At 39.8% G+C, this 72,089-nt stretch overlaps 1 protein-coding gene and 1 long non-coding RNA gene across 2 annotated transcripts; one reads left to right on the forward strand and one right to left on the reverse strand.

The window, feature by feature from the left end:
- The first annotated feature begins 13,650 nt into the window (after window positions 1-13,650).
- LOC308387273 lies at window positions 13,651-38,634 on the forward strand. The gene is made up of 3 exons (XR_013969912.1): window positions 13,651-13,788; window positions 15,899-15,940; window positions 37,753-38,634. It is a non-coding gene; the product is annotated as an uncharacterized lncRNA (long non-coding RNA).
- LOC308387272 (uncharacterized protein) lies at window positions 24,125-33,056 on the reverse strand. The gene is made up of 3 exons (XM_080867221.1): window positions 32,758-33,056; window positions 25,692-25,861; window positions 24,125-25,612 (listed from the first exon to the last, which is right to left on the reverse strand). Exons 1-3 carry the CDS (start codon window positions 32,832-32,834, stop codon window positions 25,518-25,520), a joined length of 342 nt encoding a protein of 113 aa, XP_080723347.1. The 5' UTR covers window positions 32,835-33,056; the 3' UTR covers window positions 24,125-25,517.
- Window positions 38,635-72,089: the final 33,455 nt, after the last annotated feature.

Below are 72,089 nucleotides of genomic sequence, written 5' to 3' on the forward strand. Positions count from 1 at the left end.
CTCGTATCGATATTGAACCGTTCGATACAGTGCTTTCGGTTCGGTACGCATATGTATCGAACAATACAAAATTTGTAATTTATTTTATCAACTTTCCTTCTGACGATGCTGTCTGTGTTGAGCGCTCAGTGAATCTGCGTTCGACTACTCCGCCTAGGCTGCACTGTCGAGCGCAGATCCACTGAGCGTTCAACACAGACAGCATCGTCAGAAGGAAGAGCGCAGGGCAAGCTAGCGAGACAGAAGTTAAGCTCTCCTTGCAACATGGCAAATTGAACCTCCCCAACCCTCATTCAGATCTGGCGTTTGGAATTATTTTGGTTTTCATGTGACGTATGACCCTGAAGGTAAGCGCGTCATGGACTAAAGTAAAACAGTATGTTGGATGTGCCACGCAATGCTCAATTACATGGGTGGGAACTAGTGTGTTAGCGCAGTTAGCTCGTTAACGTGTTGGCCGTCTAGCCCCACGCATCAGGGGTAGCTCGTTAACGGAGATTTGCCGTGTTGTGGCGTTAACGTCATTTCAACGAGATTAACGCTGACAGCACTAGTGGGAACACAACGAATATGACTGCACATTTACGCCGACATCATCCTAGTGCAAAAACAAGTGGAAGCAGACAAAAACAACAAGCATGCATGCTACAAACTTTACCCGAGTCATTTAGACAGCCGTTAGCACATGATTCTCCTTATGGGGACCTGATATGTTTAATATTGTGGCGAGCTCAGACAAGGAGGAGACGGAGGTGTCGTTTGGTCTTGCTTCCCGTGAGCTAGCCAGGGAGCACAGCCGTTTATTGACATCTGCAGAAGAACACTGCCGCTAGCTAACTGCTCAGCGCGGCAACCGCACAGCAACAACAACAACAACAACACACAGGGCGCCCTCTGACCCCGGAAGGACACACCGTCGCAGCGAGAGGGCGTCACCCGTCACTATGGCAACCTAAACAAAACATAACTGTACAAATGAACCCCGAACAGCCCTGACCCGCTACATAGCCCCCACCTAAGGGGTCAGTCGTCCCCGACGACCCCATTACCCCACACAAAGTCCTGCAAATGTCCAGGTGCCTTCTTTTGGCGCACCGGCCGGTGACGACCGGTGGGGGAAAAGTCACTCGGGTCAGAACATGGGGTGCCACCATCATCCCACTTCTGACACCAATGTGGCGAGCTCAGACAAGGAGGAGACAGAGGTGTCGTTTGGTCTTGCTTCCCGTGAGCTATCCAGGGAGCACAGCCGTTTATTGACATCTTCAGAAGAACACTGCCGCTAGCTAACTGCTCAGCGCGGCAACCGCACAACAACAACAACACACAGGGTGCCCTCTGACCCCGGAAGGACACACTGTCGCAGCGAGAGGGCGTCACCCGTCACTATGGCAACCTAAACAAAACATAACTGTACAAATGAACCCCGAACAGCCCTGACCCGCTACATAGCCCCCACCTAAGGGGTCAGTCGTCCCCGACGACCCCATTACCCCACACAAAGTCCTGCAAATGTCCAGGTGCCTTCTTTTGGCGCACCGGCCGGTCACGACTGGGTAATTATGTCATTGGCATCGGTGAGCCACTGTCAATATGTGACATATTGAAATTGCATTTGAATTTGCGCTTGTTTTTTGCTTTCACTTTGCAATCGCGCGAACTGTGTATAGCGACAGCACTGATTGGTGAGTGATGATCATTTGCGCACCAATTCCTCTGACATCGTCTTATCAATCGTTAGCTTACTATGCAAACATGACAAGTGAAATCTCCCGCAGGAAACTTAAACATGTGAGAGGTTGATCGCGCAGAGAATCGCTGACCGTTATGTGTGTGTGTGTGTAAAAGCAGCAGGATATATATTTTAGTTCTGCTGAGCCAAATAAGACAGGTCAGGGTGAAGAAGTGACAGCCAAAGAAAAGCTTACCACAAAACGGAAAAGTTATGACAAATCAGACTATAAGGTAAAAAGAAAGTGCAGCTTTATGGTTTCATGGACAAAATAATTTCTGTGGCTGCAATATGACGAGCTATATAACCGGGGCTGCACATAAGTGGTCCGCAGGTGCGCGTTCGCTGTCAAAAAAAAAAACAAAAAAACGCGCACAAGATATGAAGTTGCAACGCGTGTTTGCATACATAAGATTTTCTGGAGGAGGACAGACATTTGTTTAGAACTCTTAAAGATGTCGAAGAAGCAAGCTCCTTTAAGCAATTACTTTGGTGTTCCTCCACCTCCAAACAAATGTCAATAGGAGTCCGAACCACAAAAGAAGCACATATTCTCGGAAAAGTGGTTGCAGGAGGTGAGCTGGATTCAAACAAATGATGAACGCACAGAGATGTGGTGCGGGATGTGCCGTGAAAATCCCACTCTAGCGGGCAAAAACAGTGCTTTTTATATGGACGCAAACGCGCGTTGCAACTTCTTATCTGGTGCGCGTCTTTTATTTTGACAGCGAATGCGCACATGCGGACCACCCGTGTAAATAACATAATGTTCTGCCGGGTGTGTTGTTGGTTTTCTCTTGATTTCTGAGTCGACAAGCGCCTTTGTTACTGGGACCAGTCATTTTAAGAAAGGCCCCCATTAGAACCCATGAGAAATGCAAGAAATGCATTATTGCTCAGTCTGCAATATCTTTCCCAGAACAAACACCAATTGCAAATAACATACTGAAAATAAACCTGAAAAATCTGTTTAGAACAGCGTACTATGTTGCAAAGAGTGAACTACCACTGGCAAAATTTAGCAGTCTTTGCAAACTTCAAAAAGCAAATGGCCTAGATCTTGGTTCCACTTGTCTCTTACCCGTGACTTCAGCGGAAATTTCAAATTCAGGATCTGACACAGACTGATTCATGTCCTACACAGTTCTTACAAGTTCATAGAAATTTCTGTTCAATTAGAACCAAGTATTTGAGTTGATGATTGTAATTTTTATACAATGTTGTAATTTGTTTTTCAACAATTTTTTGATTAATGTTTTGTTTCCTTTACAATATTATACTTTAATGTATAATATTGTAAAGGAAACAAAACATCAATCAAAAAATTGCTCTCTTTTTTATTCGGGCTACTTACATTTATTTTGGGCTACCAAAAACTGAAGAGTCCCTGCCCGAAGGGCTACCAGGGATTTTGAAATTTTGAGAGCCCTGAGATATATTTATTTTTTTTAATTACTTTTGTTTCAGCAACATTAAATTTAAAAACTGTACTTTTGAGTTAAAATATATATTTATAATTTTAATAAATGACAAATTAAAAAGGCATGAACATTTTTTTTATATCGAAAAAATATCGAACCGTGACACCAAAGTATTAAACCGAACCGAACTGAATTTTGTGTATCGTTGCACCCCTAATATATGTATATATATGTATATATATATATATATATATATATATATATATATATATATATACACATATACTTTATATATATATATATATATATATACTTTATATATACTTTATATATATATATATATATATATATATATATATATATATATATATATATATATACTTTATATTATATATAATATAAAGTGTGGCAATGCCATTTCTGCAGCTGTTCATATCTGACATTTTCTTTCATGTTATACTGTTGACAGCAGATACACACTGCGGTGCATGGATTGTCTGAGTATTCATGACTTGTTGTGGCGTTGAACAATGTCAGTAGGTTGTATTGCACATGACAGCTGACAAATGGGACTGTGAAATAAGGTGTGTACATGCAGATGTCTTAAATTACTCAGTGAGGGTCACAGTATTACCTGACACTTTTTCAAGACTCCAGCTGTAATAATATCACATGTAATTTGCATCTTTTAATTGAATACAAAGGAACCTTAGAGTAAATAAAATAATTTTTGGTCTCTTTCTGTGCCGTCAGAGAGAAGAGAGGAGGCTGCCAGGCAGAAGCCAAGTGAGCAAAGTGAGTAAAAGGACATGCCAGCATGTGGTGAGATGATGAAGGGGGGAAGGGACGTTGTTATGAATATAACTCAACAGACACAGAATAGAGTACTGAGTGTGCAGAAATTTGGACTTGCAATAAAAGAAAATATTATTTTTTATATTGTACAAGTTTGCTTGCAGGTTTTGGCTCTTCTGTAAAAGAAATTGACAAATGGAGGAGATTTATACAGTCTTGCAAAAAACTAAGTGCAGGATATGATTCAATATCTTGTACTGAATGAACAATTTTTTAGCAGTTATATCTTGAAATAATCTTCTGTACAACCTTTATAAGTCTCTCACATTGCTGTGGAGGAATTTTGGTTCATTCGTCTTTAATATATTGCTTCAGGCAAGTTTGCAGGCATTCATTTATGCACAGTTTTCTTAAGGTCCTACCATGGCATTTCAGTTGGGTTGAGGTCTGGACTTTGCAATTGATTTTTTTTTCTTTTTCAGTCATTCTGCTGTAGATTTGCTGGCGTGCTTCTGTTTATTGTCTAATTGCATGAACCCAATTTCGGCCAAGCTTTAGCTGTTGGACAGATTACCTACTACTTTGGTATACAGAGGAGTTCAAGCTTGTCTCTGACTGCTAGGTGCCCAATTTTTGTGGCTACAAGGTACAAAACTTGACCGTTTGTATGTTGCTGATATGCTGTGGTGCGTTTTCACCAAACATGGTGCTGTGCATTATGGTCATTGATCCAGAAGTCTTGATTTGTACAAATGCAACATTACAAAATTGAGTCATGCCGCCATATTCCTTTTATAGAGAAGAGTCTTTCTTCAGGCAATCCTTCCAAAGAAATCATGCTTGGCTAACAAATGCATTTCTTTTGAATTTTTGTTGTATTTGTACATGAAAAAAAATTATAATTCCTTTTTAGTTGAAGCAAGACTTAGGGTTTATATACATAAAGAACTTCTGGTTAGCTGCTCTCTGTTATCATTTTACTGTCTCAGAATATTATGTAGACACAAGCCTTTATGAAAAATACTATTTGATGTGTTTTTGGCTCTTAGAGTAGAGAACAAATTTTGATTATTAAAAAAAGACAGGCTACTGCTTCAATGTGTGAAAACTCTCAAACAGGAGCTAACTTCTGGTTATGCTGCCCATTTATCTGCATTAGATACTGTTGGTGGAAATTGCAGTTTTGTTGCTGTACCCTCTTGGTTAATGTTTAGTATATGCATAATATATTTCCTTCTCCCTGCATTGTTTTAAAAGATTTTCTTTAAACCAGCCTTGTCATATCGATTTAAAAACAAAGTAGGTTCTTACTGCTCATGCTGGTTTTTTTTTCTTTTTTCTTTTTTCTTTTCCAGTTTCTTTTCCCTTTCATATGAAAAATGTTTTACTAATTTGTGTTGCTCTCTGAATGCTCAGACTATAAATCATTCTTTACCTCTCTGTCTTGGACAACAACAAAACAGTTTTTGCTGAGTCAGTTCCACAACTTCTAATGTTCACTACTCTCATTTTTATTCCTGCCAAAAACTAAAATTTACTAACATTTTTTACCTCACTAAAAGCAGCCTCACTGGAAACTCAAGCTGACTTTTAAAACATTTTGCAGCGGTACTCACATCCACATTTTTTCCACTCATGATCAGATGAGCTATAGATAAACATTCATGGAAATTTATTTGTGGAGCTTTCCTTTTACAAAACCTGAGAATCAGTGGTGTATGAAGCTGAGGCAAATGGCTTTTTGAAGGATTCTTACTTTGCATAAAGGCCTTTACATATGAGACTAATTGTTTGGTATTCGTTCACTTTCTGACCTTTATCACCCTCTGATTTCTTTTCTGCATGTTGTGCTTAGCTTACTGTTTGCTGAGTGGGAACCTCCCACCAAATATAATTATTTTTACTCTTTTTTACTCTTAGATTTTTTTTGCATTTACAGTCAGCAGCTAAATTTGTATGCATAAATAAAACATGCCTGTAACAGAGCAACGTTGTGGCAGAGAATGACACATAGTGGCTGCATAGACACTGAATTTACAGAACATTTGCTTGATTTGATTACTTTTGGCCCACTGAATAAAATATAGAGCAGACTAAGTGGAGAAGTAAAATTTATTAGCCTTGCATAAGAGCACTTCTGGTGGGCACTCTCCTACCTTTAATTATTTCAGTCCAGCAAACAATAACAAAAACAAAACAAATATTTGTTTGTGGAAAATAGGGCTGAACGATATATCGCATTTGCGATAATATCGCGACATGATCAAGTGCAATTTTCTAACCGCAAAGGCTGCGATTATACTGCGATTATATTATACAATTCATGGGCTGCATCCTCCTGAGGCCGCATTTGTAGACCGATTACGTCACAGCGACGCGCCGAAGGCTGTCCAAATTACTACCATATCCCAGAATTCATAGCGCGGCCCAGCCAAACTCCAGTTTCCAGCAATGGCGGCCGCTACTAAGTTTTAAAATTACTCATACTAATCTTTCTGGGTCACAAAATAAACTTTTAACATATTTTCAGGCGAGAAAGTAGTTGTGTAAACATCAAATATCTGCTCGGTTTATCAAGATATCCCATATTTGCAAAAGTGCTTCGACGTTTTCAGAGGTGTCTGCTACCCACCAGCTCGACAGCTAGCCGGGAGCTCGAGGGTTACTGATGCGGCCGAGAACGGCACAACTCCCGGCACATCATTTTCAGATCACCGCGGAGTTTCGCTGCTCGGGTTAAACGTAATATATAAGTCACTTAGACAACCTAAAAATGTTATTGTTGGGCTTTTTTCAGTGTTTTGTTTGTTCGTGAGTAAATCGGTTTGGCTGAGATTAAAGTTATTAGATTAGATAAAATAAAACTTTATTAATCCCCCGGGTGGGTTCCTCCTTGGTTTTCACACAGCTGACTAAACGTCAAACAGAAAACTTATTAAACAGAAGTATGAGACAGTCGAGAATTTACACCAGTGTCTGGTTATATTTTAGATAGCAAGAAGCAGACGGCCGAGTTTATTAAACTCCACCGAGACAGCGGTGACGCTAATCAGAAGGCTAGACCGTCCAATTTCACGCCTTTAAACTTTAAAGGCGTGTTTGTGTGTGTGTTTATACAATTGCTATTATGTTTGCACTTTATGTGTAATGTTACTGACTGCAGAGATCAGTAAGATGTGTGTATTTTTTATTTATTAGTTTTATTTATTTAATATTATTTTTTAATTGAATGACTGTCTAGTAGTTCACAGATGTCGAAAAACTGAGTGTGGTAAAGCCACTGATTTTTTTTATGTATATTTCTGCAATCTGCACATTGTACTGACTTTCATTTTAATGTTTACACCAGGGTTCCTTGTCAGCACTTTATGCTCAGATGTTTGTAAGCTAAAAATAAACTATTGTGTATGTTCAAATATACTGTTGTGATTGAAGAAGTTAAATAAAAATGTCAGTCATCAATTCATGCATCACCTCATGTCATCATAACAGAGGTCTGTCTTCCAGGAAAGAACAGTTTAAAATTAATGTAATATAGTATTGGCCATACTATATGATGTATTGCTTGTCTTTGTTTAATAATACAGAAGACAAATACCTTAAAAAATAATCGCATATCGCATCGCAATCGCAATATTGGGGCAAAAAATCGCAATTAGATTATTTTCCATAATCGTTCAGCCCTAGTGGAAAAACAAATGCTGACCATCATAGGTGCAAATATTGAAGGTTATATAGTACTGTTCAAAAGTCTTGTGCCACTCCTCATTTATGCATATTTTGCTCCAAGGGGCCAGACTTTTTTGCAACACTTCTACCCCTTTTCTATTAGTACCTACTCAGGTCGGCTCAGAACAGCTCGACTCTGTTTTTATAGTTTTCCATTAGGTGGTAGTACCTAGCATCAGGTACCTTTTTAGTACCTACTCTGCCGGAGTTCCAAGCGATCTGACACTAAAATGCAACGTCAACAGACTGCCACCAACTGGCTAGGCAGTGGCGTCACTCAGTGAGTCATGAGAGCATACCTGGCAACGAAGGAAATGGCTTCACAAAGAAACCCAACACTGTGGTCCCTGAATCTGACAAAAAGCTATACACCAAGCAGCAGGTATACCATCGCCTTGACGTCCTTCATTGTTGTGACGTTAGTGTTGCATATAAATGACATCACAGGATGTTCAACTATGTTGCTATAACAACCCCACACACATTAGGTGATACTTGATTGTAATGGAAAACAATTGAAACCCAGTCGAATTGAGCCGAGTAGGTACGAGTGAAAAAATCACTTGGTATAGCTAAATCTATCACTATGGTTCCTGGTTCCTCAACATTTGAAAAGTATATAAATTATACTTAATGTATCTGAAATAAAAAATAGGCAGAATGGACCTTTTCAGAATCATGTATTATGTGTACATTATTCTGATGTTGAACCAGGAGATGATTTAATTACCCATACACTGCTTGGTACATTTATAATAATAATGCAATAGTAAATATATATTTTAGAATCTGCAAAATAGAAAAAAAAAAAGGTCACTAAAGCTTTAAAATAAATGATGCAGCTTTCAAAGTTTAGTATTGCATCCAAAAAATACTGGAGTACAGCACAGCAAAAGTCAGACAAATGTAAAAATGCCATGTGTTTACCAGTGTCATTAGAGGGATCCGTGTTGAAAGTGTGGGTGTCTGGGCATGGCAAGATGCAGCGTGTTGTGGAGCATAAACTAAATGAAACCAACAAAATAGCATGCAGACACCAACGGGCATGAGCCAGAATGAAAGAAAGCAGAAACAGCTGGACTGGCTTTTACCTTCGTGGTGTGCACCAAATCAGCTGATTACTGCAGCTGAGCTTTTTCCTGTTACCTTCAGGGATGCCAGATTAGTCAGAGCTGTTTAAACATTCCCACCGACCAGCAGTTAGGCAGGGGCTGCTGCCAGCCCCCTGCAAACTAATATCTCACCTGACATATGCACAAAACATAATCAGTCAAAGATATTCATAAGCAAATAATAAAAGTAATACTTCACATTTGTCTTATATAGTCAAACTGCAAGGTCTCTATCATCAATAAACCAGGTACCTGGGAGAGTGGGGTTTTCAAGCCAATTCATTTTGCAATTAGCCACCTGTTCAGAGGACATAATGTGAGCAATTTTTGTAATTTTCTGTTTCTCATAATTTCTGTCAGTTTACTTATCCAAAAAAAGAAAGCAAAATGTATGTAGCCAGTTTTTTCCCCACTATTATTATTATTATCTCAGTGGCCTTTTGCACAGAGTGCATTTACCTCAGATGAAGTCAGTGAAATACAATGATAATATATTGAATGCTTATTTCGCTGCACGACTGAAGAAAACTGAATTTTAGTTAAGTGCATTTAATTTAGATTAGCCATATTGGAGTTATTATTGATAGGCACATCTATCTTCATGTGTTCATTTAATATATAGTCATTAGAGAACAGCAGGGATAGGGATTCTTTACCTATCTGTTGCTCTTTCCTAGACGGTTATGAAACTGGAGCAGAAATAGTTTTGCTGTTTAGTTTTAGAGGCCTTATCGAAGTCATAAGTGCAGTATCATATTTTATTGTAATACTTTACAATAGCAGTGAAACATACAAGAAATCTAATTGACTTACAAGACAAACAACAGTGGCAAAATTAGCTAATAGTCCTCTAAATGTTTTGGCAGAATACAATGTTGCTATTCAGTAAGTAAAAAGTGTTCAATGACTGAGACTGATGAGAAAATATCAGATCTTCTAAGAGCCAAATGTTGAGAGTTGGCTTACATTTGCACCCTAAAAGTTAGCATCATGACTTCCTCTATCACAGACTAATAAGTACAATCTCATTCTCAAATTGTATTTACACGATATAACTGTATTCAGTCAATCAGATTCTGCTATATTTTCATAACATGTCAGTACAGGCTGTGTCCTATTTTAGAATGAAAAACCGTGAATATATGCAGATGGTCCATTATAATGACTTGCAGACTCATGTGACTCTTGGCTTCTACTTGAGGCCAATTGTGAGCACAAATATTCATGCATGCCTGAACATTCACACCCAAATTTCACAAGTATGAATCCATATATGCATGCACATACAGTCTACTGCATTCAAGCATATACGATAATGGTTGGTTTATCCATGAATTTCCCAGCCTCTTAAAAACATATTCTTGACTGTACTTCCTGTTTTTACCAAACTGAGTGTCTTATCTATCCTCCCAGATAAAATGTCTCTTGTTGCCAAACGTCCCAATATGTGTCGGTGCAAATCAGGTTGATTGGGGATAAACTCAAAGCAAGTGTGGATATGCATGATGATGCTCTTGAATATAAAATACTGTATATAAGATACATTGATAAAAGAACTGCCAGTAAGTAATAGGCTACATCCTTTATGAGAGTGTAACTATGTATGGATTGCAATAAAAGCTTAAAACATAATTACTTTGGCATGTGCATACATACACCGTTTTGCCCAAAGGATGTTTCTAACCATGTGAGCTATTGTAGCATGCATTATAATTAGCTAATACACTTTCTACATATAGTTAAAAATAAGACTGTTGTCAATGTCTGTATTTTGGCGAGTCAAAATTATTATCTCAAAATGTTATTGTCTCAAAAACCACTGGGTAATTAAGCCCAGCAGTTCAAAGCCCTGCTGGGCTTAATTGCAGCCTCATGGAGCAGCCAGGATTGCTGTAAATATAGTCCTATTTGCAAACTATGTCTGAAAATCATGGAAGAGACTCCTTAAAAAAATGTGAATCCCATTTGATCATGTGTTGCCAAACAGAAAATTACAGTCCTCGAGATTTTACGCATATCTGTGGGTAATACTTTCAATTAATGACATGGTGATAGACGGCACATCGGTGTTCGAAATGATCGACTATTTTGTGGAGAGCAATTTTTCAGTAAAAATGCAAACGGTGCACGATGCTGGCCCCACGCCGAGCAGTTGTTTCTTGTGGATTCACTGACTTCACAGCCAAAAATTCTAAATAATAATGAATTTTTGGCTGTGAAATCAGTCAGTAATTTACAAAGAGTAAAATGCATAGAGTGGGAGTTAGAGTTGATACGAGCTGTCTCATTAAACCCTGTCTGACTTTCATTCACATTTCTGGGTTCTTAACTTGTTTTGTCTTCTGATTTTTGTTAGAAATGTAACTGCTGCCTGGATTATGTTCTCTGGCAATGTTTGTTTTTCGCAGCAACAAAACATTGGCAGAGCTGCTCATCTTTGTTTGTGGGCATACGTGTTAAGGGCCTTCACAGTAACACAGTAATGTAACACATTACAGTTACAGTTATGTTCTTACTCACATTACAAAGGTTCTTCGGTTATTTGCATGGCATGTGAGCTAGTGAAAAACTCAGTGATTTTAAAGCTGAGTGTATGCCGACCCTGTCCCTAGCAAACCCTAGCATGCTATCCTTAACTTGTAATTATGGGACAATGCATTTCAAGTCATTTTATGGAATAATGTGAAAGTAATGTAATGAGTAGTGCAACTAATTACTTTCTCCAGTGAGTTATTAAGAAGCATAATCCACTACTTTTAAGTAACAGGTGTTGTTGCTGTTTTTATATGTAATAGCTCTTTATACAAACATAATAATAATTGAAATGGTATATGTCACTGATGGACCTTTTAGTGAAGTGGCATTTATTATAAGTTATTATAAATGTATTTTAGGTAAACCCAGTGGTGGTGAATGTGAGAAATACAAACCATCTGGTGTCTCTAAGAGAACTGCAAATACCTTTGCTCGAGGCATGGGCATGGGTTGACCTTCAGCTAAAAATATGTGTGTGTTAAATGCTCCTGATTCTCTCTGACCACCCAGCTCTTAAGCCACCTGTGACCCATGTAAACTGTTGTACTTAGCTGGGCACCAGATGTCCTGTAAGCAATGTTGAAAATAAGAAAATAATAGGCAGACACCGTTCACAGAGACTGTTTACTTTATATTAACATTACACACATTATATAAACAGTTTTCTGGGAGAAAGTGTTTTTTTCATGTCAGAGGTTAGTTGAGAATGGCCAAACTACTTTGAGCAGAAAGGATACCAACAGTATGCAACCACAGATTGCAAAAGAGCATCTCCAAACATACAGCTCATTAAACCTTGTAGCAGATGAGCTACATTCAATTCAAATTAATTCATATAGCACCAATTCACAACAATAGCTAAGTTAAGGCAGTCTTTAATTGAAGACAAAGACCCTACAATATTAGGGGGGAAACTCTAACAATTAGATTATCTCCAAGAAAAAGGCAAACGCGAGAAGGAAAAGTCCCGTTTAATAGCAGGATAACACTAGCAGAACCGAGCTCAGACAAAGGAATCATCTGCTGCAACCAGCTGGGGAGTTAAGGGAAAGAAAAGAAAAACAAAAAAGGTACAACATAGGGAGGAAGGAGAAGGACACCAGAAGATTTCCTGATCTGATAATTCTTGATATCTGATGTTACGTTCAAATTGCTGGGCCAGAATTTGGTGTACCATATTTTTCGGACTACAGGGAGTGCAGAATTATTAGGCAGGTTGTATTTTTGAGGAATAATTTTATTATTGAACAACAACCGTGTTCTCAATGAACCCAAAAAACTCATTAATATCAAAGCTGAATGTTTTTGGAAGTAGTTTTTAGTTTGTTTTTAGTTTTAGCTATTTTAGGGGGATATCTGTGTGTGCAGGTGACTATTACTGTGCATAATTATTAGGCAACTTAACAAAAAACAAATATATACCCATTTCAATTATTTATTTTTACCAGTGAAACCAATATAACATCTCCACATTCACAAATATACATTTCTGACATTCAAAAACAAAACAAAAACAAATCAGCGACCAATATAGCCACCTTTCTTTGCAAGGACACTCAAAAGCCTGCCATCCATGGATACTGTCAGTGTTTTGATCTGTTCACCATCAACATTGCGTGCAGCAGCAACCACAGCCTCCCAGACACTGTTCAGAGAGGTGTACTGTTTTCCCTCCTTGTAAATCTCAGATTTGATGATGGACCACAGGTTCTCAATGGGGTTCAGATCAGGTGAACAAGGTGGCCATGTCATTAGTTTTTCTTCTTTTATACCCTTTCTTTTATACCCCGGAAGGACACACCGTCGCAGCGAGAGGGCGTCACCCGTCACTATGGCAACCTAAACAAAACATAACTGTACAAATGAACCCCGAACAGCCCTGACCCGCTACATAGCCCCCACCTAAGGGGTCAGTCGTCCCCGACGACCCCATTACCCCACACAAAGTCCTGCAAATGTCCAGGTGCCTTCTTTTGGCGCACCGGCCGGTGACGACCGGCGGGGGAAAAGTCACTCGGGTCAGAACATGGGGTGCCACCATCATCCCACTTCTGACACCAATGTGGCGAGCTCAGACAAGGAGGAGACAGAGGTGTCGTTTGGTCTTGCTTCCCGTGAGCTATCCAGGGAGCACAGCCGTTTATTGACATCTTCAGAAGAACACTGCCGCTAGCTAACTGCTCAGCGCGGCAACCGCACAACAACAACAACACACAGGGTGCCCTCTGACCCCGGAAGGACACACCGTCGCAGCGAGAGGGCGTCACCCGTCACTATGGCAACCTAAACAAAACATAACTGTACAAATGAACCCCGAACAGCCCTGACCCGCTACATAGCCCCCACCTAAGGGGTCAGTCGTCCCCGACGACCCCATTACCCCACACAAAGTCCTGCAAATGTCCAGGTGCCTTCTTTTGGCGCACCGGCCGGTCACGACTGGGTAATTATGTCATTGGCATCGGTGAGCCACTGTCAATATGTGACATATTGAAATTGCATTTGAATTTGCGCTTGTTTTTTGCTTTCACTTTGCAATCGCGCGAACTGTGTATAGCGACAGCACTGATTGGTGAGTGATGATCATTTGCGCACCAATTCCTCTGACATCGTCTTATCAATCGTTAGCTTACTATGCAAACATGACAAGTGAAATCTCCCGCAGGAAACTTAAACATGTGAGAGGTTGATCGCGCAGAGAATCGCTGACCGTTATGTGTGTGTGTGTGTAAAAGCAGCAGGATATATATTTTAGTTCTGCTGAGCCAAATAAGACAGGTCAGGGTGAAGAAGTGACAGCCAAAGAAAAGCTTACCACAAAACGGAAAAGTTATGACAAATCAGACTATAAGGTAAAAAGAAAGTGCAGCTTTATGGTTTCATGGACAAAATAATTTCTGTGGCTGCAATATGACGAGCTATATAACCGGGGCTGCACATAAGTGGTCCGCAGGTGCGCGTTCGCTGTCAAAAAAAAAAACAAAAAAACGCGCACAAGATATGAAGTTGCAACGCGTGTTTGCATACATAAGATTTTCTGGAGGAGGACAGACATTTGTTTAGAACTCTTAAAGATGTCGAAGAAGCAAGCTCCTTTAAGCAATTACTTTGGTGTTCCTCCACCTCCAAACAAATGTCAATAGGAGTCCGAACCACAAAAGAAGCACATATTCTCGGAAAAGTGGTTGCAGGAGGTGAGCTGGATTCAAACAAATGATGAACGCACAGAGATGTGGTGCGGGATGTGCCGTGAAAATCCCACTCTAGCGGGCAAAAACAGTGCTTTTTATATGGACGCAAACGCGCGTTGCAACTTCTTATCTGGTGCGCGTCTTTTATTTTGACAGCGAATGTGCACATGTGAGAAATGCAAGAAATGCATTATTGCTCAGTCTGCAATATCTTTCCCAGAACAAACACCAATTGCAAATAACATACTGAAAATAAACCTGAAAAATCTGTTTAGAACAGCGTACTATGTTGCAAAGAGTGAACTACCACTGGCAAAATTTAGCAGACTTGTCTCTTACCCGTGACTTCAGCGGAAATTTCAAATTCAGGATCTGACACAGACTGATTCATGTCCTACACAGTTCTTACAAGTTCATAGAAATTTCTGTTCAATTAGAACCAAGTATTTGAGTTGATGATTGTAATTTTTATACAATGTTGTAATTTGTTTTTCAACAATTTTTTGATTAATGTTTTGTTTCCTTTACAATAGTATACTTTAATGTATAATATTGTAAAGGAAACAAAACATCAATCAAAAAATTGCTCTCTTTTTTATTCGGGCTACTTACATTTATTTTGGGCTACCAAAAACTGAAGAGTCCCTGCCCGAAGGGCTACCAGGGATTTTGAAATTTTGAGAGCCCTGAGATATATTTATTTTTTTAATTACTTTTGTTTCAGCAACATTAAATTTAAAAACTGTACTTTTGAGTTAAAATATATATTTATAATTTTAATAAATGACAAATTAAAAAGGCATGAACATTTTTTTTATATCGAAAAAATATCGAACCGTGACACCAAAGTATTAAACCGAACCGAACTGAATTTTGTGTATCGTTGCACCCCTAATACATATATATATATATATATATATATATATATATATATACACATATACTTTATATATATATATATATATATACTTTATATATACTTTATATATATATATATATATATATATATACTTTATATTATATATAATATAAAGTGTGGCAATGCCATTTCTGCAGCTGTTCATATCTGACATTTTCTTTCATGTTATACTGTTGACAGCAGATACACACTGCGGTGCATGGATTGTCTGAGTATTCATGACTTGTTGTGGCGTTGAACAATGTCAGTAGGTTGTATTGCACATGACAGCTGACAAATGGGACTGTGAAATAAGGTGTGTACATGCAGATGTCTTAAATTACTCAGTGAGGGTCACAGTATTACCTGACACTTTTTCAAGACTCCAGCTGTAATAATATCACATGTAATTTGCATCTTTTAATTGAATACAAAGGAACCTTAGAGTAAATAAAATAATTTTTGGTCTCTTTCTGTGCCGTCAGAGAGAAGAGAGGAGGCTGCCAGGCAGAAGCCAAGTGAGCAAAGTGAGTAAAAGGACATGCCAGCATGTGGTGAGATGATGAAGGGGGGAAGGGACGTTGTTATGAATATAACTCAACAGACACAGAATAGAGTACTGAGTGTGCAGAAATTTGGACTTGCAATAAAAGAAAATATTATTTTTTATATTGTACAAGTTTGCTTGCAGGTTTTGGCTCTTCTGTAAAAGAAATTGACAAATGGAGGAGATTTATACAGTCTTGCAAAAAACTAAGTGCAGGATATGATTCAATATCTTGTACTGAATGAACAATTTTTTAGCAGTTATATCTTGAAATAATCTTCTGTACAACCTTTATAAGTCTCTCACATTGCTGTGGAGGAATTTTGGTTCATTCGTCTTTAATATATTGCTTCAGGCAAGTTTGCAGGCATTCATTTATGCACAGTTTTCTTAAGGTCCTACCATGGCATTTCAGTTGGGTTGAGGTCTGGACTTTGCAATTGATTTTTTTTTCTTTTTCAGTCATTCTGCTGTAGATTTGCTGGCGTGCTTCTGTTTATTGTCTAATTGCATGAACCCAATTTCGGCCAAGCTTTAGCTGTTGGACAGATTACCTACTACTTTGGTATACAGAGGAGTTCAAGCTTGTCTCTGACTGCTAGGTGCCCAATTTTTGTGGCTACAAGGTACAAAACTTGACCGTTTGTATGTTGCTGATATGCTGTGGTGCGTTTTCACCAAACATGGTGCTGTGCATTATGGTCATTGATCCAGAAGTCTTGATTTGTACAAATGCAACATTACAAAATTGAGTCATGCCGCCATATTCCTTTTATAGAGAAGAGTCTTTCTTCAGGCAATCCTTCCAAAGAAATCATGCTTGGCTAACAAATGCATTTCTTTTGAATTTTTGTTGTATTTGTACATGAAAAAAAATTATAATTCCTTTTTAGTTGAAGCAAGACTTAGGGTTTATATACATAAAGAACTTCTGGTTAGCTGCTCTCTGTTATCATTTTACTGTCTCAGAATATTATGTAGACACAAGCCTTTATGAAAAATACTATTTGATGTGTTTTTGGCTCTTAGAGTAGAGAACAAATTTTGATTATTAAAAAAAGACAGGCTACTGCTTCAATGTGTGAAAACTCTCAAACAGGAGCTAACTTCTGGTTATGCTGCCCATTTATCTGCATTAGATACTGTTGGTGGAAATTGCAGTTTTGTTGCTGTACCCTCTTGGTTAATGTTTAGTATATGCATAATATATTTCCTTCTCCCTGCATTGTTTTAAAAGATTTTCTTTAAACCAGCCTTGTCATATCGATTTAAAAACAAAGTAGGTTCTTACTGCTCATGCTGGTTTTTTTTTCTTTTTTCTTTTTTCTTTTCCAGTTTCTTTTCCCTTTCATATGAAAAATGTTTTACTAATTTGTGTTGCTCTCTGAATGCTCAGACTATAAATCATTCTTTACCTCTCTGTCTTGGACAACAACAAAACAGTTTTTGCTGAGTCAGTTCCACAACTTCTAATGTTCACTACTCTCATTTTTATTCCTGCCAAAAACTAAAATTTACTAACATTTTTTACCTCACTAAAAGCAGCCTCACTGGAAACTCAAGCTGACTTTTAAAACATTTTGCAGCGGTACTCACATCCACATTTTTTCCACTCATGATCAGATGAGCTATAGATAAACATTCATGGAAATTTATTTGTGGAGCTTTCCTTTTACAAAACCTGAGAATCAGTGGTGTATGAAGCTGAGGCAAATGGCTTTTTGAAGGATTCTTACTTTGCATAAAGGCCTTTACATATGAGACTAATTGTTTGGTATTCGTTCACTTTCTGACCTTTATCACCCTCTGATTTCTTTTCTGCATGTTGTGCTTAGCTTACTGTTTGCTGAGTGGGAACCTCCCACCAAATATAATTATTTTTACTCTTTTTTACTCTTAGATTTTTTTTGCATTTACAGTCAGCAGCTAAATTTGTATGCATAAATAAAACATGCCTGTAGCAGAGCAACGTTGTGGCAGAGAATGACACATAGTGGCTGCATAGACACTGAATTTACAGAACATTTGCTTGATTTGATTACTTTTGGCCCACTGAATAAAATATAGAGCAGACTAAGTGGAGAAGTAAAATTTATTAGCCTTGCATAAGAGCACTTCTGGTGGGCACTCTCCTACCTTTAATTATTTCAGTCCAGCAAACAATAACAAAAACAAAACAAATATTTGTTTGTGGAAAATAGGGCTGAACGATATATCGCATTTGTGATAATATCGCGACATGATCAAGTGCAATTTTCTAACCGCAAAGGCTGCGATTATACTGCGATTATATTATACAATTCATGGGCTGCATCCTCCTGAGGCCGCATTTGTAGACCGATTACGTCACAGCGACGCGCCGAAGGCTGTCCAAATTACTACCATATCCCAGAATTCATAGCGCGGCCCAGCCAAACTCCAGTTTCCAGCAATGGCGGCCGCTACTAAGTTTTAAAATTACTCATACTAATCTTTCTGGGTCACAAAATAAACTTTTAACATATTTTCAGGCGAGAAAGTAGTTGTGTAAACATCAAATATCTGCTCGGTTTATCAAGATATCCCATATTTGCAAAAGTGCTTCGACGTTTTCAGAGGCGTCTGCTACCCACCAGCTCGACAGCTAGCCGGGAGCTCGAGGGTTACTGATGCGGCCGAGAACGGCACAACTCCCGGCACATCATTTTCAGATCACCGCGGAGTTTCGCTGCTCGGGTTAAACGTAATATATAAGTCACTTAGACAACCTAAAAATGTTATTGTTGGGCTTTTTTCAGTGTTTTGTTTGTTCGTGAGTAAATCGGTTTGGCTGAGATTAAAGTTATTAGATTAGATAAAATAAAACTTTATTAATCCCCCGGGTGGGTTCCTCCTTGGTTTTCACACAGCTGACTAAACGTCAAACAGAAAACTTATTAAACAGAAGTATGAGACAGTCGAGAATTTACACCAGTGTCTGGTTATATTTTAGATAGCAAGAAGCAGACGGCCGAGTTTATTAAACTCCACCGAGACAGCGGTGACGCTAATCAGAAGGCTAGACCGTCCAATTTCACGCCTTTAAACTTTAAAGGCGTGTTTGTGTGTGTGTTTATACAATTGCTATTATGTTTGCACTTTATGTGTAATGTTACTGACTGCAGAGATCAGTAAGATGTGTGTATTTTTTATTTATTAGTTTTATTTATTTAATATTATTTTTTAATTGAATGACTGTCTAGTAGTTCACAGATGTCGAAAAACTGAGTGTGGTAAAGCCACTGATTTTTTTTATGTATATTTCTGCAATCTGCACATTGTACTGACTTTCATTTTAATGTTTACACCAGGGTTCCTTGTCAGCACTTTATGCTCAGATGTTTGTAAGCTAAAAATAAACTATTGTGTATGTTCAAATATACTGTTGTGATTGAAGAAGTTAAATAAAAATGTCAGTCATCAATTCATGCATCACCTCATGTCATCATAACAGAGGTCTGTCTTCCAGGAAAGAACAGTTTAAAATTAATGTAATATAGTATTGGCCATACTATATGATGTATTGCTTGTCTTTGTTTAATAATACAGAAGACAAATACCTTAAAAAATAATCGCATATCGCATCGCAATCGCAATATTGGGGCAAAAAATCGCAATTAGATTATTTTCCATAATCGTTCAGCCCTAGTGGAAAAACAAATGCTGACCATCATAGGTGCAAATATTGAAGGTTATATAGTACTGTTCAAAAGTCTTGTGCCACTCCTCATTTATGCATATTTTGCTCCAAGGGGCCAGACTTTTTTGCAACACTTCTACCCCTTTTCTATTAGTACCTACTCAGGTCGGCTCAGAACAGCTCGACTCTGTTTTTATAGTTTTCCATTAGGTGGTAGTACCTAGCATCAGGTACCTTTTTAGTACCTACTCTGCCGGAGTTCCAAGCGATCTGACACTAAAATGCAACGTCAACAGACTGCCACCAACTGGCTAGGCAGTGGCGTCACTCAGTGAGTCATGAGAGCATACCTGGCAACGAAGGAAATGGCTTCACAAAGAAACCCAACACTGTGGTCCCTGAATCTGACAAAAAGCTATACACCAAGCAGCAGGTATACCATCGCCTTGACGTCCTTCATTGTTGTGACGTTAGTGTTGCATATAAATGACATCACAGGATGTTCAACTATGTTGCTATAACAACCCCACACACATTAGGTGATACTTGATTGTAATGGAAAACAATTGAAACCCAGTCGAATTGAGCCGAGTAGGTACGAGTGAAAAAATCACTTGGTATAGCTAAATCTATCACTATGGTTCCTGGTTCCTCAACATTTGAAAAGTATATAAATTATACTTAATGTATCTGAAATAAAAAATAGGCAGAATGGACCTTTTCAGAATCATGTATTATGTGTACATTATTCTGATGTTGAACCAGGAGATGATTTAATTACCCATACACTGCTTGGTACATTTATAATAATAATGCAATAGTAAATATATATTTTAGAATCTGCAAAATAGAAAAAAAAAAAGGTCACTAAAGCTTTAAAATAAATGATGCAGCTTTCAAAGTTTAGTATTGCATCCAAAAAATACTGGAGTACAGCACAGCAAAAGTCAGACAAATGTAAAAATGCCATGTGTTTACCAGTGTCATTAGAGGGATCCGTGTTGAAAGTGTGGGTGTCTGGGCATGGCAAGATGCAGCGTGTTGTGGAGCATAAACTAAATGAAACCAACAAAATAGCATGCAGACACCAACGGGCATGAGCCAGAATGAAAGAAAGCAGAAACAGCTGGACTGGCTTTTACCTTCGTGGTGTGCACCAAATCAGCTGATTACTGCAGCTGAGCTTTTTCCTGTTACCTTCAGGGATGCCAGATTAGTCAGAGCTGTTTAAACATTCCCACCGACCAGCAGTTAGGCAGGGGCTGCTGCCAGCCCCCTGCAAACTAATATCTCACCTGACATATGCACAAAACATAATCAGTCAAAGATATTCATAAGCAAATAATAAAAGTAATACTTCACATTTGTCTTATATAGTCAAACTGCAAGGTCTCTATCATCAATAAACCAGGTACCTGGGAGAGTGGGGTTTTCAAGCCAATTCATTTTGCAATTAGCCACCTGTTCAGAGGACATAATGTGAGCAATTTTTGTAATTTTCTGTTTCTCATAATTTCTGTCAGTTTACTTATCCAAAAAAAGAAAGCAAAATGTATGTAGCCAGTTTTTTCCCCACTATTATTATTATTATCTCAGTGGCCTTTTGCACAGAGTGCATTTACCTCAGATGAAGTCAGTGAAATACAATGATAATATATTGAATGCTTATTTCGCTGCACGACTGAAGAAAACTGAATTTTAGTTAAGTGCATTTAATTTAGATTAGCCATATTGGAGTTATTATTGATAGGCACATCTATCTTCATGTGTTCATTTAATATATAGTCATTAGAGAACAGCAGGGATAGGGATTCTTTACCTATCTGTTGCTCTTTCCTAGACGGTTATGAAACTGGAGCAGAAATAGTTTTGCTGTTTAGTTTTAGAGGCCTTATCGAAGTCATAAGTGCAGTATCATATTTTATTGTAATACTTTACAATAGCAGTGAAACATACAAGAAATCTAATTGACTTACAAGACAAACAACAGTGGCAAAATTAGCTAATAGTCCTCTAAATGTTTTGGCAGAATACAATGTTGCTATTCAGTAAGTAAAAAGTGTTCAATGACTGAGACTGATGAGAAAATATCAGATCTTCTAAGAGCCAAATGTTGAGAGTTGGCTTACATTTGCACCCTAAAAGTTAGCATCATGACTTCCTCTATCACAGACTAATAAGTACAATCTCATTCTCAAATTGTATTTACACGATATAACTGTATTCAGTCAATCAGATTCTGCTATATTTTCATAACATGTCAGTACAGGCTGTGTCCTATTTTAGAATGAAAAACCGTGAATATATGCAGATGGTCCATTATAATGACTTGCAGACTCATGTGACTCTTGGCTTCTACTTGAGGCCAATTGTGAGCACAAATATTCATGCATGCCTGAACATTCACACCCAAATTTCACAAGTATGAATCCATATATGCATGCACATACAGTCTACTGCATTCAAGCATATACGATAATGGTTGGTTTATCCATGAATTTCCCAGCCTCTTAAAAACATATTCTTGACTGTACTTCCTGTTTTTACCAAACTGAGTGTCTTATCTATCCTCCCAGATAAAATGTCTCTTGTTGCCAAACGTCCCAATATGTGTCGGTGCAAATCAGGTTGATTGGGGATAAACTCAAAGCAAGTGTGGATATGCATGATGATGCTCTTGAATATAAAATACTGTATATAAGATACATTGATAAAAGAACTGCCAGTAAGTAATAGGCTACATCCTTTATGAGAGTGTAACTATGTATGGATTGCAATAAAAGCTTAAAACATAATTACTTTGGCATGTGCATACATACACCGTTTTGCCCAAAGGATGTTTCTAACCATGTGAGCTATTGTAGCATGCATTATAATTAGCTAATACACTTTCTACATATAGTTAAAAATAAGACTGTTGTCAATGTCTGTATTTTGGCGAGTCAAAATTATTATCTCAAAATGTTATTGTCTCAAAAACCACTGGGTAATTAAGCCCAGCAGTTCAAAGCCCTGCTGGGCTTAATTGCAGCCTCATGGAGCAGCCAGGATTGCTGTAAATATAGTCCTATTTGCAAACTATGTCTGAAAATCATGGAAGAGACTCCTTAAAAAAATGTGAATCCCATTTGATCATGTGTTGCCAAACAGAAAATTACAGTCCTCGAGATTTTACGCATATCTGTGGGTAATACTTTCAATTAATGACATGGTGATAGACGGCACATCGGTGTTCGAAATGATCGACTATTTTGTGGAGAGCAATTTTTCAGTAAAAATGCAAACGGTGCACGATGCTGGCCCCACGCCGAGCAGTTGTTTCTTGTGGATTCACTGACTTCACAGCCAAAAATTCTAAATAATAATGAATTTTTGGCTGTGAAATCAGTCAGTAATTTACAAAGAGTAAAATGCATAGAGTGGGAGTTAGAGTTGATACGAGCTGTCTCATTAAACCCTGTCTGACTTTCATTCACATTTCTGGGTTCTTAACTTGTTTTGTCTTCTGATTTTTGTTAGAAATGTAACTGCTGCCTGGATTATGTTCTCTGGCAATGTTTGTTTTTCGCAGCAACAAAACATTGGCAGAGCTGCTCATCTTTGTTTGTGGGCATACGTGTTAAGGGCCTTCACAGTAACACAGTAATGTAACACATTACAGTTACAGTTATGTTCTTACTCACATTACAAAGGTTCTTCGGTTATTTGCATGGCATGTGAGCTAGTGAAAAACTCAGTGATTTTAAAGCTGAGTGTATGCCGACCCTGTCCCTAGCAAACCCTAGCATGCTATCCTTAACTTGTAATTATGGGACAATGCATTTCAAGTCATTTTATGGAATAATGTGAAAGTAATGTAATGAGTAGTGCAACTAATTACTTTCTCCAGTGAGTTATTAAGAAGCATAATCCACTACTTTTAAGTAACAGGTGTTGTTGCTGTTTTTATATGTAATAGCTCTTTATACAAACATAATAATAATTGAAATGGTATATGTCACTGATGGACCTTTTAGTGAAGTGGCATTTATTATAAGTTATTATAAATGTATTTTAGGTAAACCCAGTGGTGGTGAATGTGAGAAATACAAACCATCTGGTGTCTCTAAGAGAACTGCAAATACCTTTGCTCGAGGCATGGGCATGGGTTGACCTTCAGCTAAAAATATGTGTGTGTTAAATGCTCCTGATTCTCTCTGACCACCCAGCTCTTAAGCCACCTGTGACCCATGTAAACTGTTGTACTTAGCTGGGCACCAGATGTCCTGTAAGCAATGTTGAAAATAAGAAAATAATAGGCAGACACCGTTCACAGAGACTGTTTACTTTATATTAACATTACACACATTATATAAACAGTTTTCTGGGAGAAAGTGTTTTTTTCATGTCAGAGGTTAGTTGAGAATGGCCAAACTACTTTGAGCAGAAAGGATACCAACAGTATGCAACCACAGATTGCAAAAGAGCATCTCCAAACATACAGCTCATTAAACCTTGTAGCAGATGAGCTACATTCAATTCAAATTAATTCATATAGCACCAATTCACAACAATAGCTAAGTTAAGGCAGTCTTTAATTGAAGACAAAGACCCTACAATATTAGGGGGGAAACTCTAACAATTAGATTATCTCCAAGAAAAAGGCAAACGCGAGAAGGAAAAGTCCCGTTTAATAGCAGGATAACACTAGCAGAACCGAGCTCAGACAAAGGAATCATCTGCTGCAACCAGCTGGGGAGTTAAGGGAAAGAAAAGAAAAACAAAAAAGGTACAACATAGGGAGGAAGGAGAAGGACACCAGAAGATTTCCTGATCTGATAATTCTTGATATCTGATGTTACGTTCAAATTGCTGGGCCAGAATTTGGTGTACCATATTTTTCGGACTACAGGGAGTGCAGAATTATTAGGCAGGTTGTATTTTTGAGGAATAATTTTATTATTGAACAACAACCGTGTTCTCAATGAACCCAAAAAACTCATTAATATCAAAGCTGAATGTTTTTGGAAGTAGTTTTTAGTTTGTTTTTAGTTTTAGCTATTTTAGGGGGATATCTGTGTGTGCAGGTGACTATTACTGTGCATAATTATTAGGCAACTTAACAAAAAACAAATATATACCCATTTCAATTATTTATTTTTACCAGTGAAACCAATATAACATCTCCACATTCACAAATATACATTTCTGACATTCAAAAACAAAACAAAAACAAATCAGCGACCAATATAGCCACCTTTCTTTGCAAGGACACTCAAAAGCCTGCCATCCATGGATACTGTCAGTGTTTTGATCTGTTCACCATCAACATTGCGTGCAGCAGCAACCACAGCCTCCCAGACACTGTTCAGAGAGGTGTACTGTTTTCCCTCCTTGTAAATCTCAGATTTGATGATGGACCACAGGTTCTCAATGGGGTTCAGATCAGGTGAACAAGGTGGCCATGTCATTAGTTTTTCTTCTTTTATACCCTTTCTTGCCAGCCACGCTGTGGAGTACTTGGACGCGTGTGATGGAGCATTGTCCTGCATGAAAATCATGTTTTTCTTGAAGGATACAGACTTCTTCCTGTACCACTGCTTGAAGAAGGTGTCTTCCAGAAACTGGCAGTAGGACTGGGAGTTGAGCTTGACTCCATCCTCAACCCGAAAAGGCCCCACAAGCTTATCTTTGATGATACCAGCCCAAACCAGTACTCCACCTCCAGCTTGCTGGCGTCTGAGTCGGACTGGAGCTCTCTGCCTGTCACGGCCCAGCGGCACGAGGGAACAAAGATGGACACAGGTGCAGAAACCAACCCGGAAGCGAGACGGTAGGGAACAAATGATTTATTTCCGCCCACAGGCAAACAAAAGCAAAAGCAAAGCGGCGCCACCACACTCGTGGCGCGTAGGATTATTTACGATAAAGAGGGCGACCTAGACACCTCTAGGAGACGGCTGAACAGCAGAGGCAGCGGGGAGGTAGAAACAGGACTAGGCAGGGGCCGGGGCACTGGAATAAGAGGAGATCACGGTCAGTGGGATCCAGCAGACAATCAACGATCCTCCACAGTTGAATTGAGTTGCCTTACTTGGTTTCAGGTGGAGGTGACAGGTGGGGCGGAAGCCCGGAAGCGGTCGAAGCGTGGGGAGGCAGGCAAGTGAGTGGTGGGCCGGCAGGCCACGTCGTGTTAGCAGCAGGCAGCCCAGGTCCAGGAAGGCGGGAGTGAGGGAGACAAGATCTCCACTCCAGGTGCTACCTCTGAGGACAAGAAAGACAAGTAAGACATCACACAGCGTCTGACAGAGTTATGATGCTCCACTCGACTGACATGGGGATAGCAGATACTCAGGCGATGAATGGTTGAGAGCGCAGGTCTGATATACTGCTGGCATGATTGCTCACAGGTGGTCAGCCAGGGAGGAGCAACCGAACTCCGCCCAAAGGAGGAGGGGCCGCTGTCGGAGACCTGCAGGTGCCCACCCAGACCATGACACTGCCCTTTACCAATCCAGCCACGGGCCCATCCATCTGGCCCATCAAGACTCACTCTCATTTCATCAGTCCATAAAACCTTAGAAAAACCAGTCTTGAGATATTTCTTGGCCCAGTCTTGACGTTTCAGCTTGTGTGTCTTGTTCAGTGGTGGTCGTCTTTCAGCCTTTCTTACCTTGGCCATGTGTCTGAGTATTGCACACCTTGTGCTTTTGGGCACTCCAGTGATGTTGCAGCTCTGAAATATGGCCAAACTGGTGGCAAGTGGCATCTTGGCAGCTGCACGCTTGACTTTTCTCAGTTCATGGGCAGTTATTTTGCGCCTTGGTTTTTCCACACGCTTCTTGCGACCCTGTTGACTATTTTGAATGAAACGCTTGATTGTTCGATGATCACGCTTCAGAAGCTTTGCAATTTTGAGACTGCTGCATCCCTCTGCAAGATATCTCACTATTTTTGACTTTTCTGAGCCTGTCAAGTCCTTCTTTTGACCCATTTTGCCAAAGGAAAGGACGTTGCCTAATAATTATGCACACCTGATATAGGGTGTTGATGTCATTAGACCACACCCCTTCTCATTACAGAGATGCACATCACCTAATATGCTTAATTGGTAGTAGGCTTTCGAGCCTATACAGCTTGGAGTAAGACAACATGCATGAAGAGGATGATGTGGACAAAATACTCATTTGCCTAATAATTCTGCACTCCCTGTATAAGGTGCACTTAAAATCCTTTAATTTTCTCACAAATCAACAGTGCGCCTTATGTATGAATTCTGGTTGTACTTACTGACTTCAAACGGATTTTATGTGGTACATAGTGCTCAAAAATCTTTTTAAAAAATGTTTTAGTATGACTTTGGTAAGCTATGAAGCTGCACCGCTTGATGGATTCTTGCATTATGGCTACCGTAGTCAGGAGCCTCGCAGAGTAACCTGGGTCCTAAATTCCATCCGCTTCAGGTCCCAAAGTCAAACGAACACTGAGAATTACTGAGAGCTAAAAACTCTTTATTCTTTCATCTTTAATAAAATGATCAGTGCTGCTGCTTTACCAGGCGTAACACTCAAGTTTAACATCCCGGCAACCATGAAAACTGAACTTATTCAATTTAACTGAGTTAGAAGTTAGCAGGAAGTTAGCTTGCTAGTTTCCACCTAAACATGATATACCATGTTCAGACAGATATTAATGAAAACATTAAAACGTACAGCTCTGCTATCACTTCCAACATAAATGAAAACAGAAATCTAAACAGCAGTGACTTGTGCTATGTGATTGCTAGCGGTACAGCTTTGTTAGCATAACATAAACACAGTGAAGATGGAGGATGAACGCTAACTTTTTTCCACTTGATAAAAGTTAACGTGAGGGTTCCCCCCATGGTTATGGACAAATGCAATCACATGGCAGGATGCTGTAAATGGGTCAAACTTCAGTCAGGAGAACAACTGAGATATTCCATCCACAATACAAGGTTAGTCATTAATATACTGCAACAACATGGGAATAGAGCAGCTGCGAGAGAATTCAACATGTATGAATAAATGGTACGGAAGTGGAGGAAGCAAGAAGAATGAGTTGAGTAAAGTTTGACTTATCTAACTGTTTTGTTTAGCTTAATGCGCCTTATGTATGAAAACAGACCCGTTCATAGACAGTGCGCCTTATAATCCGGATATTTTCTGGTCACAATTTGACCTATTAGTATCAAATAAGCATTGCTTAAATACTATGGCCTACCCAGGAATTGTAGCTGACCATATTCGTTCCTTTGTGACCACAGCCAGCCATTTTCTGATGCCGTCTCACAAACACACACACACACACACACACACACACACACACACACACACACACACACACACACACAAGAACACCTGGAAGCTGTCCAGTACTATCACTTTTATTTACAGGCACTGCGTTGCTCCACAGGAGAATTTGTCTGAACTGGGCTGAGCTTGTTTGAGTAGGAGCATTCTTATGTAAGCACCTGTACAGTTTCTACTTGTCACTAAAGTAGCTGCAAAGACCCTTACCACGGCACAGAGAGCGAAAAGATAGACTTAACCTTCTACAAAGCCAAAAAGATGTTTTAAGCTATAGCAGCAGTGGTAATATTTTCGCACTTTGTGTGTCGAGATAGTAAGAATATGTTAAAAGTCTAAAGCGTAAAAAAAAATGTCTAAACATGCCTTTGGCTTAGTTGAGTTTTAAAATAATGATAAAGGATGTAGCCTTCCTGTCACGTGACACCTGGGATAGGCTCCAGTCCCAACTGTGACCCTTGGATAAGCTGAATAAAATGGATGGATGGGATAGTAATGCTAATAATCACAATTATATTAAAATACTCACATATCTGCTTTTTAAAATTTTTGTTTGTCTATTTGTGTAATTATATAATATCTCACTACATAATAGGGGTTGGCATGTTTTTGTTTGTGCACATTCATGGAATATGTGTTACAAAATAGCGTCAGAGAAAACACAGATGAAGATAAAGCTCATGTTTTCATTTAGCACCACTCTCTCTTTCTCTCTCTGTCTTACTTGCTTTCTCCATCTCTGTCTGTCTGTGGTTCAGCCTACCAGCACAGACTGTGTGACCAGCGACAGTGAACTTTAACATGTGCTGACAGCTAATCAATAGCAAATAGTGTTTTTTAGCTTTTAGGAAGAACTATTTATAACAGACTGAGCCATCACTCTCCAAAGCAAATCAGATATTTCCATGGGATGGACCGAATGTTGCATAGCCACATTTCACGAGAGCGTGTAGATGTAGATATATTTGCCTGGCATGATCAGAATATATATTACAGTTTTGTTTTTTGTTGATGTTTTTTTGGCCTATGTAAGGGACTGTTAAAGTCATCTAGAAGCTTGCTTTTTTAAATTCAGCCATTTAGCCATTTTTCATGAATTTCATTGCTGAATTTTCATTAGTGTCCTATCTCAGACAGTTGGGTAGCTAAGCAGTATTTAAGGAAATGTTCAGTTTTTGTCCTTGCCTTTAAATTTAGATATGATAATGAGAAGCTATGATAAATCAAAGTCTGTAAAATCCATCCCACATTGACTCTGCTTTTTGCGTCCATTCATGCAGCAATATTCCTCTGGAAAAATATAAATGCGCATGTGCATGTGGGTGGACATACCATGAAGACAGATATGTCAGGAGCAGAGTGATAATGCTATTTTGATGCAAGGAGACAATCTACTGATTGAGAGAGAGAGAGAGAATTACCTCAGTGCCTCATCGTCAACATCCCTCCCTCTCTCTCTCTAGCCTTCTCCCTCACACTAATGCACGCATACTTAACACCCCACTCTTTCTCGCTCCATCGCTCCCCTTCGTCCTTTTCTACTTCTCACCCCTACTTTAAGTCGTTTCCACTCTGTTAATTTCCCCCTGCAGTACTTCCCTCACTCTTCACCTCTACCAACCACTGTTGTGGCAGCTGTCATGTCACCTCGTTTCACTAAAGAAGTGACTCTTTATAATTACCAGGTGGACTAAGTCAGAAATCTTATACGTGTTGACATTAATGCTGATGAGGAGTGATATTTGTTTGTAGCACCAGCCTGCGTATATCTGAGCCATCCACTCAGCCTTACGAAGAACCAGTCGATTTGTCGATCGATTAGCCTGCGAGTAATCCAGCTTCTGGGACAAATGGTGGAAAACGTTTTATTCTGTGCCCAGTCAGCCAGGCGCTACAAGCCTGGCATCAGCCAATCAACCAGCAATTTAAATCCCAACTGAATAGTGCTGTCTAACTGCTGTCGGTTAACCAGTAAACAGAAAATGTCATTCACTAATCTCACAGGAAATATGGTGCACAATAATATGTCAAACACATGCAAGTTAACTGTGCTAGATGCCATTCTGTCCAGAAATCCATCAGCCAATTCAACCTGTCCACAACATATAGTATAGCCAGGAAAGTCCCAAAGAAATTGTTAATTCTCGACCTCTGTCTCTCTGCATCTACATGTATGATGAACTCAGTGTCCTCACATGAAACACGTAGCAACAGAAAACAACTTCAGTGTCAAAGGCAGCACGCTAACTCTTGTTTCTTTTTTTTTCATTATAATGTACTGTTGCCTTAAATTTGTAGTCTGTGTAGAACAAAGGAAATGCAAGCATAGTTAAATAGTCCCTCTGCATCTTGTGTACTGTTGCAACATAAATCACAAAATCACTGAATTAAGTAAGACACTTCCTTTTTCAACCACCCGTCAGGCAGGAAATTTGTTACCCAGACATTCAGTCATGCAGTACTAGCCAGTCAGCCGACCAGCCAAACGTCATCCAGCCATCCAGTCATCATCTCTGCTGCCTGCCCATTAAACTGGGTCAGTATTAACAAGACCCACGCCACTGCTGCGAGAGCTCCAGCCCCTGAAGCTGACTCCCTGTGACAGGGCTATGTTACATAAGGAAAACGCGGAGACTGTGGAGCCAGCGAGGCATCTCTGATGGATTTGTTTGTTTGCAGAGTGTCTCTGGTTCAAGATGCCTCTGCAGTTTAGGCAATTCACCAGCACATTTAAAAGGGCGGCCGCAGAGAAAACATCCATGGAGATTAATGCTGCGCTGTTGTGTCAGAGCGAGCATTAAGCAGCTCTTTTTTAAAAAAATAATGAATACAGCACAACAGCTTTTACAGAGCCTTAGTGAACTTACATTTTCTCTGAAGATATTTTTAGCCATGTTGGCTCTACTGTGGGCAGTTTCTGCCTTTGAGGTTACTAAATATGAGAATGGCGATTTGGATTTGCAGGTTAAAATGAAATTCTATAGAGACAATAATGATCCCCAGAGGATGTTTGGTAAAGACTCTGCTGATCTACTTTTTCACTGTGGCAGCAGTTATTAAAATGATTCTATGGCATTTTCTAAAGGTCTCTATAGGCTTATCCACTAAAATCAGAAATATTAAGCTGAATATGTCTTGCACTAAGAAATATATTAACATATACTAAATGGTTTAGCACATATTATTATACAGACAATTATTCTCCCCAAAGGCAGAGTCCTCATTAGTTTGTTGTTCTCCTAAACCCCATCACACGGCTTATATTCCTGAGTGAAGTCAACAACAGTAACAAACAAATAAAGCAAACTTTAAAAAAGCAACTGAAAGTGTCATTATCCTATATGCCTACTCTAGGGTGTCTTGAAAGATGATTTCAAAATAAAACCTATAAAAGCCATGTGACATTAAAGCATCTTTGTGTGCAGATGCAGAAGCTTGCTAGATGCTAAACTTCCACCTGAGTGTTAACCACCACAGTAAGGATTTTTTCATGTTAAATTCATAGTAGGCTGACACAAAGTGCAAGCATTTAAACCTCTTGAGTGTATGATACTAAACATCTGTGTTAAAAACAGTTAAAAATTAAATTGTATAAGTAATCCTTCAGTGAATAACTGCATACATAAAATGTTAATAATAGATGGACTTAGATGCTAACTCTCTAATATTAAAAGCACTGAGCAGTTTTCACGTCTCACAAATGCTATATATGTGTGTGTGTGTGTGTGTGTGTGTGTGCGTGTGCGTGTGCGTGTGTGTGTGTGAAAAGTATATGCTAGATCACATGAAGACAAATCTAATTAACTCTAATTCTGACATCTTTTCTTTTGCATATTCTTTATCTTTGGTCATCAGTTACATGACTAAAGAAATCTCACCTCTTTCATTTTTGTACCTGTGTTCCAGAAGCTATCTTAAAATAGCTGTTGGATTTGTTATATCTACACAGGTCTCTGAACCTACTGCTGAACCAGCACCTGAAACTGTCCCCATCATTACTACCTTGTCAGCAGCTCCTTTAATAGTGTCTGCGGCCATTACAAAAGAACACAACAGGGATACAGCCATGTAAGAGTCTGCCATCACAGTATCCCTGACAATGAAACGTTATGTTTTGCACTTTATATAGAAAAGTGTGGACTTGCATGGTTAACAAAACTAAAGAAAGCAAAGCAGAGGTGCTGCTGGAGGGACTGCCATTAGGAAAACAAATATAGATTGCAGTGCTGCAATATTCAAAGGAAAATTTGTGTGGAGAGTGAAAGGAAAACACATGAAACAACAGATATAAAAATATTATTTCATTGCATAAATATATGGAAAAGGAAGAATTACATTTTAAAGAAGGAATCCACCATAAAGTGGCTGCAAAAGGCAAAGACCTATGGGAGGAAATGAACCTTAAACCCATCCTAAATATAGCACTGACGTGTGATGATAATGCCTGAGCTGCTGTGGCAGAGCCTAAGGCCCCTCTGCCTCCATGAACTCTCACTGGTCCTGAGACCTTTCTCCTCTGTTTCTATAAAAAACTCCAAATACACACAATGGACACACAGAGACACAGACCAATAGAGATTTATGAATTTGCTATGAGTATTGCATCCATGCACATGCATTAACAAGCACAAGCATAGTGTAATGCCACTACCACAACAACGCAATTGAAATAGTAAGGGAATATATTCAACCACTCTCTACACTCACATAAGTCAGGGATACAGATGTTTCACTTTAGATATTTCACAAAAATATTCCATGTAAATACAAAATGCTGGTTTTCAATGATGGTTTCATTTAGTGAGGAAAAAAGTCAAATGACCGAATCACCTTAGCTGGCTCCTTTTTGATGTGAGGACTAGCGGCTGTACTCTGAGCCTCTCTTGGAGGGCTGAACTTCTCACCATATCTCAGCCGCCCTCCAGAGAAAGCTCATTCAGAAATCTCATTCTTTCAGTCACTATCCAAACCTATCAGAACCGTAGGTGAGAGTAAGGATGCTGATCGACCGGTAAATCAACAGCTTTGCTTTCATTCTCAACTCTCTCTGTACCACCAGTACAGCGTCCCTCTGTTTCTGTCCTCCGATCTCCCGCTTAGCTCATGCCTTACTCGTGAATAAGATCCCAAGATACTTGAACTCCTCAACTTGGGACAGGATCTCATCGCTGACCTGGAGTAGGCAGTCAGGGAGGCATGACTCTCCCACATCATTCCCACAGTTAAATTAATAGGCAGTGACTATAGCAAACGATGAGTCTGTTGGTTTGTAAGTTAATTTGGTACATTTGTTTCACTGCACTTCATGACACTACACTGTATTTTAAATGGTAACACATTTGGTTTACATTTGTTTGAGTTATTTGGCTCGCAATAATCATTTTTCCCTTCTTTTTGGAGCTACCTGTCTGCTGCTGCAGTCCTTCCTGGTTTAAGTAAAACAGAAGGCTTTGGGTCAGCTGGTTTAAATGCAGAAGCCAACCAAATGAACTGAACTATGACTGCATGGGGGGAGAACAGTGAGAATGAATGTGGTTTTTCATATTAATTTTAATTTTAATAGTAAGTTTAATCTTTCCTGGATACAGTGAAGTCCAATTTTTCCAATCTTTGCCTCTGCATCATTTGGCTGCTTGGTTTTGTACAGATACACACATCTAGAAGCAAATCTCCTATAATAATTTATTTACACATCATCATTTACCTGATGAAACATATTTATTTATTGGTTTATTCATTTGTTAAATGCACTCATGTTGTTTCATAAGACAGTAGGTAGACAGGCTATTTTGACATGAAAAAAGTATTTTCAGTACACAGATTAAACACTAGTGTATGTTTTTTTTTTCTTTCAAAGTGTATTTTCTGTTTGGTTTGATATTGAAAAACAAAATAAACTTGAATATTATAAAAAGAAACCTGTAAGTAAAATATCTGAGGAGCATCTACTCACAGCCACCTGCATGCAGTCTGAAGTATGAACAGCTGGTGGTTACTTTCTTTATCAGACAAATTTGAGCCTAGAAGGATAAAAGCATAATAGCTACAAAATTAAATACACACAGACAAATATAGCGAATTTTATCTGTATTTTTTAGTATTATACTTTTATAAATGAAACTAATTTGAGTGGAAGGTAGACTTGTGTTTCTGCATTGGAAGGAGCTTCTATGAGTCATATTTTAGTCAATAAAACAACTCAATGAAAACCACTTTACTTGTCTTACAAACAGATATTTGTACCAGGTGTTTACACAGATTAATCTAACTGATCATGTTGAAGATGTAAAAATCAATAAGATCATGTAGTGCATATTTCAGACTTTAAAAAAAAGGCTTCCACTATAGATAAATTCTACTAAGTCTTATTTTGATGGTTGCATCCTGTTAGTTCGGTACTCCAGTTTAAAGTGTATTCTGCATTCTTATATTAGATTAAGAATATACTAAAGCAGCAAAATGATCTTTATATATAAAGCTGTGGTGTTCATTGCATCTCTGAATCTGAAGCTGATCTCTGTTTCACCTACAGTGAATGTGAGATTCACTTCATACTGTATAAGATTCTGAACTAAAAGCACACTGAAAAATTTCATGTTGCACATGAGCATTTGGAAAGCTTAAATTTGTTGGAATGTTAAAAGAATTCCCAAATAAAAACACAGCACCGGATAATAAGAGAGAGACTGGAAAATGTATGTAAAAGTGATATTTCAAAAACATGGAAAACAAAAGTCTCTCAGTTGGACTACCCTGTTGTAAAGCCTTTGGGCCGTTTCCCTTGAATGGTTTTGATGTGTTTTGGTGGATGACTGCCAAGCCGAAAGATAACTGCCATTGAACCAAACAAACTCCTGATGTGTGACAGGGGAGGCCAAGCGGAAACAACGCATCAAGTGCAAACCTCTGACTTAAAAATAACTCACTTGGACTTATTATTTCTGTTCTGCTCACTTAAAAAGGCAAAGATAATGATTTCACCAGTAATATAAAGCCAATGAAAGATAAATATATTAAAGATAATTATATCTATGATAACATATATATTAAATTAAACTAACGCCTGCCATTCCAGAGGTTAGATTAGCTCAAATAAATAAATAAATAAATAAAATTTAGCTCTCAAGTGGGCTTCTCCCACATCTAATAGTTAACACATAAACTGCTGAGTATCTCCCACTTCAATTATCACATAGCACAAACTTTGACTTGGCATGGACGCCTGGAGTGTGTATTGTGTTGTGACTTCCTCCCTTCCACCGCATAACTGTCAACACACATCTCTGTCAGGGAAAAAAAGTCCAGATTCAGTGCATTTCCGTTCTGCGCTGCCATGGCTAGCAGAGAGAGATTATGACGGTGCATCACTTCAGGGGAGGGTGATCAGCCAATCAGACTATAACCTGAGTGATCGTGTTATGCTGTATGCATCTGCTCATGTGCATGAGCAGCTGTGCTGTAACCCTGTGTGCACTGTCGGTTGACCTTGGAGTCTCCCTATGCTGGCACTCAGGATGTGACTCCACAAATAACTAGTGCCAACCATTGATTACCACTAGCACACAATGCTGCACAATACAGCAGAGAAAAAGGACAGGGACAGAGATATTGGCTGCACAGTTAACAGTTATTTCCCCGTCTCTCTGTGTGACTGTCTTTCTCTCTCTCACTTTCCATTACTCGCAGGCATAGCAAATACAATATTGGTTGGTCAGTCAGTCGTACACTATCAGGTTGTTTGAGCAGCACTGTCAGAAGGCATTTAAAAGCCACGCTTGGACCAGTGAATCTGAACAAAAGATGTTAGTGAGCTCTATTGAGCTTTATCTTCTCTGTAGCCAGCTGCCCTTCTCCAAAGACAGTGTCTTAATCAGGAAATATGGAGGGTAAAGGAATTAACTCGGTTCAGAAACAAGACTTAAATCTTTGCAGTTCAGCTGATTTCATTAGTGTCCTAGATCTCAGCCTACTGGCTCTCTGTGGCCATGTGAGGTCATATAGATGAATATTAAGCAACCAGCCAAACTTATATAATTTATAATCTTCTTTTACTACTAACCTACAATCCTTAGATTTATATTTAAGCTCTTGCTGGCAGTCATTCCAAGGTCCCCTGCAATGTTTACAGACACGTCCTCCCTAATTTCAGGAAGGCAGGCATGGCTGTAATGGAAAGTGACACTATCTAGCCAGCACTCTTACTTGCTGGAGGGCATTTTAAAGCTGTGGCTGTGGCCGTAGCCACCAAGATGAAAGTCCTGAAACCAAAATGCCTGATTATTTTCACATGTAAGCAAGGAGCTGCACGTTTACCAGTATGCTCGAGTGTTCTTTTCATTCTCAAGAGACTGGCAGCAAAGGATATGTGACTGTGGGTGCTGTTAGATCTTAAGGGAGAATGTACGGTACCATGTTTGAACTACTAAAAGCAGTTTCGCTATTGAGCCCAGTAGGACTCTACCGTCACAGCTATCAGTCTACAAAAGGGATGACAAAGTTTAAAATCCCTCGCTATAATCATTTACTCAAACGCACTCGGTGTATGGTGAAATTTTAGTATTTGTTTTTGTCCATGTTACTCTCTCTGATGGTACAATAGTGCTTTTTGTACGGCTAGAGAGAGCAAATAATGATTTTTTTTTTTTCAAGTAAACTATTTGGACTTGGATTAAATTATTTGAATATATACTCTCGAATATATACTCTGATATACTCTCGAATATATACTCTGATATATCTATATATCTATATATATAGATATAGATACATATCTATATATATATATATATATATATATATATATATATAGATACATATCTATATATATATATATATATATATATATATATATATATATATATATATATATATATATATATATATATATATATATATATATATGCTCTCCATACATCCGTTTATATCATCCAGTCTTACGACATAGTTTTATGACTTTAGGGAATGCTCAGACTGACAATAGAACTGTGGAAGATTGTTGTTTTTGCACAGCGGGAATCTCCAGATATGGAAGAAAACCATTTACAACATTATGTGGCAACACTGGCTGAGCAAATACAATCACAAAGTACAAGACCTTGTAGCTTTTAAAGCTCTGCAGTGTTCTGACATCTGAAAAGCCTCATGGATTATTTACTCAAATGGGACTTCCTGACAAGGGCATGGGTTCGGTTTTAACATTGACAGGAACACTGTTTTAGTCAAATACCAATATACATAGTAGTGTATGAACATGCTGTCTGTGTCTCCCACAAAGAGACATAGACACAAACACACACACAAACACACACAGCACTATAAAAACATTTCTTTATTTCAAGAATTTGGTAACTTGCCCGAAACAGCAATTGTAGGTTGCCACATTATCTAGTCAAGTCCTCCCTTTTCCAGAACAAATAGTTATCACAAAAATAGGCAAGCATTTTCAGAAAGGACGCAAACACAACAACATGCATAGACTATGGATGAGGACAGACTCTTAAGAATATTATTAGAGATGATGAAGTTACTGAGTTGGTAGCTGGGGCGAAAAACGGGGTACACCCTGGAGACGTCGCCAGTCTGATGCAGGGCTAACAAAAACAGACCACCAATTGCATCTTTTTGGACTGTGGGAGGAAGCTGGAATACCCGGAGAGAACCCACGCAGACACGGTGCAACCATGCAAACTCCACACGGAAAGGCCCCGGCTAGATGAGGGAGTCAAACTCAGGAAATTCTTACTGGATTTAACTCATTAAATTTATGTTTAAAACTACACCCAATCTTCTAATACATGCTGCTGTTTCTTTTTGAACTCATTGCAGAAACCCACCAAAAGCTGCCAGTTAAGAACTGCTCTGCAACACGGAGACAAACACACAGCTGGATATATTACATGTGGGAGGAAACCAGCATATCTGATGGGAACTCAGAGATACAGCCAGAACACAAAAGGCTTTTTTGCGAGGTCTCCTCACTTTGCTATTGTTGGTAGACTCTGAAAATATTCAGCATTATGTAAATGAGAGCAGGATTATATTGTTCTCAGAGAGAGTGATGAATGGTATTTTATTTGAATGCAGTCAAGACAACAAACCAGGCAAAGCCCACGCCATTTATAATAAAATCATCTTTCTGTTGCCACTTTACAGCAAAATTTAATCCATTTTTTTCAATTTCCATTTTATTTTTAAGCAGGAGAACCAAAGTGCAGTGAGCCCGCGGAGAAGAAAACACCATAGAAAATATACTCAAAATGGATGAAGTGAATTTACATTCAGAATGGTTAATTTCCTGAATGCAGAAGGTGCCGTTCTGTCTAATTAAAACTGATCCTTACTTATTTACTCAAAGTAATTAAGCACATATTTGCTGAAGAGCTTTCCTCTCACAGGGAAGAAATAATCCCTACAAACACCGCATGAAACAGCCCCCAATTCCCACTGATGACTTTAAATGCAAGAAAGTTGAGGAAAGATGGTTTTTGACTGATACCAGTGGAAAGGAAACACAAATTGGTAGTAAAGAAGGAAGGCCTTAAATAGATGGACAATGTAGATTGGGAGACTCGACAGTTATGATAGACGTGGATATGACACACTACAACCAGTTTGTTGTGCTGAACTGTTGCTGTTTTAATAATAGGAGACATTTTCACAGTGAGGTTGTTCAGTTAGGTTGATGCTCAACCAAACTGCAGCCCTGAGGTAAACTACACCAAATGACCAACCATCTTTTATGCACTTCTAAAATTTGCAGCTAAAATATTCCAGTTTGTTGTTTCTCCAAACCACACTGAAGACTCCTCTTGTTGTACTTATATTTAAATAAAATCATTTCTGTTATGGTGATAACAAAAGTCGAATTGTTTGTGTCTATGTGCGCACTGATGAGGGCGCTCTTGAGAAATTAATTCAGCCTAAAATCCACAAATTCAGAAGTGTCATTTAGATAATTTTCAGCCTTTTTGCTTTTCTATTTTCATTCATATAATAAGCACAGAAACTGACAGCACAACTCATCTTGAAAAATTCTGAAATAACTCAAGTTTTACAAGCAATGTGCTTGATTTCTATATCAATTTTAAAATTGTAAGAGTAATGAAAAAAAATAATGAAAGTTTTCAACTAAGAATGTATATCCGTATTCATGTTAACCTGCAGAGGGTAAGAAATGAATCCAATGTGGCAAAACTGACATTTAGAGGATTGCTGATTTACGGCAACAACACCACACCGTGATGGAGCCCTCTGAAACAAATTAAAAAGAGCCAGCTGTGACCCTCTTATAAACTACAATGAGCACGTAATTGAGGTGTCAACCCATAGCTACTCTATTTTGTTGGGCGAGACATGAAAAATGTCTGAGTAACACCTTAGCAAAGTTTTTTTTCCTCGTGTAGATTGACGTATAAAACACAAGATTTCATTTTACAGTATTGCTTAATCAATATGTAAATAAAACTGAATGTCAACAAAGCATAATCACAAAAGGAATGGTTGTATTGGTACAGTTAGTAAAGAAATGACTTACAATATGGAAAACCCCCATTCATCTTGTTATTTTTAAAACAAGCTCCCCTTGGGGACAAGGCAAGAAAAGGAACGAGATATTACACATACTACAAGTGCAATATGACTGTGGAAGACTTTTATCATGCATGAGAGAAAACCACAAGTCACTATACGAGGGGTCAGCAACCTTTCACATCCAAAGAGCCATTTGGACTCGGTTTCCACGCAAACGAAAACACTGGGAGCCGCAAATACTTTTTGACATCTAAAATGAAGATAACACTGTATATATTGTTTTTTACCTTTATGCTTTGTGTGAACAACTAAGGTGTGTTGCTTATGAAATCCTTGAGAATGACAGTCTTCATTAATCCCATGCAAATGTACACCTATCTGGAACAATCCGGACATATTACAAAACAATAATATGATAAACTTTCCAAATTGGAGTTGCAAAGGAATTAAATACTTGGAACATATATTGGAAGGAACAGACTTTATTTCATTTGACAGACTAGTTACACAATATGGGATCAACAAGAAACGATTTTTGGAATATCAACAAATTAAATCCATAGTAAAAAAGAAATTTAATCCCAGTGAAGCTGAATTACAAACACCACCAAGTGTGGTACAATTTTTTAGTCTAAAACCCCCCAAATTATTGTCTAAAATATACAGAACACTCTCTAAAATAGATGAATCAATATCCCTTCCTATTGCAAAATGGGAAGCAGATTTATCGATCAGCTTAGACCCAAACCTTTGGTCTCAGATATGCTTAAAAACCTTTCAATGCATCAGAAATCCCAGTTTGCAATTAATACAATACAAAATATTACACAGAGTGCACTATACTGGTCATAGGATGTTCAAGATGGGCTATACGCCTTCCAACAACTGCTCACACTGCACAGCAAATACACCGGACAATTACATCCACGCTCTTTGGTTCTGTCCACCAGTTCAGAAATTTTGGCGTGAGATATGTGAAGACTTATCAAAGTGTCTGAAATGTAACATTCCAGCCTCCCCTTTAGTATGCTTGCTGGGCAACTTGGATGAGGTCACTGCAGAAATAAACACAGCCCACGTTGTTTTTACGGCCATATGCATTGCCAAGAAAATGATTCTCATTAACTGGAGAAATAAAAATAATCTTAATTCTAACCAATATAAAAACCATCTAATAGATCACATTAGTCTTGATACAGCCTCTGCCATCACATTTGATCAATCCCTTTGGGCTCCTTTGATCGGCTTCATCACCTAGTGGGGGTGGGGGGTCATGGTTTGGTCCTGCCTTTGCTATTGTGGTTGATATGGGGGTAGGGACGGCCTTAGGGCGTCTGGGGAATCCCTAGGGACGTTTTCCCTGGAGGGCCTAACCCGGGGGATGTGGCCATGACCTGTTAGGGGCTCTGGTGGCTCTTAGATGGTGTTTTCCTTGTGGCTGCGTACAGCGGAGATGGGGGAGGGTTTGTGCTGGAGGACGTTGGTTACTGGCCTGGTAGCCTGGCTGCCCCTGGGTGGGTCCGGGACGGGCGTGGAGGCTTGGGGGTCTGAGAGTGCTCCACCCCCGGTCTGGGGTGCTGGCTGGGCCTTGGGGGCTTGAGTCCTGGCTGTTGTGTCGCCGGAGCTGTGGGCGGGTGGGTGCAGGGGGGCTCAGCCCCAGTGCAGGGGACCTCTGGTGCATTGGCCCAACTAAGGGGCTCTCTAACTGGTGGGGAGGTTGTTATATCTTTACAGGTGGTCTCCTCTCTACAGGAGCTCACTCTGCAGGTGTGGGAGAGATAAAGGAGAGGTAGAGAATGAACTCAACCTGGGTGTCTATTGTCTTGTGTAGTTTGGGAGATGATTGGATGATGGGGTGGGTGCAGTTTTCGCTGGGGTGGAGTCGGGTGGGCTGCCCCGGATTCTGTGGGGCTGGGCGGTGCGGCTGCTGCGGGCTCCGGTCCGGATGGGCCTGGGCCCCCTTGCCCTGGTGGGTTCCAGAGTGTGGGGGTGCCTACTGGGGTCAGAGGGGGAGCTGGCCCCAGGGAGGGGCCGCTTGCCCCTCCCTTTCTTCCCTCCCCATCCTCAGCTGCCTCCCTATTCCTGCTCTACCACCCACATACGCAGGGCTTGGGGTGCAGGTATGTCACCAGGGTGCAGGGGAGGCACTCCCCCTCTGTCCCCTTCTGGCCGCCTGTGCCTCAATTTTATTCTGCAACCTAGACATCCACATTACTCACACTCTCACATAACACATACATATAGGGCCTTGGGGGTGGGCACATTTTACAGCATCCAGAGGATGGTCGGTGTATTCCAACCCACCTCTGGCGCTGGTGCCCTACCCTCAATTTTAAATGCATTTAGATACTAAGGGTTTTCGGGAGGAGCCGTGCTGCTCTCTGAGAGGAAGCAGGAACCATGCTCTCCTGCGTTTTAAATGCACTTTAGAACAGCACACAGCAACACTACATATGAGCGGGCGAAGGGAGGTTTGGGGTCTTCACTCACCCCGGCTCTGTTAGCCGTCAGGGCTAGGGGGCTGGGAGGAGGTGCTGGCCGTCAGATTGGGGTCTGGGATGCGGGGCCTCCCTGCTACTGCAGATAAGGAGGTGGTCCGCTTGCCTCCACCCCAGAGAGAAGGGTTACATCTCCTGGGTCTAGGTGCGGCTTGCCCCTCTGGGGACGGGGGTACCTGGACCTGGGATGTAGAGTATGTTTGGGGAGTGTGACTGTCTGTGCAGTGTCTATTTGTGTCTGTCTACACGTTGGGTGAGTGCCGAGTATTTGGTTGTGCATATGGGGTGGGAATGCACGTTTGTGTCCGCGTGCGCCTGTTCGTCTGTGTCTATATGTCAGGTTGGGTCTTAGACTCAACCTCTCTGGGTACATCTCAGGCCCTCCAAAGTACGGAGGCCTATCTACCCTCACCACATTCCCCGCCGGTGGCTGTTGCCCTCAGACGTTGGTGTGTTGGTGGCCCTTGTCGTCTGGGGCTGGGAGCTCATGTATGTACCGGCTCACTCCTGGTGGCCGATTGGCGGGGCCTGGCGCCTGTGGCCCGGCTGGGCCCCTTCCAGGGGGTGTGGTGCCCTCAGGCCTCTAGCCTCTGGGCCTGAAGCTCGGTCCTCTCTGGCACAGCTGGCACAGCGGGCACGCCACTGCAACCCCCTCTGGCCTCTGCTCCGTAGCTGCTGGGTGACCTCTCGTTTGGGGCTCTACTCAGCTCTTACCAGGAGGGTGGCACGGTCCCCCCCCCTTTTGGTGGTCCTCCTCGGGTCCTCGTACTCTAGGACCTCTGGATATCTGGGGCCTGGATCTCCTCCATACCTGCTTCATGCCCTGGGGGACGGAGCTATGGCTCCCCACACTCCCTAGCAGATCGTTACATGGAGAAACCTTTGGAATACAAGCATGCTGATCCACACAGGTGTGCACACAGGTGTACACACGGGTGTTCACAGACGCGGACTACACCTTTCTTGGCTGCTGCCTCAAAGCACATTGTACGCTGTCTATCTTGCGTGCCGCACAATATCGTTTAATATTTAGTATCTACTGTTATCTACTGCTAGATAGTTTATTGTGATGGTGCTGTATTTATTATGTTGCTCTTTTTTTTGTTTGCTTTCGCTTCTGTTTTTTTTTTCTCCATACAGGTGATCCAGGTGTTTTGTTTGTTTTTCTTTCTTTCTTCCCCCCTTTCTCACCATCTCTTCTCCCCTCTGGTTTTCTCTCTCCCTCTCTTTCTTTCATTCTTTCTGCCTGTCCTATCCCCCAGTCATGTCTGTCCCGTTTGTAAAATAAATACATAATTATAATAAAGGTCAATCAAATGGACCAATATGGCAAGGCCATGATGATCCACTTGGTAAAATAAATCCGCTTGGCATCTTTCTTGGCCTTAAGACGACAATTCTGATGGCTAAAGATCCAAACGGGACACACACACAAAAAAAGAAATCCTTGAAGTGCTACAGAGAAAATTACATTTTATTTATGTAATTAACACATTTTGAACTCTTAAAGAAATATAACAAAAGGAAAGTGTTAAAATCTCCCAATTCTTTTAATCTTTAATCCTCTCTCCCTAGCCTTGATAATCTAATGTTGTTATCCATTGTTCCTCTAGTGATTCAAAGTTGGTTTAGAATCTCATGTTCAGGACTCTCTGACCCAGGGACTTATTCTAATCATAATCTATGTGTGTAAGTGTGTTTGCATTTACCCCTCTGCACTCAAAGTCAATACCTACAATATATCCATCCGGACAATAACGCCAAACGAAGCTTACGACCTTCAAAAGATTGAGTGCCAACCCATTATGAGCACATTTGCAATGTGTGTATATTTAGTAAAAGAAATCAAAAATTAATGAACCATTTCTAAGTCTAACACATTATAAGTTTTACCATACCTAAATTATTAAACACACAAACAAAGTCATAAAATGTTCATAAAACCATTGTTTGATGTTCAGACTCAAAAACCATTGTTTGATGTTCAGACTCAACTCAACTAGAACTCAACCTTTGTTCGCAAAATGTGTCTTGCTCTAGTCCAGAATAAATGTAAACCCGTGATTACACAGCGGTTTCAGTTTTATTCTGTAGCTATGCGGGAGTCCTCAGTTCTCAAGTCACCACCTTGGCTAACCAGACGCCGCTGGACCGGCCGGTGCGTCCACAGACAGGGGGGCTGCCACACCATGAACAAGCTCTTTAGGGGTTCCACTCCCAAGGTTGCTACCCTAGTTACCTCCGGGCCGCGTCCGATCTACCGGTTGGGAAACCACTCCCGGAACTAATCCACGAGGCCCGCTAGACATCAACCTTTGATCCTAAAATGTGTCTTTGCTCTAGTGTCCTCCCATTCACACATCAACCGTCACTGTCACCATGTTCATATTTCACACAATGAAACACACAGAGAGCGCGTCTCACATGCAGAAACACACACAGAAACCTCTGAGCTCACCTTTGAAAATGCAAGCGCACCACAAGCCAGACTCCATTTCACCTCTATTTCATATGCTAAACTTTGGCCGCGTTTTAGAAGTTTTCCCCATTTCTTGCAACAGAAGCCAATCATAGACAAAGTTAAATGCGGAGGGTAACGTGGGCTGCAACTCTAGTCTCAACGTAGAATGTTTTTAGTGTCTTGCTAGAGCCAGTTCCTATGACACACTGGAATTTAGCCTCAACTTATGATGTTAGTATCTCGTGCCAAAAACCAGACACCGACAATTTAATGTGAAAATACGTGTAACTCAGCGAACAGATTAATTTGGAAAGCCCAATATGCACATTTGGTATTTATAATACAACAGGCTGTGCTTACCTTTTTATATCTGGACCGGTCCTCTGTTCGCCTCGCCCCACAATCTCACCACAGGCCAAATCTGCCCCTCCTCAGCACACCAAAGATCCGGGTCACGGCACCAAGTTGTTAAAATCTCCCAATTCTTTGACTCTTTGGGCTGAAGGAAGGACAATACTCGGTGTATAAATGCTCAATCAACAATCCTTTATTTCCATACAATCCAACACTTTATGAGCATAAGCCATCATGATGGGGAGACATGCATGAAGGGGGTCACAGCAAATCTCAAACTGGTAGAGGGTTACTCAAGCTCTTATAGCCTTTAGTGGCCCCCACCTAGTCGTAAAAGCCTAAACATTCACATTCTTTCTCTGTTACGGCGCCTAACTTATGACCTCGGCTCCCTGTCTTTCTGCTCTCTGTAAAGGTGGGGGTATGGATTGTGGTCTGTCTCTTCTATTATCGGCACAAGGTCCTCTGCACCCAACACTCTCTTCATGATTCAGCAGTATGAAATGTCAAGAAACCATGTAACACATTCAACAGTGTCGAATAATACAGGTCAATCCAATAGATCTAATGATTTTCACACTCTTTTAAGTCAGAAGTATAATGCAAACTAAAACTATATACTGATCACACACTCTATACTAAGGAGTATAATATGACCTACAGCAGTATCCTAATTCAACTACTTCAATTACAGATATAAGGTAACATATGATAACAGAATAATCTCACAAAAGACACCCAGCTAAACTAAAATGATCCATGTAGCAAACAAAAACTGTTGTGAGCCGCCACCCTTATATTGCCTTTGGGTTTTTGGAGCCTTGACCTGACTTTTAAAAAATAATTGGAAAAAAAGCACTATGCTGCTAAAAGATGAAAAATAGATATTTGCAAAATTCTGCCTAAATATGTATTTTACCTGGTTAATGTGTGTGGCGCACCTGAGCGGCACCCGCAATCACGCCTCGCCGCCTTAACGTCTGTGCTATCTGTGCTGTTGTGTTGGTATGTGTCGGGCTGTGAGCTGAAAAGCTAAAGCCGGCTGTATGCGTACAGCAACTGTGTGTGAAAAGTGGTCAATAAAGAGATGCTGAAAAGCATGTTCATGGAAACATCGTCGGGTCTGCCGTGATATGTTTACAATGGAACGTCTGCTCCTGAACCTCTGCGCACAGCGTCTGCAAATCGGGGCTGTACGAAGTCACTTTTATCTTTATGCAGGACTGTAAGCTGTCATCTGTGAGGCGTGAGCGGTGTTTGTTTTTAACATAGTTCACGGAGGAGAATAGCTGCTGACATAATGTGGATCCGAAGATCCATAATTGGCCTACCTGGGGGTGAAAGTCTCGATAAATGCACGGTGTTTCGGCGGATACACCGGCTTCCGCGAGTGTGACGCTTATTTTGAGCAATGAAAAAATAATAGAATATATTTGTATTTTTATATTTCAATATCACAATAATCTTCCAATTTATAACTACAAGTTAAAAAACAACTAACATAAATAAATTACACTTCAGCTAAATACTTCTAATTTATTTTCCCAAACCACGCGGAGCCGCACTATAAGGACTAAAGAGCCGCATGCGGCTCCGGAGCCGCAGGTTGCCGACCCCTGCTCTATACGTTTACGCAAATATTTCTCCTCTCAAAGATGCTGGTGATCAGGCATAAGGAGGGATACAGAGGAGGGTGGGTTATATGGATAAAGGGATGTTCGAGGGGTAATTAAAGGACACACTATATTAAATATGTAACATATTTATAAAACAAGAATAAACATGAGAGGGTAGAAATAAGCTTCTCTGGGCTTTCAAAGATAAAGAAGTGTAAAATTCACCATATGGAGTGAATAATAGGGCACTGCAATGGTTCTTTTGAGGATTCATAAGTTGGATGAAGTTTGATAAACAGAAAAAAATGAAATAATTACCTCCATATTCTCAACTTTTTGCACAAGTACTTTTCACAGAATCTGGGCATCTTGGAGAACTTGCCACATTTCTTCAGTAGCTGCAGGCTGCCTTAGTTTTATTTATATGGTCGTAATTACTAATAATATTAGGCGACTCTCGTTTGTAAAGTAAAGCCCTTAGAATATTGTAAAGAAAAACCCAACAGAGTGATTCCCTTTTTAAGGAACAATTATGTGGGGCATAAGGAAGGAGACATTTTTTTGCAGAACTGGAGTGCAGCTATATGGGGTCAAGGGAAGAATGAGTGACAACAAAAGTCATAGTGGAGCTACAAACCATACAAACAGAGTTGTTAGATAGGCTGCAGATTAGAAATGTGTAGAGCTGGGTGCAGTCACAAAGAGAAAGGCTAGCTAGAACGAGAGAGAAGATTCACAAAGTGTGACAGGGAAGAGAGAAGAGGAGAGCCATGCAGAGCATCATAAGATAAGATAACCTTTATTAGTCCCACACGTGGGAAATTTGTTTTGTCACAGCAGGAAGTGGACAGTGCAAAAGTTATGACGCATCATGGGAGGTCTGCTAGCAGCATGGGCCTATGGCAGCACACTCTATTTTTAAACTGAAGCCTAATCTTAAAAATAAATAGGGTCGCTGCCTCTGGAAATATATCATAGTGGAATCCCCTACATAATTTTACTACAGCATTTTTGAATATTTTTCTCCACATTGTGTTTTCATTGCAAATGAAGACCAAAGAGTTTTGAGAGAAAAGCCAATGATGATGTCTAATTAAATAATAATGAATACAATGCATTATGAATTCAACAGTGTTGATTTCATGTAGCTTCCTATCAATTACATATCACCCACTGAAATGACTATGTTTGTTCTAATCACTAAATTGCAAAAAAGTAGTCTGACTTATTCTAAGTATTTGAAGATGTGCTAGCATTAGTGCTAACTGAGTTATATATAACTTATAACAGAAACTTCCTAGGTTAGGTTTAGACTTCTTTTGTGAGGGTGACAGCTCGAGGGAAACTACAGAGAAATTTGTAAGACTGCAACTCCTGGTCTTGACTCTGTATTGTCATAGTTTAGGACTTCAAATTAAATCATCAAATCTAATCATCGATTTCTCATTTGTTGCTCCTCTATTACATGCCCATGCTACATTATTGTTTGACAAACCGATACTTAGTCACATTGAGGAGAAATAAAAGGTTGGCACATGTTTTTTATGTGCCAAAAATGAGTTATTGATGCTAGGAAAAATGATGAAATTGTGATATCTGATATAGTTGTTCAGCTCCTGATTATCTAGGAGGAGTTTGTGGACAGAGATTTCGTCTATTACAAGATGAGAGCACCATTGTAAAAAAAAAAAATGGTTCATACAGTCTCTTCCAATTAGATCAACTTATTTGCCTGTGTTTTTAAAAATTTATCTGTGCAGTCAGCATCAATACATGCCTTCTTCACAGCCATCAATGGAGAGTATGCATGCATGATTTTACATGTCATCACTGTTAAAAGCAGAAGTAGAGAGAAAACTCGATGTCAGTGAACTACAGTTCATAATTGGATACCATCACCACTAAAGTAAATAACAGTTAACATTCAGTATTGCCTGGTCTAACCCAGTGATGCATTTAATAACCACAGCATCTGAATGACTTTTGGATCACGATGGTCACTCTTTCATACTGTTGTGTTTTCCCGTTGAGCCTCGAGTCCACTGCTTGCTCCGCTGTAGGCCTAACTGGTCATGATCGTTTGGTTGGTTTCTAACAGTGACGTTATCACTCTCTTACTGCAAGAAATCTGTGAAAATCTTTGCTTTTGATATAATGCTTTTCAACTGGGTTCTTGACAATAACACAGAAGTATGTCATACTCAAAATGGCATGACTAATGGCCTCAATGCAAAAGTATCTAGAGTATTTTTTCCAAATCCCAAAACCATGGAGATTATTCCCTTGCCTTATATCTAATATATGATGGGCTGTAACTAGGCCAAAAGCAATGGCAAATTGTTTCTTCATTTTAATATCGCTAGAACACGAAAACGGAAGATACTGTGAGAAAGTTGTGAAAAATCTAATTTAATGATATAGGGGTCTGACATGATGATGTCTTCAGAGATAAATATTTATACACTAAATAGAATAAGACAGTTGACGTGTTGCCATCAAGTTCCAAAAGACTTTCCTGTAAAAACTCTGTTCAGTCATCTAAATTCCCTCATGAAGAAGCTTATGCACAGACTTTGTGTCCCTGCAAGGCAAGTAAATCTGCAAGGATTAATCTCAGATTGAGATCTGTCACTCAGTCTCTTCACTCAGGAAGCCGACACGCCGGGTGTGTTTGGTCAGCCTTATATTATGACTCATTTGTATTCAGAACCACCACATCCTCTAGTCTTCTCAGGTAAAATGCTATATTCACGGAGAAGCTACTTATAAATAACATTTGTGATATTTGAGAGCTGTATCGTTTCCAGGATGGCTTGAGGATAGGAGAAGAGTTAGCACTCAAGCTTAAAGCCTTTTCTTTCAATGGAGGTCATACAAAGAATGATTCAAACCAGGCAAACAAATTAAGGAAGAGATGGTAAAAAAAAAAATAAAAAATCCCAATGCTGAAAAGTAATACACAGTCTGGAAAAGGACAAAAGGAAATTTGTGAGCATATATAAAAGGTGGGCTGGAATCAAAACCTGAGACTTGTGCTTGAAAGAAGAAAATTGAGTTGACAATGAATGTATTTTAAAAGAAAATGAAAACAGTAACAATTATAATGATGACCGATGGGTAGTTATAAAGAATTCAAGATAAACCGATAGTTGTGACCACCATGCACAAGCTTAACAAAGGCGTTACATTTCTTGAGAAAAATATTATTATTAATAATAATTATTTATTTATTTAGCTTCATTGTTCTATTATCAATATTTTAAAGTGACAACACTATGTCACAGTTAGGTCCTGAAGAGCACCTTCAGGACTAGTTTCAGTGCTGTAATTTATTGGGGCTGAGTGGAGAAGTGAGAATACGTGAGTGTGGCAGGCAGACAACGTTGGAAAAAAACTGAGGTTATAAACAAGGAAGGAGAGAAGAGAGACAACAGACACAAAAGGGCTCAGAACAAAACATTCTGCACAGGACTGACCATCGTATTTGGTTATAAGATTTCACGGACGCAGTCCTGAGGTCTCTGTTGTTGTTTTCAGTCCAATTTACCCTTCAACATTTGATCACCTGTGAGTGGCCTGCTGGCTGCTCTTCCTAACCTACAGACACATGTAGTGCCTCTGTTAACCATCCTCCACATAATAAATTGTGGTGTCTGATTATCATAGGACTACTCTGTCTCCTACAGAGACTGTTTTGAAAACACTAATTGCCCATGTGTTCATTTATCACCTGAGAAGATTTATCAAACAGAAATCCAGTGGGCTCATTATCATGATAAACTGTTTTTCAGTTGCAGTCTAAAGTTATGTTTTGTTTCCGAATTGTAGGTATTGCTTTGCTTTCAGTGTGTCAACAACAGCACACCAGACCAATTTAAAGTGGCACCATAATGAAAAACTAGATTTGGGACTTGTTTTGCAATTTATGTGTGTAAAACAAAGTTTTGTTTTGTTTTTAAACCATACTATTTTCACTTCTCCATTGTCTTCAGTATATGTGATTATACAAGAGGTTGTGAAAAAGTTTCAGGAACAAGAATATAAAAATAAAAAACCTTACACAAGAGCTTAACTTGGCTAATCCCCCAGTGAAAAGTTTCTTTTCAGGCATGCACAGATGGATTCAAAAGCAGGTGCTACTTTTGGTTTAGTCCCCTGGAAGTGTCACTTCAACCACTTGCACTGTGCCTTTGCAAATTTAACATGGGCCTCAAACTTGCACAGACCGCAAATATCTTTCAAATATGTGAAGGATCATTGATGCGAGTTGTGTCTCCAGCTATGACCATGCAGTTTTCAACAGTTCAAGGGGTTCTGCACTGTGAATTGGTCCCCCTGGGTGAGACTGCCAATGTCTAGTTCTAGTGTAACATGCTGAGGCGTCTGAGAGGAAACATTAAGTGGAAATGAACTGAACTGTGGTGTGTGTCAGTTTGTGCCAGCACAGAGTGCATTGAAAACAAAGACGTTTTTAGTCATGTCCTCTCAGTGTTTGCTCACTACCTGGAACATTCACTGGATTTTGCTTGAAGCTTTGTCCAGTTGAAGTTCAAGTTGAAGGATCATCACTTTGTCATATGGGAAAAGATCTATCTTCACTGCAAAGACACAAGTGAAAGGGGATATATCACTGGAAATCGCACCAGTGTATGAAAAGGATCTTGACTGGGAATCCAAATTTAAATCAGGTCATGTTTTTCATTTTTATTTGGCCATTCACAGAATTTTTGTTCACCCCTTCCTAGGGATGGGTATCGAAAACCGGTTCTTGTTGAAAACCGGTTCCCACTGTTTCAATTCCTTGGAATTGTTTGCCATTTTTGCAAATGATTCCCTTATCGATTCCAGTCGCCCCAAATGACGTCACCACGTTGCGGAGCGTCATTTACCCGGCAGGAAACACGGCGCCTAAGCGGCTCAAACGCTCAAAAGTTTGGTTATACTTTACGAGAACGGATGACAACAGGGCAACTTGCAATACTTGAAAAGTAGATATTTCATTTAAGGGAGGAAACACTACGAATATGCAAAAGCATTTGCTCACAAAACACACGATGACCTTAAATGAATGTCGTGTTTTTAATTCCGCTCCGGACTCGTGAATCTCAACCCAGCAGCAGCGGTAACGTTTGCACGTCCTCTCCTGTTAGTGCGGCAGGTAAATAATCAACTAACAGTGCATATTATGTTAGCGCGATCTGCCTTATTACAAAACCTGCCATTACTGTGCATTTAGGTGACCATGATGAGAGAGACAGAGTCTGGCTGGCTCAGATGCTGGCAGTTTTCGCTGCAGTCTACCGGTAGCGTCTCCTTTCAGGCCAGGATAGACGAATGTCACCGAGCAGTGACTAAGTTTGTGGTAAAAGGCTTGACCCATTTGCCACAGCAGATGCCCCGATTTTTGGTAAGTGAATGTGTTTAATTGTAGACAGGGATATTACAGGATATTCTTGTGTAATTGCTACAGAGAAATTTATGTTATACTTTGTTATTGCTACAGAAGAATATTTATTTTGTTATTTTACATTTAAAAATTTTTTTCCTGGGGACCCGGTGACACCCCATTGAAGAGCCGTAGGCTGGATCTCTTAAGATCTCACTGTTGGTTTTGTAAGGCCATGTTACTCCTAAATTTCTATCTTGTTCAAAGAGAAGATATAAAACAAAGTTCTAAGTTAATCGACCTTAGTGTTCTCCTTTTTTAAAAAGAATCGATAAGAGAATCGATAAAGAATCGAATCGTTAAACAGAATCGAAACTGGAATCGGAATCGTGAAAATCTTATCAATACCCATCCCTACCCCTTCCATATATTGATTTCTCTAGAGCTTTGAATCCATTGTCCTTCTGCCTGCAGAGTTTAGATGATGACACTGTTGTGAAGCAGAACTGGGATTATGTACTGTAAACCGGCTTTTACGATTATTCACATCACTCTCTCGGTAAATGCTAATTGTCTATCCTCTGAGGGACAAGGCTAATCTGAACCTATCGGTCACTTCATAAAAGTTGAGTTCCTTTCACTTTAACAACAACAAGCCAATAATTAAACAGATTTAACACTAGCAAGAAATAATTTATGACATTGTTAACATAATATAAGGTCACTTCAGGTTAAATTAGCTCGGAACGGTAATTCCAGGTATTGCCGGTGGGCAATTATTGAACATGCATTGAAATGATTATAATTTGCGTTTTATGGGCTTTGCACTGTATGTTATTACATTATGTAGAACTCTTTGTATTAACCGCTGGTACAAATGGGGCACTGCTGTTCCTGCAGTTTGATTCTGACAGCTGGTCCTAGTGGCTGTAATAGACATATACCTTATCACACACACACACACACACACACACACACACACACACACACACACACACACACACACACACACACACACACACACACACACACACACACACACACACACAGAGAGAGAGAGAGAGTAAATTGCACACTTTATTAATCTAAAAATTTTAATTCCACCAAATAAACCATCTTATAGTGATGGGACATCAAAACCCTGGAGGCCTGACTGAGAGACTAAAAAAAGGAATCATTACATAAAGAATATGACTGAGGGTGTTTGTTTATTTATTTATTTATTTATTTATCTATTGGTAGCGTGGCCTACCAAATTCAAGCATGTCTGCTTATTCGTCCTTACACTCTAATGTGTTTTTAAGTTAGTTTCCAAGTCAATAGAACATTTTTAATTATTGTGACTTTTTTGGCATTAAGACTGCATTTAATTTTCAGTTTTCTGTTTCCCATTCTCTCTGTGCTTCTTATCCAATGTGTCCACTTTCTCCACTCTTACGCAAGCAAATAATCACTACACTGAAACCTACATACCAAAATCACATGCTATCATGCTGATCCACCCCCCACCGTTGCCCTGTTTCATTTTCTCTGTGCGGCAAAGACAGCAGAATGAACATTTATGCATTTTATGTGGATAGAACTGGGGGCAAAATAATCCTCATCTCAGGGAAAATGAAAGTGAACTGTGAGATACCAATAAAGGCCAAGATTAATCTATTTTCCCTTTAAATAAGTTCTATTGCCTTTTTTGGCCATTTTAATTTTGAGATACAAATGGTCACATTGGAGTGCCTTGACCTCCTGCCTTTCCTATAAGACCTACATATTGGCCGTCTATTGATGCAAACACGTCTTTATGCGATATTTCTAGCAAATCAGTTTTCTTTTAAGCCTAGCTTCCATTCCAATGTTTTAAGTAATCATATGTCGGTTAAAGTGGCAAATGTCTACAATACCTGCAATACTGTAGGATTCTGTAACATATTCTGTAATGTCAATCATCAAAGCAAGTTTTTACAATATATACTCCACATTTTTTATCCTTATGTCTCTAAGTGTGCATGCTTTGACTTTATCAGAGACAACCTAAGGTGAACCAAGTCCCTGGTGCACTTCCAACCACTCGTTAAAGCATGCACTGCTTTCTGAGTTTAAATATGGACGTTTTTTTGCACTATATATAAGCACTTTGTGTTGATATATTTTCATGTGAATAATATGTATATTATGTATCTATGTAATGCATTTTCTGAAAAATGGGTTGGCAAAAATAGACTACATTAAGATCCAAACATTTTGTCCCCTGTTTCGCCTTGACCTACTTCTTGCTTCTTAGTACCTAGCATAATTAGGAGGTTATCCACCAAGTGGTAAAAGGTGACACATGACAAATTGAGCATATATACTTTTGCTTTAAATAGTTTCAAATGGAATAGTGATAACATTACTGAATTCACTTGGCGGGAACTTTTGGACGGTTTGTGTTTCTCTCATCTGTTGTCTATGATATGGACCTGTACCATGTTGAAGTGCCTGGCAAATAGCCACCCAGTTTCGTGCATTTTCATTAGGCCTGGCTGACCGGGAACCAGCAGGACATCAGTATGGTAATACCATGGGAGGTTGTCTGAAATTGGTTTCTTAGATTTGTTCTTGAACTGGGAATGAAGCAGATGAAGTCGAGAATGACACTGATTTGCTTTTGGAGCTTGGGGTTTTAGGAGAAGCTATTTCTTGTATAGATGAATGAAATGTACAGTTATAACATGCAAGTTAATTATTCTGAAGGATCCAGTATTTTCAGAGATGCCGTGAACATCACTGTAAAACACAGACATAAGAACACAGGCACAGCAGAGAGAAGAAACTATATTTTCTGTCTTTCTTCCTTCTTTGGTATCATAAAGTTATTATGAACCCCTCTAGGCATCCCCCTTCTTAACTTTTTCATATTGTTGCAAAACAGCAGGCTTCTATGTCTACAGACTGCAAACATTAATGCGCGAAATGTATTTGCACAAGAAAATCTGTTATAAAAATATTGATAGTATAGAGGAAATCTGACTAAAATGAAAAATATTTCCTCTTTTGCCGCTTCCATTTCTTTAAAGTAACACTCCTCACGCATCAATTTTAAGTTAGGACAGTGGATTGCAGGAGCAGTTTGAAGGACAGGGCTAAAATAAAATAGATCTAACCGTATTTCCAACTAGAGCAAGAGGCATGTGCCCTATTATAGTTAGGTCATTAGTGGCTCAAAGTAGAAATGACTGCAGGAGGGGGAGGAAAAATATCTGTCACAAATGCCATGCATAAATTCTTTGTGGATAAGTAAGAATAATTTAATGTGATTTCCTTAGACAGATGTTGTGCAGGAACAAAAAACATCTTGATTTGCCATTTCAAAAGGCCACTTTGACACCCCAGACAGAAAGGGCAGAAGCAACTTTCCACTCTGTCATCTTCCTTTGCGTACTTCAGTGAAGAACTGGCTTCTCACACTTCCAAGCGTTATGAGCAGATGTCACGCTTGAAGTTATTTGTTAGACAAGAATATTAAGAGAGACAGAAAAGGTGAAGGAAGGTCAAAAGGGAGATAAGAACGTGATAAAGGGGCATAATTAACATTTCAAAAGAAAGAAGCTATACTTTTCTGTGTGCGCATGAAGGCTGTATTTCCTGATGTGCAGACATTTACATGTACAGTTGTAGAATTGTTGATGTTTTTACACCCGGGGTGAGGTAAATATTTACAGCCTCTAATAGACGTTAGTTTCCAATTAGCTGATGTAAAATCTTCCCACTCCTGTTGCTTTGTGGGTGTATTCCAAAATCTTATCGAATTAAACCTGATGCAAATTTGCAGTAAAACGTATTTATTTTTCCTCTCATGCTGACACATCTGCAGTTGCTCAGTCTCTTCTGTAGATTTGTTGACGCTCAGCCAAACTGGGTGAACATTTACAAAAATCTAACCTAAGGCCATTTAGTGCTCTCCAATGACAACCAATGACAAGTCTGATCACCAGCCTGCTGTACTTGCATCTGAACAATTTCACTTTTTATGGAGCTATATGTCTAGGATCATAAGATGTGTGCAATATTATTTTTGTTGTTGTAACATCACAAATTCCCCATTTGCTGGAAAACACAAACTATGATGCACAGAATGTATTAGATGGGTGATGGACCATTTTCAGAGACTACATTGCTTTGGACTATTACTTTTGGACTCCATTTAGGGGTATTGGTCTTTTCAAAGAAGATATTTTGACATGTCTTACTGCAGTATAAACAATCATTTTAATGTTCCCATTTAGCTGCTTCAGTTACTGAGGAGTGAGCATGTGCAAGCCTGGTGTCTGTTACAAATTCCTTCGAAACTTGCATACAAAAGAATGATTGTAAAAGGTGCATCAGCTGTCACAAAAATGAAATTCAAATTTGCTCCATCCCTAACTCATCAAGTCAATTGTTCCACTATATCTCCTCTAACACATCCACCAAACTCCTTGTGGAAAGTAGCCCTTTGTTAGATATTGTGCGAATGCGGTCACACGGCATTCGCCGTGACCGCATTCCACTGTGTCCACTGTGGCCTCTCTGCATGTCTGTGTCTGCAGCTTCGGTCCTCCTTTAACCAAACAGACACACATGCATGAACAGCAGCTACATTTATATATTGCCCCGCCCTCACAGACGGAATGGTTTTACTGGCTGGGAACCCCCTTCTGAAAGGCTGACATACATAAACATATGTAGAGTTCCACAAGGTCATAACTCTAAATATGTTTTCCCCTCTGTCAAAGTTTGAAAAATGTGATTCTGTTTTTATTTTTATTTTTGCTATTTCAGTCATTTAGTCAATTTGACATTTGTTTCCATATTTGTGATACTTAATAGTATCATTGCTGGACTCAAATGTTTCCAGTTTATTGGATATATTTCTTCATACAAAGATAGTTGACGTTGGGTCGTGGTACAAGTATTAAAACTATAACAAATGTTTGTTTTGTTTTGGTTTTCCTTTTAAAAGAGACAAAAATGATCCGTGTGGTAAGGAATTAGAATGATGTCCTGCAAATTGTACTTCTTTTCTTTGGAGTAGATGTATTGGTGTATCTGTTAAAAGAAAAGAATGAAAGAGTCAAGATAGATAGCGTTAATCAGAGTGACTGTAGGGAAGGGTAAGAAATCTTACAGGAGGATAGAGATAGAGTCAGTCTAAGGACATCTAAGCAGGGCTATAATTTCCCAGAGGGACCCTGCAAGAATCTTGTGGTCCCTGGTACCACATTTTAGCTGAAGAGAATTCAATCTGACCAAATGAAACCAAATTAAAATCCCATGGTCAAAGATGAGCCAATTTAAGCTCAACCAGTACCCACTTGTCTCAGATAACTACTGACAGGTCGGACTTGTGTGAACCATACTGTTCAAAAGTTTGGGCTCACCTACAAAATTTCACAGTTCTCCAGAAAACTCTTGGAATACTTTTATTCATCAAATGAGTTGGAATAGAGTCAGTACACTGACAAGGCAAGAAATATTAATTTTGTCCTTCAAACTGTCAATTTGCAGCAATCACAGTCTAAGGGGCCTTTGTCATTCTAGCTGTCAGTTTAATCTGGAGGTGTTTCACCTCCTGCTTCCCAAACCTCCCTCATATTAGACTGGTCAGATTGGTTTGTCTCTGTGCAAGATGATTGCTTTTTTCGCTGCATTGTTCTTGTGTATTTGAAGCTTTGGTCTGGATCACTGTCCTCTTGAAAGAGAAAATTATCTCAAAATAACCAGCATCTCTGATTACATTGTAAATGGAGTGACATGCAACCTCGTTTAAGATCCTATTTTTCCTTTACAAAGCTGACATTTTTAGTATCACATAAGCACCTGCACACCATTTCTCCCATTTGTTTGATTGATGGTTTCTGAAAATCCTTCTAGCACCTTGGAGGTTGAGATTATTTGGAGCAAAATAAGAGCACATGAGTAATTATTTGAAAAGTATATGTTTTTCTGTGTGTTTTGTGTCCTGTGTTGCATTCTCCTTCTTTTTTCTTTTATGTGCCGCTCAAATATGGGCTCCTTTCTCCAAGTTTGCCTGGATGGCCAGGTAACATTTAAAATATGCTGCCACTTAAGAGCCTCCGAGACACTTATATATTTTTGCTCTTCGTCACTTGTACACTGGGGACTCTGTCTGTTGTGGTTTGAGTCAGATTGGGTGGTTTATGATTCCATTAAAATTTAATTTGCACCATTTTGGATCAATTTCACACTCCTCAGTAAACTGGAGAGACTGTCTAAGAGGCAGACACAGAACATATGAATTACCCCTGTTACTGTGATCTGTCATAAATTCATGATTTTTAACCGTATGTGGTATATGTGTCAAAGCACCACTTTATTTCATTGGTGGAGTGAAGTTAAATGCATTTGTATCTATCCTACAATTGGCATCTGGATTTAAAATGATTTACCTTCACCTTGTGGAAAAACGTTAAGCTAACTTCTAACTCTTTTTCTTATCACTTTTACTCTATAGAAATCTCAGCACTCTCACAACCTGCTGGACTGGAACACTTTTTATTTCAATTTGTACCACCATGGGTACATGCACATGCGGGAACTGCACTCATCTCCTCTAAATCTAAAAGCTCTCACGGTTCAGTAGGCTTAAAGCTTTTAAAAGCAACTCTGATTATGGAGACGTGCTTGTATTTAAATATATTAAAAACACTGTAGATCTCTCAAAACTTCCTACTTTAAAAATGTAATAAAGTACTTTGTAGAAAAAACAATGATGGCCCAAAAGCCAGAGAGCAGTTTGGGTAGTGAAGTCAAATGTGAAGGTCTAGATAAGGATGTATTCGGTTGAACATTTTCAGCATAATCAAGGAGGAAAAACATACTGGGCATTACATAGAATTTACATCAAAATGAAGATGATCACAGAGGTGAGGAAGCAAGAGGCCAAATTGTTGCTGTCTGTGAAGGAACTGCTCCTCTTTGCCAACAAAATGGGAGAGCGTGTCTTGTAAAGAGCTCCACTTTCTGTCTTCTACTGGTAAATATATGGATCATTTTATGCTGTACTAATTTAAGACATTAACATCCACTGCCTAAATACACAACTGGCTTTCTCTACTTTTTTTATGCAAGCTAATTGTTCACACACGCAAATACACTGCATAATTACTAGCACACATCTGCTGGCCACGTTTCTGTAGCAGCGTTGGTCTTAATTAAAGAACACTGTACACTTGCTGAACTGACTAAACCAACAGACTGTGAGTGTCAGTATTCCGGCCTTAGCAGATGGTTTGCTGTGTAGCAGGAGACAATCTGATATTTTTCATCTTTCACATTCTTATATCGATTTTCACTTGCTATCCAAGGGCATTTCGCCTCCTTATGAGAGAAAATTCTTGGCACAGCATTTCGTTTGAGTCCTTGCTTATAATGTTTGTGAGATGTATGAAATGCAGCAGGAGGAAAGGGAACACTGTGATGACGATATCACTTTCCGTGATTCTATTTGACTCGAAACTGCAAACAAAGGCATCAGAGCGTGGCATTTTTGATACCTTGAGTACTCTGTGCTACTAGAAATAGCAACTTTGCAATGATAGCCACAGAGTGCAACCTGTCTATATTAGCAAAGTGGAGTGGTCTGTGCACCCAAAGTAATGGCAACCTTACTTTGGGTGCCCTAAAAACATCGGATGCAAAATCTCTGCACACCTGAAAAAGTGACAGGTGTGGCAGTGACACAAAAACTAAAGTGATACTGGCATCTTACTATAATGTATGAAATGTCTCTTTGTTTGTCTGTGAATTCCCCCTATCAGCTGAGCAACCACAAGTGACACATACATACAGTAGCTACATCTTAAGCCCCTGAAGGCTCTTAACAACATCATATATTTGGATGTCAGTCACATAATAACAGGCTGAAAGGAAATGTTTTCAGCAGTTAGGATCCTATAACACGATATAAAAGAATCATTCTATTTAATGACAATAACATCTTATTTATATCCACAAAAGTTGAAATATGCATGCTAATACGCATGCTTCTTTTCTTTCTTTTCTCAGTCTAATTGAGTTAGCTGACAGCACAAACAGGCAAAACGATACTGTGGCATGGGCATATACTACCATTCAAATTATAATGCTTCAGTCCAGTTGAACTTTATCAAGTATTTAGGAATGTGGCCCATATACCTAATTTATTAAATGTTCTGCAGAAAACACAACTATGTATGGGAGTTCTGTTTCATTGTTTATTATCTTCCTAGGTCTAAATATGTATGGAATATTCTCACAACTGCAGTGATGTGATATCTGCTCCAGGGTGTTCAATATAATTCCCAGTCAGTTTAAAATTGACTCAGACCTTTTTAGGCTGATAAAACAGATGTCACGCAACAACAGCAGCATCTCCTTGGGTCCTGGGCAGTTAACTGGATTAGCACCAGATTTGATACATTCATGCATCTTTGGTTTCGAGTAAAATGTCTTAACAATTATTGGAGACATTTCCTTGACATATGACGTAGACATTTGTGTGTACCGCAGCAAAATAAACAAACTGTAAACGTGATAAATGTAATTCGTGTTCCTATTGAATGTGCAGCCTTTATTGAAAAACAATACTGTGCCCAAGTATTTCATCACAGAGCTACAGGCATGACTAAATGACACCCTCAGTTATAATCAGTCAATCATCATGGACTATTAAGACACCATGAGGAGAACATCATTAGCAGACTCATAGGGAAACCAATGAGTCACACTTAACATGTTTGTTTTTCAAGACGTTGTTAGATACATCCATGAGACTGCATTTTATTTGCTAAACATATTCCTTTCTGTTCATTTTACGGTATTCAGAGAATATTTTTTATGGCTAAATATGGAGCCAAGATGGTGAATGTCTGTATACCATTGTTTTATATTGTGTTGAAACTGTTTCTGATGACTGATATCAATACTACTAAAATACGACAATTCGTCCAGAGAAAGACAAGATTGCCTTCATTAAATTTCATAGTAATCCATCCTATGAGCTTGGATGTGTTTGGTAAGTTTCAAGTTTACCAAATGACACTGCCATCCACAGAGTAACGCTACATGCATAAGGAAATTGTAGCAGTCAAGAGTTATGTGAAAAGATCAAATTTAAAGGGAGCAATGGTAAACATTTTAAGCATGTTAAATATGGATATATCTCTGATTGTCTGAAAGTAAGCTACAGAAGGACTTGTTGGCATTGCTGACTAGAAATTTTATAGACAGTATATACAGTATTAGGTTGTAGCCATGTACCCTATTCATAGTAATGTAATTAGTCTGAACTACATCACTGTCCCCAAAGGTATTTTTATTTTTATTTTTTGTATAAGAGAGAGAAGCCATGCCCTGAGAATCACTGGTGCAGCTGAAAGCTACTTAAGAGATAATGATCTTTCATTATCATTTTATTAGAGCATTTACAAACTTACAGATATGCATTAAATATTTTTTTCCAGTGACGTTTTACTGAAGTATATTTTAAATGTGACCACTTCAACATATATAAATCACTTTCACTTTTAATGGTAAATAGACATTGTGAGACGGAAGTAACAAACATTTCAGCTGATCTGCTAACAGAATAATAATGAAAGCATTTCATCCAGGGCCAAAGCGACTAAAATGTGATTTGTTTGATTTTGCTTAATTGCCCAATCCATTTTTAAAATATGTTGTAAGATGCTCTGTTATAGTAGGGTATTGAAATTACGATGCAAAGCACCTTGAGGGAGTTGTTGTAATTTGGTGCTATTTAAGAAAATTGTATTGAACTGAATTTAATATTTCCAGGAAAGAACACAATCCTTGCAAAAGATAATTAGATCCAGGTCATCTAGTCCAGTTTGCTACCATATCAACTTAGAAGTTATTTTTTATTTATTATTTCTTTAAGTGGTTGGCAACTTCACAAGAAATAACTAAATAAATACAAAAATAAAACTTCACTACTGTAGTGAGAGCTTAGGAATATTCATGGGCAGTGCATATTAAGTTAACAATATGTCCAAGTAGGTTAAACATGGTATGTGTTCACCACATATTACCATACTAAAAATTCATATATTAAAATACTTACATTTGCATTAACCTCATTGGGAAGCTCATAAAAATAAATTTATTATGCTTACAAGTTATTTCAGTCTACTCCTTGTACTCGTCACTGGCATGCAAAAGATTGTTATTGCTATTATGAATTCGTGTTTCATATACATATGTGATACCCACTAATGTGTGATCACATTTATGTGAATTAATTTAAGTAATTTCACTTTCAATGTAAGTGATATTTCCATTTGGAAATGCCCTAAATAACTACAGTAATTGTAACAGGAAACTTGGTAACTACCCTGGGATATTTGTAGTGGACGCTTCATTTTTATACCAATAGGTGGCAGTGTGAGACCATGGTTTGGCCTGTTGTTAGCAGCCTGAAGCGCATGCTCCGCGCTGTTTTCTCATAATGGCGGAGTATTCAGGAAACGGCAAGCCACGTCTCCCTGTCTGATCATTTCTTTCCTGTTTACAGGTTCGTATCTTGCCCGAAATAGAATATAATAGCAATCACATCCATTATATAGCATAGACTAACCATTACGGTTGGAAAGTGAAAGCGTACAACATTGTGTAGTACAGTAAATTACACTTTTGTAAGTATTTGTTTACGGCTTTAGCAGCATGCTAAGGTTAGCATGTTAGTTTGGGTCGCACACCTCCTATGCTCTGTGATGTTAGTGATCGGCTCCACCGTTATCCTGTATTGTTTTAGTATCTTGTTTCTGCCATAAAGTGTTTCCGTGAATTCAGTGCACATGTCAAGATGGTGCTGATTATACCATTCTTTCAAGCTATTTGAGATTTATAGATTTGTCTTGTTGGAATTCATTTTGAACCAAGTCTTACAAGAAAATTGGTCATGTTTATAACATTGGAATGTGTTATGGAGAATGTGTGTGTGAGCTATGTTAAGAATAAGTAAATACACAGTTGTAATACTGTAAAAGTAATGAAAGGAGTGCATAATTGTGAATTTGAATAAATAATGGCGGAGTATTCAGGAAACGGCAAGCCACGTCTCCCTGTCTGATCATTTCTTTCCTGTTTACAGGACACATATATAGCTGTCTACAGGTGCTGCCACCCGGTACCTGTAACAGTTTTCTGGGGGCTCGTCCGGGATCAGTCCTGCCTTTGAGGCTGGGAGCTGATCCAGTAATACCGGTACTTTGGGCCAAGAGTGGCAAGAAAACACCGACAAGTCCAGTCTGCTGGTTGTTACCTACACCTGCTGCTGCCTGATGGAGAATAGATGCTACTGATTGTGCAGGAAATGCATTGGCCATGTGTCACAACTAGCGCAATGGACAAGTAGTAAGGAAAAAAAGATAAATAAGGACTGCTTGGTGCTGCTTGGTGCTGCTTGGTGCTCGGACCATCGCCCATCAAGGCAAAAACTGTACGAAAGCTGACATTGTGTGACCCACTGCAAGGGATAGGGAAGCAACCATGGCGGAAGGTGAGAGGAGGAGCTTGGTGTGGGCCATCAAGAAAGACCTTCTCACCCTCTCTGCTGATGAACTGTTCCAGATTGCCAAGTCTCTGGGTCCAGTGCCAGGAGTGGATCAGTCTTGCCTTAAGTCAGGGGATGAAGACAGCTGCTTCGAGTACATCAGTGGTTTCATGTGCAGTAAGGCTTTATTAGAGTCAGAAGATCAGGGCATGTCACACTTATTGTCACTGAAAGATGTTGTTGATGCTGTTACCCAGGGTCATGTTTCTGATTTGCAGATACAGGCTGCCACTGGTAATGATTCATGTGATCTATGTCCAAATGCTCAGCCTCATGATGTCAGTGTTGAAATGAGTCCAACTAATGCAATGTTTTTAGAAGATGGTCATAATAGTGGTACAGAAGTAACTGACAGTGTGACCCAGAATACCAGCTCTACTGCTGTTTCCCAACGTGATATAGAACTACAAAAAATACTCTTCAGTTACGAAGAGCTCTCTAAGAAAATTAAGCAGTACATGCCCACATCAGGTTCTCAACTCACCTCTCAGACACCATCACAGGCTCATTGTAGAAGCACACCACACAATGACAGCTTAGTTGAAACTCAAGCACCCATGAGACATGACAAGGTGGTGTCCCTAAGAGACTTGTCTTACCTCCATCGCAGGGAGTTTAAGATTCACGGGGGCCAGATTGGAGACCAGGGATCAGACATCAGTTATAACAGCATCTGCCGCCAGATTGAAGAGGGTCTCAAAGAACAGTTTAATGATGCCGAAATTGTGAGGGCTGTCATGAGAGTTATCAAACCTGGTAATTTCAAAGACATGCTAATGAACAAGGATGAACTGACAGTAGAGGAGCTTAAAGACTTCCTCCATTCTCACCTTGGTGAGCAAAACAACACAGAACTCTTCCAGGAACTCATGTGCACCAAACAAAGTGACAGTGAGACACCACAACAGTTTCTGTATCGAGTCATAGGTCTCAAACAAAAGATCTTGCTCACCTCGAAGCATACCAACTCAGATGTAAAGTACTCAGCCAGTACAGTTCAGGATGTATTTCTTCATACTGTGTATCAAGGACTGGGCCACAAACATAGTGACATTCGTAGAGAGTTAAAGCCACTCCTTGCAGATGCCAATGTCACAGATGAGACTATCCTTAAACAAATGAAGAAAGTAATGAGTGATGAAAGTGAAAGACAGCGTCGTCTAGGATCAGTCACCCGTCAGAGAAACACCAATGTGCACAGCACACAAGTTGAGATTAACGGTATGCAGTGTCCTGTATTGAAAGAGGAAAATGCAGGAAAAAGACCTAAGGTGGATATGATCCAGCAGCTGTCAGAGAAAGTCGAAAAACTTGCAAGCATTGTTGAACAAATGACACAGTCACTACAAATAACAGCTGAACAGAGCAGCCAGTATAAGAAAATCAAAACCGATCACCACAGAGAAAGAAAGTATGGCTGTGAAAAGTGCATAGAACAAGACCGCCCCGACTGTCCCCACTGTTTTCACTGTGGTGAGGAAGGCCACCGCGCAGTTGGCTGCATGAAGAAAACAATACGTCAGGGAAACGGGAGCCGGTCCCTGTCACGGGACAAACAGTGACCGTGTCCCACTCTCCGTCCCAATCTGACCTATGTAGTACTAGTGAGACTGTTGCTGTAAGTTTGGCAAAGTGTGACGCTGACACCAAACATAATGTAGTGCCAACCCAGAGACAGAATAACCAAGAAAATAAATCTGCTATACTTCTTGGCAGTTCACCCAACAGTAAAAGTGAAAAATTAGCCAAACTAATTGGAAAAAAAGCGCTCACCCAGTGCCATCTAAATGGTTTAGCAGTTAGTGCTTTGTTGGACACGGGAGCTCAAGTGAGCATGATTGACAGAGAGTGGAAAAATAAGTATCTACCAGATACACCTGTAAGGTCACTTGATGAAGTCATTGATAATGAAGAAGAGTTAAAAGTCCGTGCTGTGAATGGTGACACTCTCCCATTTGATGGCTGGGTGCCAATCACAGTTAATTTGAGAGGGAATGAAGACCCTAATTTGTCAATAACTGTGCCTTTTCTTGTAAGCAGTTTTGTTTTGGAGAGACCGCTGCTGGGTTTCAATGTGATGGAGGAACTTGTGCAGGAACAACCAGGACGGTTCATGGCAACTCTCGTCACCCTGCTTTGCAATGCCATGTCAATACCAACAGAAAAGGCAGAGCTCCTGGTAAACCTCATCAAGGCTGATGAAGCCCCTGCACAATGTGGACGCCTGCGGACTGGCAGGTATGACACCCTTATTCCAGCGGGTCAGGTGATTTGGGTTAAGTGTCCAGTCTCACCTGCCATGAACCTGTCCGAATCTGTTTTCCTCTTTGAGCCTGATGATAACAACACACAGCTTGCTGAGCTAGATGTCTGTGAAGGACTGCTTGAAGTGCAAAGCACCAAGAGGCCCTTTGTAGAGGTACCTGTGGGCAACAACACAAAACATAACATCACACTACCAAGGAAAACAGCCCTTGGCAGTATTCAGTCTGTTGAGAAGGTGATTACAATGGACTCACTAGGAGAATCTAAGCCCACAGTGACAGCCAATAGTGCCACCTCTACATCTACTCATACCAACTTACCCCTATGGCAGCCTCCTGTCGACATCAGCCATCTTAATGAGGAACAACAGGCAAAAGTTAACAAAATGCTTTGCGAGGAAGCTGGGGCTTTTGCTCGTGACAGTAGTGATATAGGATGCATACCCAGTTTGCAAATGGCAATCAACTTGAAAGATGATATCCCTGTTCAGAAAACCTACTCATCCATCCCTAAGCCACTTTTTAAAGAGGTTAAAGAGTACATACAAGAACTTTTGGTAAAAGGCTGGATAGTAAAGTCTCAGTCCCCGTACGCCGCCCCAGTCGTCTGTGTCAGAAAGAAAGATGGCAGTTTACGCTTATGCATAGACTATCGCCTTCTGAACAAAAAGACTGTTCCTGATCGACACCCACTGCCCAGGATACAGGATCTGATTGATACTCTGGGTGGGTACTCGTGGTTTAGCATCTTAGACCAAGGAAAAGCTTACCACCAGGGTTTTGTAGCTGAGGGCTCTCGCCACCTCACTGCCTTCATAACACCATGGGGTCTTTATGAATGGGTTCGCATCCCATTTGGTCTCACAAATGCCCCAGCTGCTTTTCAGCGGAGCATGGAAGAGATGCTTGGCTCTCTTAGAGATGAATGTTGCATCCCATACCTCGACGATGTACTTTGCTATGCAAAAACATTTGACGACCATGTTGAGACCCTCCGCAAGGTTCTCCAGGCACTCCAAGAACATGGAGTAAAATTGAGGCCGGAGAAATGTGACCTCTTCAAACAAGAAGTCAGATATGTGGGTCGGCTTGTGTCCGCTGAAGGAGTCAGAATAGACCCGGCAGACCTGGAGGCTGTCAAAACCCTGACATCTAAGACACCTCAAACAGTTGGTGATGTGAGGAAGCTGGCAGGCTTTCTAAGCTACTACCGCTCGTATATCCAGGATTTTTCCCGGATAGCTAAACCAATCTATGAACTCCTTCAGACCAAGCCAGGCAAAACTCAGTGTCCAAAATCTGTGAGAAACAGCAAACACTCACAGCTGTCCTCTCGAGAGCACGTTGAGTGGACTCTAAAACACCAGAGAGCGTTAGAACAGTTGGTAACCCTCCTCACCAACCCCCCTGTTCTGACATATCCTGATTTTAGCCTGCCTTTCACATTGCATACAGATGCATCTGACCAGGGCTTAGGAGCTGTCCTGTATCAGCGTCAACATGGGAAATTGAGAGTAATTGGCTATGGATCTAGGACTCTGACACAAGCAGAACGCAATTACCACCTGCATAGTGGAAAATTAGAGTTCCTTGCGTTGAAATGGGCTGTATGTGAAAAATTCCGTGACTACCTGTACTATGCCCCACACTTCACAGTTTATACAGATAACAACCCCCTAACCTATGTAATGAGTACCGCAAAGTTAAACGCAGTGGGACATAGGTGGGTTGGAGAGCTCTCAGATTTCCGGTTCGACATCAGATACAGGCCAGGAAAGTCAAATGTAGACGCAGACACTCTTTCTCGTCTCCCCTTGGATATAGAAAAATATGAAACTGCTTGTACAGAGGGATTTCCAGATGAGGCAGTGAAGGCAGTCTGGGATGGAAGCCAGGTGGCCAGACAGAAAGATGTTGCTTGGGTAGCCATGCTCAATATCTCTTCTCTGGACCCCCATCAGCAGCCTCATATCAACTCGCTGAGCATCAGCCATGATGATCTAGTTAAAGCTCAAAGAGAGGATCCAGCCATTGGCCAAATCCTCAAGCTGAAACTAGATGGAGCAAAACTGACAGATGAAATACGCAAGATGGTAAGAGGAACTGCCCATAAACTCCTCCACGAGTGGGGTAAATTACATCTTGAAAATGACCTCTTGTATAGATGTACCAGTGACAGAAGACAATTAGTGCTTCCTGCCAAGTACAGGACTTTAGCATTAAGACATTTACATGACACGATGGGTCATGTTGGGACAGACCGAGTGCTACACCTCGCAAGGGACAGATTCTATTGGCCCTTTATGGCTAAGGACATTGAAGCCTATGTGACCCAGAAGTGTCCCTGTATCATGTCCAAGAAACCAGTAACACACGTCAGGGCTCCCATGGGTAGTATAAGATCGGACTACCCTTTAGAACTGGTGTGTATTGACTTTTTGCATTTGGAAGCCAGCCGTGGAGGGTATGAGTATATTCTCGTGGTAATTGACCATTTCACTAGATTTGCTCAAGCATACCCCACAAGGAACAAGAGTGGGAAAACAGCTGCTGAACGGATTTTCCAGGATTTCATACCCAGATTTGGATACCCATCCAAACTACATCACGACCAGGGTCGTGAATTTGAGAATGAACTGTTCAGGACACTACAGAAATTATCTGGTGTCGGACATTCTAGAACATCACCTTACCATCCTCAAAGTAACCCTTCAGAACGTCTCAACAGGACAATACTCCAGATGTTGAGAACATTAACCGAAAAGGAAAAAGTACAGTGGAAAGACCACCTCCCACATCTTGTACATGCGTACAACTGTACTCGACATGAGTCCACCGGCTACTCACCATTCTATCTCCTCTATGGACGACACCCGCATCTACCAGTTGATCTGCTGTTTGGATTGAAGGGGGAGAATGAAACATACTCACCTACAGGATATGCCAAGAAATGGGCCGAACGAATGTCGGAAGCTTATCGGATTGCTAGTGAAAATAGCAAGAAGTCTAGTGCAAGAGGCAAAATAACATATGATAAAAAGGCAAAAGGAGTCATGCTTAAGCCAGGAGACAGAGTTCTGGTCAGAAACCTCAGTGAGCGGGGAGGACCTGGCAAGTTGAGATCATATTGGGAGAGGACTATTTATATAGTAAAAGAGCAGCTAGCAGATAGCCCAGTTTACGTAGTCCATCCTGAAGCTGGAGACCCAAAAAGAACCCGAACATTGCATCGCAATCTGCTGTTACTTGTAAATGACTTACCTGTTCAAGTCACTCCCCCCCTGGCAAAGCCTGCGATTGGAAAGACAACACGCAACAGACGAAGGATGGAAAGATCTGCAGATGCACAAAGACAAACAGACATGTGGGATAACTCTGACAGCGGTTCTGAGAGTGATTGCTCGGGGTACTGGCTAAGAGCACCTGTTGAAAGGACCGTGAGAAGGAACCTGGACCATGAGCAACACCCTGCATCTCAGTCATACCAGACCAAAGAACCTATTAGAGTGACAACAAACACAAAAAATGGACATTCACCTGTGCAGACGATGGAAGACATACTGACTATGCCTGAGCATTCACCATCCGTCAGCATTGAACAATTCGAAGAGGAAACTGGGAGAGAATGCTCACACCTGCCATGTTCTCTGAGAGAGGAGATGGAAGAAATGGAAGTGGGTAGTGACAACCTATCTGAACCCAGAGGGTCTGGTGAGGAGTGTGAAACTCATTCGCAGTCTAACGTACAGGTTCAACCACCGGGACATACTTGTACGGACATTAGAAGATCTACCCGTCACAGGAAGCCACGACAGTTTCTGACTTATGAATCACTGGGTAAACCCTCAGTGCAGTCACATGCGGCAGTTAATCTAGTTGGGGAACGCACAGCACTACAGTTACCTGCCACAACCATACCATCATACACTGTATTTCCATACCCACCATTGGCAATTGTGCCGCCCATGTGTATGTCACAGTCACCAATGTACTGCACCCCAATACCATACTCACCATACCAGTATCACGCATCACTGACCCCATCTGCATACACACCACCCCCACTGCTTGTTTCATAACTAGTTCTTGGACTGATAAGAGTTAATAAGAATTTGAGAAGCAAAAGTTCAAAATGTCATGATTTTGTGAATGTTGGGAGCCATTTTATTTTTGTCAGGGAGTGTGTGATACCCACTAATGTGTGATCACATTTATGTGAATTAATTTAAGTAATTTCACTTTCAATGTAAGTGATATTTCCATTTGGAAATGCCCTAAATAACTACAGTAATTGTAACAGGAAACTTGGTAACTACCCTGGGATATTTGTAGTGGACGCTTCATTTTTATACCAATAGGTGGCAGTGTGAGACCATGGTTTGGCCTGTTGTTAGCAGCCTGAAGCGCATGCTCCGCGCTGTTTTCTCATAATGGCGGAGTATTCAGGAAACGGCAAGCCACGTCTCCCTGTCTGATCATTTCTTTCCTGTTTACAGGTTCGTATCTTGCCCGAAATAGAATATAATAGCAATCACATCCATTATATAGCATAGACTAACCATTACGGTTGGAAAGTGAAAGCGTACAACATTGTGTAGTACAGTAAATTACACTTTTGTAAGTATTTGTTTACGGCTTTAGCAGCATGCTAAGGTTAGCATGTTAGTTTGGGTCGCACACCTCCTATGCTCTGTGATGTTAGTGATCGGCTCCACCGTTATCCTGTATTGTTTTAGTATCTTGTTTCTGCCATAAAGTGTTTCCGTGAATTCAGTGCACATGTCAAGATGGTGCTGATTATACCATTCTTTCAAGCTATTTGAGATTTATAGATTTGTCTTGTTGGAATTCATTTTGAACCAAGTCTTACAAGAAAATTGGTCATGTTTATAACATTGGAATGTGTTATGGAGAATGTGTGTGTGAGCTATGTTAAGAATAAGTAAATACACAGTTGTAATACTGTAAAAGTAATGAAAGGAGTGCATAATTGTGAATTTGAATAAATAATGGCGGAGTATTCAGGAAACGGCAAGCCACGTCTCCCTGTCTGATCATTTCTTTCCTGTTTACAGGACACATATATAGCTGTCTACAGGTGCTGCCACCCGGTACCTGTAACACATACAAACAAAGTAACAGGAAACCCAGAGTGTGATGAACGATTGCTGAAATGTATATATATTTTTAATATCAAACAGCATAAAAAATAAAGGTTAACTGCAACTACTAATGATGCATTGTGCTGATAAATGGGGCAAAAAGTAAATGAGACAAACAACATTAAGATGAATGATAATGGATCCAGGAGCACTATGTTTTATGTTTAGAAGTTTGCAAATGCCAATACGACCAATTAATTTGACATTATTAACAACAACAATGTAACTCATCAAAACACTTCCACTTGATCTTCTAAACAAAATAACTTTTCAATTCTGAGCCATTCCAGCAGCAGCAGCAGCAGCACATACACAGCACATAAACTATTTGAGCTTCTTTAATGATGCAGCAATGGAAGGAAATGTAATTAAACTGGATCTTTACTGTTGGATAATCTGACACAGTTTACACAATTAGGGAGTGAATCAGGCACAGCAAGAGCACCATTGCCCATCCCTCCTAGCCAATCACCCCTGCCCAGACTCCCTACAGACTCATCAATCAGAATTAATCAACTCCACTTAAATATGACCCCCTGTTGTCTTCATGCATGGCAGCTCTACAAAGCCTGAAACAGAAGATGATGATTCATTTATATGAGGAACATGATAATTCTTAAAATTAATGTATTTATTTTGACATCTGTTTGGCTTAGCTACAAAAATGATGGATTATCTATAGTTTGGGAATGACCAGGCTAAAGGGAAGCAAGTCACAAGTAATTGAAGGTGGGTTTTTAGTTTGCAGACACAAAAATGTCCTCTTTAATGAGGAGGATATGCTTCTCATTAACAAACCAGGACAAAGCAAAAACTCAGTTAGACAACGAGTCAACCAGAAGTTTATAAACTTATATTAATCAATAAGAAAGAAAAGGTACGCTGAAGTTACATGTTCAGTGGCAGAAACATGATATTTTAGTTTTATAGGGTAGCAAAAAAATGTTTGAAACAGAGGATAAGAAACCATTGTTGACCACTGATAAAGAGACAAGAGATTTTGTGCTTTTCTAAGTGTCAGGTGAAAAAATGTGCAAAAGTTTGTGGGATACATGAACCACATGATATAACTCCAAATTAAAGAAAGTATACATTATAGGTGCTTTGTCAATACATTCGACAATGACATAAAAATATTTTCTTCTCTAACTCCTCTATAGGAAGTATGTAAGTACGGTTTACTTATAAAGTGCTTTACAATACAGAAATAGGTTGTCATGGTCCCCGTGCCTGCTCGGCTGGCCCTGTGTGGCTACATGTTATGTTTTGTCTTTTCTCTCTCTCCTCTCTCTCTGCTCGCTG

This window comes from Rhamphochromis sp. 'chilingali' (genome assembly GCF_963969265.1).
Source record: "Rhamphochromis sp. 'chilingali' genome assembly, chromosome: 19".
NCBI classification, from domain to species: Eukaryota; Metazoa; Chordata; class Actinopteri; order Cichliformes; family Cichlidae; genus Rhamphochromis; species Rhamphochromis sp. 'chilingali'.

What these genes read in the sequence shown, in the direction of transcription:
- LOC308387272 (XM_080867221.1), bottom strand. Translation starts at nt 32,834, where the DNA reads ATGGTGAGAAGTTCAGCCCTCCAAGAGAGGCTCAGAGTACAGCCGCTA. An exon ending in TCAAAAAGGAGCCAGCTAAG is followed by an intron (nt 25,862 to 32,757) that starts GTGATTCGGTCA and finishes TCTTGTCCTCAG; the next exon opens with AGGTAGCACCTGGAGTGGAG. An exon ending in TCACCTCCACCTGAAACCAA is followed by an intron (nt 25,613 to 25,691) that starts GTAAGGCAACTC and finishes CTCTTATTCCAG; the next exon opens with TGCCCCGGCCCCTGCCTAGT.